The sequence below is a fragment of the Corapipo altera genome, unplaced genomic scaffold (assembly GCF_003945725.1).
Source record: "Corapipo altera isolate COAL_440 unplaced genomic scaffold, ASM394572v1 49, whole genome shotgun sequence".
Taxonomy (NCBI): Eukaryota; Metazoa; Chordata; class Aves; order Passeriformes; family Pipridae; genus Corapipo; species Corapipo altera.
The window spans coordinates 10461347-10533435 of record NW_020884879.1 but is presented as its reverse complement, the minus strand read 5'-3'; the positions used below and the strand labels follow the sequence as shown (position 1 = coordinate 10533435).

The window sequence follows — 72089 nt, the reverse complement described above, 5'->3', positions numbered from 1 at the left end:
TGATCACGAATTCTTGCACTTCACTTTAACAAAGACAAAATGCATCATTCTGCACTTTTTTCCCCATCAAAACAACGTTGGTATTCAAGTTAAAGACACTTCTAGCTCAGAAAACCAACATTTCACAACCACATCTTATCTTCAGCTCCCACTGATTTCAAGGGCTCAGTCATCTAGAAATTCTGACTACAAGATTGATGAGGTAGGGAGGCAATCAAGTTACTTTCTACAAAGGTACCAGAAAAATAATTATTATTTTTCCTAGATAAAGATTGTCACAAAAGAGAAGTTTTTTCATCATGAATCTCTACAAACCTCAGGGTTTTTTTGGCTACCCTCCTTCAAAGAACATGTTGTGATCCTGCACATTGAGAGCCTTTCTCAAAACCATTCACCAAGACTGATTCCTTTCTGTCAAAGGGGTGTCTAGGGAGCACAGAGGACTCTGCATGTCCAAGGCTATAAGAGAGATACAGTACTCAGATCAATGGAATTCATATCCTGCAAGGGTTTTGTTCAATATTAAGAGGCATTTATAAGTTTTCTGCATTTTTCATCTCTCAATAAATTCTATAAAGACTATTTTGTGTAGCCTTTAAATAACAAAAACTGTGCTTAAGATCTTTCAATTTGACAGTTGTATAAAATGATTGTGTGGAGTACTAACTACTTGAAAAAAAATCATAAATCCTCTTGTCTACAAAATAGCCATCAGCTACCTGGACATGGTATCAGTGAGTTAGCACAACATAGAGATGTCATGGGCTGGGGAGAAAGAAACAAGAGAAATAGTCAGGCTCAGTTATAATTACTTCAGTATTAAAATAACTGCAAAAGGAAACAAGCATGAGTCATTTTCTTTGGGGCCAAATTTTTCTTACTTGTAGTCACGTTGAACGGTATCGTGCTGCATGTGTGGTTCTGCAGCATCTATGCAATTCTCACCAAATATTATTCAGTGTTAATCAGAATACCTGCAACTGGCTTGTAGAGTTTGAGAGTGATTTTGAAACTAGTTTGGGATGAAGAAATACATCATGATATGGATAGAAGCCTTTTTTCCTTCCAGTGCTAGGATCGGAGGGGGTTGATATCCTGTTCCTGTCTCTGCCCTTGCTTTCTAAACTTGCAGATTATCTCCCAAGTTTTCACATGATTTAGATCATCTGTCACACAGAGCAATCCCTCCTTCTGCTCCCAGAAGGAGATTTTAACAACATTTAAGAAATTAGGGGAGAAGTGAAGTATTGAAGGGGAAAGCCTCAAACCACTTTTTAATGGAAACTTGAAATTTTTAGATTGTTAAGCATTTGGCAATCCCAAGAATATTGGAGGGGAAAAAAAATACTGGTTATGTAATTTATCATAAATATTTGTTGGAGTCCCTGTTTATGCTAGAGACAGGGGGACTATTTCTTCAGGTATGAGCTAAAGTAATTGCAGATTCAATAGAAAATCACATTGCATTTACCAGTAGAAGAAAGTAGTTAACACTTGTCAAAGTGACAAAAGAGTTATGTCAAAAAGGTCTAATTTCCTTCTTTAAGATAACACCACTGATAGAGATAAGTGCTGGAATGATGTGTTTACTTCCATGTTCTCTAAAGGCATTAGGAAAATAGAGACACTACAAGAAGTGATTGAGAGTTGGAGAAAATCATTTACTGTGTATGTTGGGTCTGGCTGAGATGGAGTTCCCCTGGGAGGGGACACAACCAGAGCAGCTGACCCAAACTAACCAAAGGGATATTCCATACCATACGACATCAGCTCAGATGTAAAAGTTAAGGAAAGAAGGAGAAGTCCAGGGGGCATATGTTGTTTATAATGTTTGCCTTCTGAGCGACTGCTCCATGTGCTGGAGCCCTGTTTCCCGGGAAATGGCCAGACATCGCTCACTAATGGGAAGTAGAGAATAAACCTTATTATTTTCCTCTCTGCTTATGTGTGCACAAACTTTCAATTGCTTTAGTAAACTGCCTTACCTCAATCTAAGAGTCATTTTCCATCTTATTCTGTCTCCCCTGTCCAGCTGACCTGGTTGTGTCCCCTCCCAGGATTTTGCCCTTGATGGGAGGGTAGGAGGAAGGAACGTTGAGAGACGGTGCTGATGCTGTGCCAGCACTGCCCAGCAGAAGCCAAAACACTGGTATATTATTAACACCTTTCTAGCTAACAAGGCAAACCACAGCACTGTGAGGGCTGCTGTGGGGGAAATGAACTCTATCTCAGCCAGAACCAATATACTCTGGCAGACTAGGCAAGACAGATCGTACTAGAACTTTTGAAAAAGGACATTTAGAAAATATCTGATTATAATGCATAAATACTACCTTGGAAAGAAAATATCAGATAGGAAAGGCTGGGTAATCTGCAGAAGAAAGATTATGAAGATCAAGAGCTGAATCCTAAGCAAAACTAATCTAAATTAAAAATTAGGCACCACTACTTAATTATGGGGAAAAAGGTTAATTATTGCAAAAAAGCTATGAAAAGAATCTGAGCATTCTTCATCTCTGGATTCCTTTAGAATAACATGCTTCTTCTAAAACCAAGATGTTGGCCTTATAACAGGGTAACTGAATGAAGTTTAATGACCTACGATAACAAGAAGATAAGACTAGCCTTAATAGTAAATTCTGGACTTAAAATCAGCAGAAAATGACATGAATAAATATTTAGAAAGCTGAAAAATGTGCTAAATAATTACTCTGCAGACTTGACGGAACCCCTGCTCACCCAGCGCAAGTGCTGTTATTGGAGTACCACAGTACTTAGGAGCAAAGTCATTGCCTGAAGGGCAATCTGCTCTAGTAATGCAACTTAGGAAAAAAAGCAAACGAAAATGTTTTGGTAATCTTGACGCTTGAAGAAAATGTAAACAAGTTCCCAAGTATTTTGAAGTGCTCACCTTCAGAATCACAAATTTAAAAATTAAATAACTTGCATCTCAGTTCTTTCAATGGATTGATGCATCTGATTGTACAGATGTACACAGAACTGTAAAGTACTTCAAATAGAATCTAAGTCTTTCTGAAACCCAAAGAATTGAAAGAGGAAATTTAAAGAGATAGTCCACATATGACAAGATGCACCATGGAAAGTCATTTCAGAAACCCCAGATTTAATATTTGAGGTTTTTAATGAAGTTGTGTCAAATTTCATTTTAACAACACAGCACATATGCACTATTTTCATGGAATGTACTAAAGTGAAGTGGCTCAAGAAGATACTTATTAGACCTTGGCATTGAATTATATGATGATTATCTGAAAATAATACTTTCTATGTGTTTGGTAGTTTGAAATGTCATAAATGTGACCTTTTTATTATTCTTAAAATTAATTAATCCTTCCTGATGTCTGTGGTAAGAGGACATTGGGTGTTTTTCTTCCTTTATTCTATTATACCTCAATCAAAAAAAAAATCAGTCATCTGACAACAAAAAATAGGATGCCTTTGCTTTTCAGAGTAGAAGAGAGAGGGATGGACTTAAAAGAGAAGTTAACAATTCCATTTGGTATTTTGCAAGAAAAAGGACTAATTGAGCACAGCTTTATCTCCATTTATTTATCAGCTGCAAAGGCTAAGTCTCTTTAAAAGCCAGTTACTATGAACTCATTCTTGGGTACATGGGATTCAAATAAAACCATAAGTACTAATTCCACTGTTTATTTCCTCGGTCATTATAAAAATAAAGTTAAATATCTTTATGTATATTGAATAAAGATATTGATGGTTAAAAGGTTTAGGTGAACATGGGGAGGTATACATTGTTTCTTCAGGATGTAATATAGGACAGACAGCAACACAAGAGCACCACCTCACCCCTGTGAGGGAGGAAGTAATTGTAATGTCTGTAACATTACACAACACAGAACTGGATTGGAATTTCTGGTATTTTTGACATAAACTTCTAAAATCTGTGAAAATTGAATGTAAGTTGGATGAAACCTAAAATCTTCATGAATTAGAGATGTCAGAGATGCTCCTGAGCCATAGAACTCCTCAAAAGAACAGTAATGATCATTCAAAATGCATTAATCTGTGAGTGATCCTGCACTTTCTTTGTGCCTGCAAGCTGCTGTGCATAGATAAACATTGCTTGGACACCATTTTCTTCTGAGATTCCTACTAAGTATCTTCTGCCATTTCAGCACTCCAACTTAGCAAGAAGATTCCTTGTTGCTGTCTCATTATTGGGTTGTTTCACTCAGCAGCCTGAGAGGGCTGGGGTTTTCGTAACTTTGTCCGTGGCCCATTTACTCCAGCACTTTTATGTGCTAGGAGGACTGAAGAGCTTCTATCTTTCCTATGGCTTTAGAAGAGATAGGTAGCGCAATGTTGCAGACTTCCAGGACTGCATTTTGTTTAAAGACCTACACATGATGAATAAACATAGACTCTTATCCCGTGAAAGCCACCTTTAAAATAAGAAAAATCAACATATTGCTGTGACCAAGATTTTTATTACTAGACAAGACTTAGCAAGATAATGTGCTGCCGAACCTGCTATTGTCTCAGTTTGAAGTCGAGGTTACTTTCCAGAGGTTGGTTTCGTATGGAACGATTTACTATAGAGAAAATTGCTTTACAGTTTAAGGAGTGCATATAACAGGCTGTGATGTGCAATGTGAAATGGAGGAAGGTTATCCTTTGTGCAAGGAAACCTTTCTGATCAAATTCTGTCTTGCAATAAACCAAGATGGATGGAGTGATGGATGAGAAATAATTTATTGCCAAATAATCTTAGCCTGAGTGAGCCTTACTAGCTGCAGCTCCAAATTATTTATCAGAGTTTACAGAGTTTGTCTTGGATTTGACAAATATATACATTTTAGGCAAAGCTCTGATTGCTTTAACTGAAATCTGTAATCACATATATTTATTTTTTACTTCATCTGTTTTGCATCCTGCTGCCTCTCTGCTGCTTCTGCTAAAATGAAAAACTTTGAAAATTGTGTTATGAAAAATTGATATTTTCTGTCTCCTGTACTTGAATAGCAAAAGACATCATTGTCTAATCAATGGAAATAAAATTTCATATCCATGATGCCACCAACATTTTTTTAAACATAGCTCTCTGGTATTCATAAACAATTCCTGTGACAGACAGTTAACATTTTCTGATCGTTATCTGCCATTGCCTACATTTTGAAAACTTGTTTACAGAATTGCTTCGGAAATTTCAAGAATTTGAACTAAGATTTTTCCCTATCAATACAACACCTGAGGAGTCATCTGTAAGAGAAGCAGTAAAGCTACAGCGTGACAGTAAAACTTAAGCAAAAGAAGGCTATAGATGGCTTTAAAATAAATTTAAATACTTATATAAATATGAAGAATTGCTTTGCTTGTTTATATATATTATGAAAAATACACAACTGCAACTTAGCTGAATTAAAATTCAGCAGAATCTATAGCACATGTATTTTGTATACAAGACAACAGAAGTCCTTGGAATCTATACACATCAACACTTAGAAATGTGGTCACATAAACTGTGTTCAGCAAAGGAAATCGTTGTCTATTCTATAATGCTGTCTGAGATGCAGCAATGTAAATGTTAAATGGGAAATGTCATTCAAGAGGACACAGAAATAGGAATCACAAAGTTCTGATCTTCTCACTACTCGTGCAGAACAGGTTCTGGTATAAATCTGAGATAACAAAGAAATGTCAAATTTTTGCAAATGTCATCCTTGAAAGGTTTAGCAATCTAAAGTCAGTCTTCAGGTGAGGATCACCTCCCTCATATTTTTAGAGGAGATTAGAGAAAAGTGACAAAGTAAAATCAGAAATGTTCAAAGCATATAGGAACACACAAGGAGCAAATTAATGGCATATGAAGAAAATTATAAATAGGTTGATTAAGAAGGAGGCAATTCAGGTAACATGGTATCAGTAGGAAATTACATAGGTGAGCACATTCATTCCCAAACCACATACAGAATACTGGCCTTGCAGGAATGAGACTGACTATATTGTTCACTGCAAGTGCTTTGAGATGCTTGGATGGGAAGTGCATGGATAGAAAAAAATGATCAAAATTGTACTGAATTTTAAAAGAAATCGAATATTTCTTGATTCTTTTAAGATAAGTTTGGTTTTGACAGTAGTAACAGAACTAAAAAGTTCTTCAAGAATTATCTTCAATATATGGATTTATGGGTTTATAGGTACATTCTTATTGAAACATACTGTGCACCAAAACATAAAAATAAGTGGAGTGACCTTTCCCAAACATCCTTACTGCACTGATATAGTGTTCCCTGCTGCATAATTAAATCAATTGGCTGAAACTAAACCAAGCAATAGGGGTGCCACGACTTACCTCATATGCAGTTTAATTTTGGGGAACCATCTAAGCACTTCACTATGTTAAAATGTTTTCCTGAAAAGTACATCAGATGTTAGCTCAGTTAAATGTCAGTGTTCACTATTTTGCATCTATCTTCTTCCTTTCTGGCTGTTTTTCTTTGTAATAAGGCAGTTATAAATCATTGTCAGAAACGGAATTAAATCAAATGATGCACAGCAAGTAAAAAGATCAGTGCCATAAAAACTGGCAGACTGGAAAAATATTAACATGAATACATGACACAAAGACAAGGAAAAGTAGTTTTGAACACCATCTAGAATACAAAATGCGGCATCACTGTAGCTACATGAATTTGGACCAGACAAGATATTGGCACTAATTTCTAAAGGGTGACACTTTTTACTCCTCAGTCACGAGAGATTCCTCATGGGACTGAGACATGGGATCTTAATTCTTAGGTGGAGTTTAAGTAAGATTAGGCAAGGAGGTTGCTCTGAACAGGCAAGCAAAGGTGGAATACTGAAAATTTCTCATTGTTATTCTCATGAGTTATTTTCTTAAAGAGTGAGTTAATGCTGGTATTTGGGGGCCACTCAAGAAACCCAGCAAATTACCTTTTCCTCACACTCAAAAAAAGTAGAACAAAAAGGAGTAACCTGGAGAGTAAACACTAGCAGGGGTACTAATGCCATGAGTTTCTTTTCTGTAACATATCATAATTGCCATCTATTTTAATACGATGTTCAAGAAGCAACGATCCATAAAAGTAGCAGTTATTTAATACTTAGATCACTGCACTTCAGATACTATTCCCCCGCAATTTCCGTATGTTCTAATTTGTAACTCAGGTAACTGCACAATAGATATTAATCACAACTCAAACAAAGTGAAGAGTTTCTTCTCACAAGATCAAGGAGGAAGTACATGATTAAAACCAAACCTCCATTTTAAATCAGCTTTCAGGAGCTGAATATCATACAGCCACATATAAATTAGTCATAAACCACCGCAAAAATTAAGTGAAGAATTTGCAAAATATACTTGAAAATACCAGATTCAGTTTGATTATAATTTTCTTTCAGAGGAAAAAGTTTACAAGAAAGTTTTCATCCTGTGAAAATATATGCAGTACTCATTTCTGTGTGTGCATTGTGGACATTACTGGATCCTGCACATTCATAGTAGTAACTCTGTGAGGGTGCTCCAAGTTATAGTTGAATTAAACTGTTAATGGAAAACATTATTGAGAGGTAAAGTCATCTTTCTCTAACTTCATATCCCTCCATGCTACTTACATTTCACTTAGCATTTTATTGCCATATTTGATAAAATAAAACTAATTAATCCATATTTGATAAATTAAAAATGTACTTTAAAGTACAATTAAAATCATCCTTTAAAGAATGAAAATTTACATTTCATTATTCTCAACCCATTTTGTAAAGTATTTGGAATGTCTCACATTACAGTTCCCGTTATTGAGTGGATATGCAATAATACAATTACTGTACTGTAGTACAAAATATTCTCATAAATCATACCTAAGCCATAGATGTCAAATAAATTAACACTGAATTGCCCTGCCTCTTATTTTAATTTTTCTGCTATTAGCTTACAGACCATGATAATCTAGAAAGGGTTTCCCAGTCATCAGTTTTCCATGAGCATTCTGTTGCCTAACTTTTTGATGGAAAACTTTGGGAGTGTAAAATAGAAAGTACATGCTCCTGCAAATGCTATCAGAGAAGGCAGGTAGCTTCTGGGAGAAAGGAAAGTGTGATTTGAACTCAAAACACTGAGATCCAGAAGCAAGTGCAGTTCATCACAGTTAAAGAGTCAAACCAGACTCAAAGCACACCCATTTCAAACATTGGTTATTTCCACACAGAGCACATTTTTATTAAAACCAATTGGTAATTATTTTCTTGGACTCAAGTGTACATTCAGACTATGCAAAAAAGAAAGCAATTACTTCTCCTTTCCAAAGCACCTTTCAACAATCCATGAAAAGGATAATACAAACATGGATATCAGACTAAAACTCATGATGGATGGAAAATTTTTCACCATAATATAACTGGCAAGATTGAAAAACATGATGTGACTTACACTTTCTCCTATCTCTGTTTTCTGTTGCTGCAGTTATGTTCTTCATAAGAACTAATCAGAGGAGATTTTCATTTGGCCATGGTACATCACACCACACTCCCTAGAGACAGGGAGCTCCACCTTGGATACAGAGGTCCTGGAGGGCATTAAACATCCGGAAGACCAAACCAGCCTGCAGACAAGATAAAGTAGAAATCACTGGAACTGTATCTGTCCAGAAGATCTCCACAGGCACTACATTTTGAAAAACTTGGAAATTACATAATTGAAGCCTTTTATATGATATTTTTCCTTATGAGCTCTAACTTTGAGCTTTACATTTATTGTTACACTTTACTGATTCATAATTATGGTTTGCTGATTTATGGTTAGTTTACTTCACAAATCCTTTCATTAGGCTTACATGCATGCAAGTCATGTTGGGCATCCCATCTGCAACTCTCTTCTGTCTTTATGGTCTTCTTCTGGTCTTAACAGAAGAACCAGAAGCTCAACTGCTGAGTGCTGTCAGAGGTTCCATCATTCTTCTAACAAAAACAGAAATGTACCATGGAAAAAAACTTGACATCTCAGATACAGTTAGAGGGCAACTGGTCTGCATATTCTCTCAGTGATAAAATCTGTTCCCCCACACACACACACACACACACATGCTTGAGAGCCCTCCACCTGCAGGTAATCCTGTATGTTTCTGTGCTGCCTAAACAGGGATAAAATCAATGGACTAAGACTCAACAACAGTCAGCTCTTACATACGGAATTTACTATATACATCCCATCTCCAAAGGGAAGCAAAGCAGCTGGGTGACAACACACAGCTCCATCCTCAAGTGTTCAAGTCAGGATCCTAAAACATAGATTAGTGACAGTGGTCAGCCTTGCCTAGAAGCTCCTTGACCTCTTGGAAAACTTCCCACCTTCTCCTATTGGTTTGCAGTGGTATTTTTGATCAGTTGGCCAGCAACGCAGATGCCAACTATTTTTGCCATAATTTGCTATAATTTTAAATACACTCATTAATAGTCTCCCAAATAACAAGCTCACTGATTTTCAAAATTAAACTGACATTACGAGAACAGCAGGAAAACACCAACAAAGCAAACTACTCCAAATTCTGGCATCACACTATAGGCACACACATTATATCCACTTTTAGCATGAGGTATACAGCAAACCAATCCTGAATATTTTGGAAATTGCAGCCTAGTTTAATCATTAAAAAAACCAAGATGATTAGAAAAATGAGTCATTTCACTTATTCGCTCAAGAAAATAGCAGAGCACGTTAGAGACCTTCATAGCACAGAAACTTTGCTGCTGCATTTTTGGAGAGTAGTCCTCATTTTAGTACATGATTTATTTTTAGCCATCCTGTCACATGATAAAACTCCACCTCATCTTGAAGATATGAGTGAGGTGAAAAGGCTCTCAGAACCAGGATGCTCTCAGGACCAGGTAGAGTGTCTGCCTCAGCCACTGATCAGCACTGCTACCTGTAGAGAAGTGGGGAATGCACACCAAGCAGCAACAACAGAGAGGAAGAAAACCAGCTTGAGGAACCTTTCATGACATCAACTATCTTAAGCCCATAAAAACTTCACAACTGTGACCTTTCCCATTCTACCTCATCCTGGACTCCAATATTTTTCTCTGAATTTCTGCTAATGGTACTCTCTGTCTTTACTCAAAGTGCTGATGCACTTGAACACGCTGAAATACAACTTCTTACTGCTTAAAATATATTAGTATTCTAGTATTGTGAAAGTTGTGTTATTTTATATTCTATGTGAGTTTTTTTCTGAAATCTTAGCACACATCAGTCTCTTTACTTTAGATGTGTCTTAACACATCAGTTGATTAAATCCTAGTGTACCACTGTAGACAAGGGAGAGTTCTGAGAAAGTTCGAATCACTAAGCTGAAAGTCTGAAATACCTAATTTTTTTAGTCCTGTCTTAGAGGTAAAATACTATACCTCATACTTTGAATTAACTCAGTCAGGCTATGAAATGGTCTCAATTGCTTTCTCTAGCAAAATGCGGTCAAAGTCACTCATCATCAGATTGTAACTCATAGCAGCTACATTGCAGTAGAGGAAAATGGTGAATTCAGTACTTCGAGGTGGCACAGAAAGCTTTTGCCAGGACAGACAGTGCTGGTCAGCTGTGTGACAATATTATTCCGACCACTTTTATATTAAAATAAATCCTTGTATTATACCTCCACTTTAGGAGTTGTTGCTATCCTGATTTTACAAGCTTTCAAACTGACAAAGGAAAATCTAGGTATTGTGATAACAAGGCCATATAACAACCAAAACGCAAGATGCACCTTTGCAAGTTGGGAAAGGAGTCAACCACAAGACAACATCCTCTAGTACATTTATGTCATATGAAAATAATCAAAACATCATATCACATCTGTTGCTTTCCTATCCTGTGCACTGTCACTTCATCTACATTTTCACTCAAGGTGGTAACTCTTCTGCTGCCAAAATCATTCAGGAACTTCTCAGCTTCTCCATAAATTCAACCTTCAGACTAAACCTGGACCACAGCCAAATTCAGAGCTTCAATCTTCATGAAATATTTTCACCAGTTCTCTACAGCAAAAGCAATAAAGGCTCAGCTGGCTGAGGTCGCTTTTTAGTTTTTGAAGTGTTCAATTATGCAGCAGGAGAAATGAAATTACTTTCAACTACAAGGCAAGCAGCTTTGAAGAAAAGGAATGTAAACTGAGAAGGGAAAGGTCAGAGTTCAGTTTTCAGGTTTTCTAATAGAAATATAAAGTCCAAAGAGGTAGAAACAATGGCCAGTGGAACACATCAAATACGTGTAAAAGGAAGGAATGATATTATAATGCTTCTTATTTCATTATCAAATGCTCTTAGGATTTTTTTAATGTCAGCATCTTCTTCCCTGTCCTAGTTAGATGACTTGATAAAACCTTTCCTTCCATATGGAAAACACCTTCTGGAACATAACTGAGGTCTCAATTCACATAAAGCAAATAAAAATCATTGACATTGAAAGAAAAATTATGGACCTTTGAAATGGTGCTTTTGAGAACCCTGTGTTTTATGCACCTTTCCCACTCTATTTTTTGTGAGAACATCATCTGTTTAGTATTTTCAATCCCACAGGGATTAAAACTGTGGCTGTAGCTAATCTAGAGGGAACTCTACAATAAATGAGCATAAAGTTGTTCTGGAGCTGAGGAATTTATCCCACTGTTAGTCCGAGTGGGGTAAGAGCACAAAAGGCTCCATTCTGCTTGTACAGCCACAACAGGCTAAAAGGCAGACAGATTCCCAGCGTGGATGAGGGAATTTCCAGCAGAGGTATAACAAAATGAAGTACAACCCTCACTCTATCCAAATCACCCCTGAGGGATCCTTCCAGCAGGAGAGGTAGAGCACACACAGCCCTTTGCTGCTCCCTTCATGGCCCGGAGAAGGCATGAGAGGGGTCATGCTCAGGCCATGGTGTGAGTGGAAAGGACAAAGCTCAGTGCTCAGCTGAAAAACACTCCCTGTTGCACTGCTGGAAATCACAAGAACAACCATTTAAAGATACGTTTCTGAAGCATCCAACACACGGGAGTTTCAAGTCACCTCTACCTGCCCTGCTGCACCGAGCTGCGCCCCACAAGGATGAATCCAGCCAGTTGTTACCCTTCCTGCATGTAATGCGTCAGGCTCTGCTTACAGCTCCAGTCTGTAAAAACAACTTGGTTTGGATATTGTGCTAAAATGTGAACACAGCACTCCCCAGCTGGGCAATAAAATACTAGCAATGAAAATGTGAGGCTGGGACTGGGGAAGAAGCTCCAAAATTCTGCTGCTTTATTGTGAATAATGTGAAAATAATTGAAACGTGTGCTCCAGATACATTATTTAGACTCTGTTTGTTTGTTTTTCTTAATATGACTGAAGTGATCAAAATCTCTCATTTACGATTTTTAGCTAATCTTTCCACATATGCATCAGACACTGCAATACTTCTCATAGATGGAGTCTAATACTTCCTTTGCAATCCATGGATTAGTTTTCTTAATTAAAAAAATGAGGATAAATCACTCTACTCATGTGGAGTAGTTATTGTCTTAAATAATAATCACTGCATCTGGATTCCATCACAATTTTTTCTGCAATTGAGCACTCTGTCTTCTTATTATTTTATTGGAAATACCCCTCTCATGGCCTCTGTGAAAATGAGCAATATAATGCTTTTATAACAAATACAGATTTTTTTTTTACAGTTTGTTATATTTATTCTGCAGTACATTCTACTTACTGCAGTTCATCCTGATCTCAGAAATCTGCGTGCACATATTCGTGTGTCTCTGAGAAACAAAGCAGCATGTAATAAAGTGAATCTCCATGCATCCCCACAGAATGATATAAAACTCTTTGTTTCATTCCTACCTTGTCTGATACAATCACAGGTAAGCAAATGTTGCATGCTCATACTGAATGCATATCACACTCTTTATTTCACTCAGAGAAAGTAGCATGAAACCTTCCCTCCCATTGGAAAGCTGCATGGCATCAACCATTAGAAAGGGACAGTAGCTGTCAGTGCTCTTTCAGTAAAAATATCATTTTATCACCACTAGATCAGATCATGGTTTTGCCTTCTAAAAAAAGGTGATTTGTTCAAAGGCAAAAATATTATTAATAAGAACAAGCTTTATCTGTGATGGAAAGTTTAGCATTCCAGTTTAATAACTCATGTCTCTTAATGCCTTTGATTATGTTTGGTACAGGACAGTTGACCTACAACACCTTTCCCAGCTCTGATACCAGTTATATATGTTCCCACTAAAATTTAAGCCCATTTAGGCTGAGCTAAATGGAACCTGACTGTCTGATCTTAAGAAATGCTGTGACCTTTTATACTGAGCTGAAGAAAATAATCAACATGCAGCTCTACATTCCCTATTCCGCAATTCTATCAAAAAGGCTCTGTGTTGTGAGGAGGATTGCTTGGGGTGCTAACAGCATGTTTATTTCATATTTGTGTAAATCCATCTTCACTTAATGATTCTGTAGCAGCTTGCTTAGCATGATGAGTATAGTTTGGAAAGGAAAGCTGGTCCTGCAGAAAACATACTGATGTGAATTACAACAGAGATTTAGTTTCTAACTTGGCTGCTCATTTTTGGCAACACTTTGCAAAGTCATTCAAGTTGTTTTCTCGATCAGTAAAATTAAGATGATTTCATCTTGGTTCACCTCTTTCTACCTTAGCCTGGGAGTTAGACAATCCATAGGATAATGGGACCGTTGGGGCTGCAAGCACTACTGTCATACAAATAGGTTTCTTTTGGTTGGTATATTTTGATGACAGATAAAAAGCTGATGGTGTCTGCAGGAATTCTATATTACACTAATGCAAAAGTTTTTATCAACGCTGGGACATTTTTATTATAAAGTTAGTAGCAAGCAATAAGCCATTGTCTTTACTGCAGTGAAAATGTTCCCTTTCTTTTTTGCCTCCCTGTTTCTTTGTTTCTCAGTTCACCATTGCTGAGGAAATATTACCTTCCACGCCTACAGTGAGTAATTTCCCTTATGTACATTCTGTTTTGTAGTATTTTGGCAAAATTTTCTAAATTCTCTACTGTTTTCATCCTCTCTCTGCAAAGAATACTTTCCCTGTACAAAAGTGAGCTCAGTCTAGGAATTACAGAGCTTTCAACTGCTGACACTAGGAAAAGCGAGCTCTTCAAGAAAGACTTCCTTCATTACTCCTTTCTTGTATCACATCGTCTGTGAATATTAGCATCTTTCAGGAGGAAGGAAAGGACTCCGTGCAGCAGGCACTCTGTGAAAGGAGTAAAAAGAGAGTTCAGCTGGGACCTTCTTCTCATTCTCTATCCTGCCAGGCCCTGGGGACCCTTACACAACCTCCATAAGGATGCAGGATGAGGACCAGTGACAGAGAGGAATCAGCTAAAGATGCAAATGACATAGACACGGAGAAGCAGACGAACCAAAGAGTCAGAGATAACTGTAGTACTTGCAACAGCCACAGCTAGATTTCTTCTGCCCAGTGCTGGCTGTCCACAAATATCTCTCCTCTCTCTCTTACTTGCTGCAAGAGTCCTTGTAGCCGTGCGTTTCACACTTGATCTCTTCCCATCATTTCCTCTTCCCTGTTTGCCACTAGCAGCTGTAAGACTTATCCACTGAAAAACAACCCTCTCCATTACTCTACTTCTACAGAGAATTTACATGCCTTTTATTTGATCCTTTTATATGCTTTACTCTTACTTCATCCTTCATCTTTTCCTGTTATACTCTGTATTTTACCTACAGGGATTATCTACACCTCTGTACACAGTGAGATTCTAACACTGGCTGGTTTTCATCACGAGCAGATTAAGCACAATAAGTGACATTAAATAGAGTACTGAAGGACTTGGCAGGCTGAGGAGCTGAGTGAGCAGGCTGAGCACGGACACTCATGTGCAGAATGATGAAAGCAACAGCCATTCAGCCCAGAGACATGGGATGTACACTGCTGGAGGAAAATCAGGACACTGCTGGGCTATCTGTCTCATCAGGCCATGCTGACTATTAGAGTGCAAGCCAATAAAATGATGGCAGAACTGAAAATCAGTAAGTGACCCACAGGACTAATTTGATGGTGTCCATCACAAAAAGCTCTGTTTGTAGTGAGCAACTTTACAGCAAAAAGACACCAAATGTGTCACCTCTAGAGTTAGTCAGTGCTTCCCTAACCAATTTAAGAACAAACCTGAGAGCAACCCTGCTGAGTCAGTGGCATAGGAATTTGCTAATTGTTCCAAATGCAGATCCCTCCCATGCTAACAGAAATATATCCACTGGGATGATTTTTCAAATGTCTACCTCTTTTCTTGAGGGTGCACTCACAAAATTGGCTGATATTACTGCATAAACAGAGACCCCAATTCTCTTCTCACATACAGTGATTATAGGCAAGAGTGATGTCTTTGGCTTGAATGGATGTATTTCTGAAAATTCAGGCATGCATTTGAGCATCCTTAACCTGAGTCTGACAGCTGGTGTAAAGACTGGTGGCAAAAAGCACAATTTCCATACAATAATAGTACTGAATTTTCTGTTAGTTCTGAAGGATAAAGAACTGGCTGTATCTCAGTGAGTGTGTGACATCGATGTACTGCAGCATTAGGAAAGGCGAATAAGATCCGAGGAGGTATAAATTGAGGTGTCTTCTTCCTCCAGGGAACATAATTACACATTACTGTCCTAATGAAATTTCAACTGACATATTGTATTCTGTTCCCATCACTCATACCCAGAAATTATGAACTCCAAGTATAGCAAACGAAGAGCAGAACATTCACATGAAAATGGCCTGTCTTGGGACAGATTGCTGAAGTGCACAGCTTGTTCACTTCAGCAAAATGAGAACTAGGGAGAATATAAACACATCAGAAAGGGGGAAAATGCTCTTTAAAGTGAAGGTCAATCCTGAAACAAGATCAAGTAAACATAGACCAGCTAGAAAAAAATTGGGGCTGGAAATAAAAGGTGGAGTCTGACAGTCAAAGAAAAACAGCTTATCACGGCTGGGGCAGAGCCCTCTACAAAACAGAGGCATCAGGAATCAGTGTTATCTCTCTACGCCTGTTCCCCAAGATGTCAAACGGAGCAGAGCAGTGAGCAGCCCTAGCTGCTGGGCTTGAGAACTTTGCAGAAGTAGCTTGGGGGATTGCCTCTATCTGTTTCTTTCTTATTTGTGTTTTCCTGGCCACTAAAATTGTGAAAACAATGCAAATCCACCCATACTTGTGAAATCCAAAGTTTCAAATCAAACCCCTCGTCTTCTTGCTCGCTCTAGTAAAATCTGCTTCCTCCAAACACTGTTTTACACCTGAGGCCCAGGGAGGGAGCCAGAAAGGGATGTAGCACGGACCTTCAGCACCAGCGGCTTTGGGGTTTGGCAGGGTGGTAGAGAGGAAAGAAAAAAAGAAATGAGAAAGGAGAGAAAAACAACAACAAAACCAAAACAAACAAACAAACAAAAAATCAATCCCGCTCCACGGCGCTGTGCAAGGCTCTGCCGGGAACCTGCGTCCGCCGCCTCGGAGAGAGGGGCTACCATGAGCCCCGGGGTGCCTTTCCCCGTCCCTCACTCCCACCCCCCGCATGACTCACGCGATGTCTCATTCCCCGCCCGCCCCCGGTGAAAACTTCCCCCGATAACTTTCCCGGTGCCGGTCCCCCGCTTCCCCCCCCCCGACGGGAGGGCCACACACAGCCACACACGCACACACACACAGACCCCTCGAGCCCCGTTGGAGTCACTGCTGGCGGGGCGGCAGTGCCGGGGGGGATGTCGTAGCCGCTGCGTCAGCGGGAGCCCGACGGCGATTGGGGGAGGCCGCTCTCTGCCCGCGGTCACGAATTATAAAGTGCCGCCGCCTCCGCCCGTACCTGCTCTGCTCCGCTCGACAGCGGCGCGCCTGGCCCCGGCAGCGGGCGCTCGGCTCGGCGCCCCCCGGCTGTGCCTGCCTCCCCCGGGGTTCCTCCAGAGGCTGCTCGGCCTCGCTACAAATAATAGCGGCTCCGACGCGGACGCTTCAGCAAGGCTCAGCTTCTTCCTCCAGCAACTCCCGGGAGCCCCGAGGGAAGCCTGTGTGTGAGCGAACTGCTCGGCTCGCGGTGGGGGCCGAGGGAGGGCCGGGCGGCTCTGCCAGGGCTGATGCCAGTCGTCGGGGCGTCCCTGGTGGGAAACCTTTCCCAGGAGGGGCTGGGGTCCCGTTCGTGCCGCTCCGCGGTGCGTCTCTTCTCCCCCTTTGACGCCGGCTTTGCGGGTAGGAAGGGACAAAATGTTTGGGGACGAACACTTTTACCTGACGGGAGCTTCTGGGCGCTTCATCTTTCCGGTCCTCTCCTGCTCCGAACGCAGGTCCGTTGCCTTGCAGTTGTCAAGCGTCTGCTTTCCTTAAGCTCCCGCTTACCTCGCAAGCGCAACCACCCCGGCTCCACAAAGCGTGTGAGTTACCGGAGTTGGTTTGAACTCTTTCGTGCCGCCTTTTTCTGCTCGGAGGCTGCGGGAGGCAGTGCCGGGGGTGGGGGCGGGGGGGAGGCGGCTACCGGCTGATCTCTCCTTCTTGCAGCCCCATGGCGTTGCTCCTGAGACTCGGCTGCTCGCTGCTGGCCCTCAGCACCTGCCTGCTTCCGAGGGCGAGGGCCGACTGCGGCCGCGACTGCGCCGCCTGCGCCTACCGCCTGGGACCGCGCTCTGGCATCCACCCCCTGGTAAGCGGGAGCGGGGCCGCCCGGCCGCTGCAGTGCCGCGGCCACCCCTCGGCAGGGACTGGTCCCCGCTTCGCCCTTAACTTTGCGAGGGAGGAAGAGGGGAGGGGGGACAAAGCAGCGAGATAACAAAAATAAATAGTGAGGGAAGTGGCCTGGGTCGCTCGGAAGACCTTTTTCTGAAGGGGGGAGGGAGACAGGAGCGAGCTTCGGGGCGCTGGGGAGAGGCCGAGGCGGGGGCGGGAGGGCGCCGACACAAACACAGCGCGCCCCGAGGAGACCCTCCCCGGCCCGCCCGACCCTTCCGCTGCCCGACAGCGAGCAGCGGCTTTCGGGGATGGGAACGAAAACCGCCAGGCGCCGAGCAGCCCCACGGGGAGCAAGGAAAAAACCGAGCGAAAACATTAGGAGGAAAGAAAATCCGAATGGAGGGCATTTCTGCAGGAGAGGGAGAGGGGAAGCCATGAGGGACGGGAGTGGGGGTCCTGACCCTCGGATGAGGGCTCCACGATAAGATGAGAGCTCTCCCGGCAGGATGGCCGTCCAGCTGAAAAGCAGCGGACCTGCCTAAAACCTCAGAAGAAGAAAAAAAAAAAAGGTGCGGTTAAAGCCTAATTTGAGTAGCAGTAGCTCCCGCTGATCCTCTTCTCTGCACTGTGCTGCACAGCCTTAGGACCATGCCTGTGAAAGATCCCTTTGACAGTGGCAAATCTGAGACAAATCTTGCTGACTCCAGAATGCAAGGGGAGTTTATTTTTATGATGTTAAAATTATTTCAAAGTCACAGAGGCAACTCAACTTGTAATTTAAGGATTGGGGTAGGTGAAATTCTGGGGTCCTTCACCCTCCCTGAAGAAGGTGGGCACTCTGGCTACGGAGTACTTTGCCAGTGGCATCTGCGGTTCTGATCTCAAATACATGCACATTGAGGCATCGCACTCTTGGCACATCTAAATGATCTGAAAAGTTTTGTTCCTGTCACGTCACTGGTTATTTGGGAGCATGCAAAAGGAAGGATTCTAGTCTAAACAGAATTGGGAACCACTGAATACTTCAGCTTACTCAAAATCCTCAAGAACACTTAACCACAGCAGGTTCATAAAGGTATTATTCTTTGAGTGGCTGGCAAAATAGTTCCTATGCTTTTTTTTTGCTTACATTAGACTTCAGTCAAATTTTACCTTTAATGTCGACTGTGGGGGGGGAAGTGGTAGTTAGCCCTTTGGGAGGGAAGGATATGTGCTTTTTGGAGTATATGTTCTGGATGTCTGTAATGAAAGTCTCTCTTGCACCCCTTCAGTAATAATTCAAGAAAGAATCAAAGTGCCATTCAGTAACAACAATTATTAGCTAAATACGTAAAGAATCAATGTAGCATATCTTGTATTTGTTTAACATGTATGAACAATTTTTAGAAACTAATGTTTCTAGATGCTAGCATGTAGTAACATGATAAGAGGTTTTATCACATTGTATCTGTTTAAGATACAAGGTTTTTTCACTCTGTGCCTGGTCATTCACACCTCTAAGATAGAGTATGTTTATCTGGTAACAGGAGGTTATTAAAACTAATTGAGAAGGTGAAAGACCTATTCTTGCTTTGATTTAAAGCAATTCCAAAATCAGACTGAAGCTGAGATTTTATTTTCTTTACAGCATGACTATAATATATAGCAATAAGCATGTAGTGCCAGTTAAATTATTGTGTTGCAAAATGCATCTCTTTGATTTTCTTGGGATCATACAAAAAAATCATATTTAAGTGAGACTCAAGAGACAGGTAAGGCCAGAGATGGACAATGGGCTATTAGAAAGAACTGTGCTGGGGTTTAATTCCACATTTTAAAGCATGTTGAGATCCTTAGAAAACATCATCTATAGTCGGAATAAGTGTTTCTCTTATGGAAAATATTAATGATTTTTTTCTTTACTTGTTGTGGTATGAAAACCATGGACAAGAGCAAAAAAACCACTAGTTTCACCTTTTCTTGCAACTGAAGAATATTACTCCACAAGAAGTAAATTCCCCTGACACAATATACAATATGTATGTTATTATCTTCACATGACAGGTTATGAGATATGCATGCAGGTACTGAAAATTTTTTTTATATTGTAGTCTGAACATTTTTCAGTACAGTCAGAAACAACACAGCTTAGGATTTTTTTCCTTCTTTTCGATGGTCACTACTTTCCGACTAGCAAAACAAGAGCTTTGATCCTGCCCAAAAGAGCCTGTATTTCTACATTTCTATTAGTACATGTTTGAAAGGTCTGTTCCGTGAAGAGAAACTAATCACAACACACAGAAATACAACCTTTAAAGCTGTGCAGTGTATTGAAGATACTGAACAGTACAGTGTAGCTGGCTTCTTTGCAATGACCATGCTGTGCCACTTCTTTTCTAAAATTTCTGAATGTTATTTTTAATTATGAAGGCTGAATACACTTCTAACTTGCATTATAAAGCAAATCACAATTGGTTTATAGCTTCTCAATAGTAAATTTAAAAGAAAAATTCATAACTCACGTGAGTGTGAGGGAATACAGGAACTATACATGTGGTTTCCTTTGAAACAGAAACTTAGGGGCAGCCTTGACATACAGGACCCACAATCCACCTTGTCTAGTATTCTGTCTCTTAGAGTAGAGATTACCACATCCTTCAGGGAGGGATATGAGGAACTTCAGAACAGACAGGTACAAAATCAACTGTTCACAAAGAACAGTTCTTCCAAGCCACTCACAAAGAGAGGCTCGCTCATGGCTTTTATAATCAAGTAAACCTAAGATAAGGTGGCAGTGAGGTGATTGTTACTATCAGATCATTCTCAGTAAACTGCATCAATTTTTCAGGCATGTACACTAGAATGTGAAGGAAAACTGCCTTCTGCCAAAGCCTGGGAGACCTGCAAGGAGCTCCTGCAACTGGCAAAACTGGATCTTTCTGAGGATGGCAACATTGCTCCAGGAGACAAGAAAGAGCTGGATGAAAACCATTTGCTTGCGAAGAAGTACGGAGGCTTCATGAAAAGATATGGGGGGTTCATGAAGAAAATGGATGAGCTCTATCGGGCAGAACCAGAGGATGAAGCTAATGGAGGAGAAATCCTGGCTAAGAGGTATGGAGGGTTTATGAAGAAAGACTCAGATGATGATGCCCTTGCTAACTCCTCTGATCTGCTGAAGGAGCTTCTAGGAACAGAGGATAACCCTGAAGCAGCACATTTTCGAGACATAAATGAAAACGACGGGGATGTCAGCAAAAGGTATGGAGGCTTCATGAGAAGCATTAAGCGCAGCCCTGAATTGGAAGACGAAGCCAAAGAGCTGCAAAAGAGATATGGTGGTTTCATGAGAAGAGTGGGCAGACCAGAATGGTGGCTGGATTACCAGAAACGATATGGTGGGTTTCTTAAGCGCTTCGCCGACTCCATTCTCCCTTCAGAAGAAGATAGGGAAACTTATTCCAAAGAAGTCCCAGAGATGGAAAAGAGATATGGTGGATTTATGAGATTTTAATACCTTTCCCTTCATCCCTTTTGTCCTAAATGAGAAAGACTGCCTTATTGGTCATAACTTATTGTAACGTGTTGCTTGTACTGTACAGTTTTTTACTGTCCTAGGTTAATGATGCAACCTGCATTTTGTTGTTTCAGGTTCTGTGTTCTTTCAAGACAAATAACTAATTTCTGGATTAGTCAAGTTTCAGTCTGTATTGTAGTTTCCATGCTAGAACTATTTTGAATACTGTATTCATTTTCTTTAAAGAGGAAGTACATCTACAGTAGAGCTGCTTAACTGTATATACAATAAATTCTTCATCCTAACTGCAAAAGTTCTGAAATGTTATTTATTCTTCTCTCAGTCATTTAATCAAATATCATCTCAATTTTTCTTTAAGCAATCAGAGCAATTCCAACCTTTTTTCTGTAACTACAGAATTTGTACTGCACACACAACAGCTGAAACACATTTTTGTCTTTAGTTTTCTTAATTTCTTAAGACGCTAGAAAAATAAACAACTCTAAAGCAAATATAACTGTATTTGCTCTAGCTGCTTATATTTTAATCAGTTAATAGAATAAATATTTAAAGCCTAAATTTATAGTTCATAGCGTTCAGCCAGTTCACATGAAAAAAAAAGCAAATCACAAGTGTGTTTGACTTTAAGCACTAAAAACATTTCTCCAGTGCCCAACACAATGACATGTTTGATTAGTTACACCTTTTTTATACATCCAATATAGGATTGTACTAAGTAATAAACACTAATTTAAAAGTGGTAAGATGGTTTGTGCAAAATAAACATGACCCAAAACTGCATAAAAAACCCTTCAAAATCCTAATTTTGCAGGGCAACTGATGAATGGTTTGCCATGGCACAGCTTTGTGTTTGATTCGTCAGCTGCTATAAGTCACTTCAGCACTACCGAAATATAAGAAACTGCTGGTCAGTCTTTTCTGTTTCAAACAAAGGCATTATAAGTAAATCTGAGAACAAAAAGAAAACCCCAACACTAATACTGTAGATCCTTTGGCATTTACACAGATGGCACTTATATCAAAGGCCAGATCCCATCTGGTGTACACTTCGTTCCAGAATTCTGATTGTCCCCTCTAGAACCTAGTTTGTGAGCACTTTTCCCTCACCTACTACTACTAGTTACTGGTTGCTTCTCACCTAAATTAACATCATGGAAATTGCCTTGACCACCATCTCTGCCCAAAACCATCTATGACACTGCACTCAGTATCTGTATTTCAGTTTACACAGTGCTACCTATTTACATAAAGGGCAAATTAATGATCTGACTTTTCTTTAATTTCAGGTCAGCATGATCATCTAGGTACTCAGGACTTTTAAAAATTAAAATGTCTTTCAATATGCACTTAAAAGGTTCATCACATACAATTAGTTGTGATGATTTTAGGCCCAGCCCTTAGAGAGTCATATAGATGGTCTGAAGTGGCCAAAATCCCAGTGAAGACTTAGTAAGCTGTAAGGCATTCTTTTTTCTGCAATAAAAAAGAGGGCACCTTCTACAGGTGCCTGTAGAAGATCCATGGTGTTTTCAGGAATCAGTTGTGTTCCCTATCACCTTCCTATAGAGTTCTTCAAGATGCCACCAGCCACAGGAAAAGTCTTCTTCCCATTCTTTTCTCTGTTGCACCTGCCTATAGTGGCTGTTTCAGTCAGGCTTCTGAAACACATCACCTGAGTGGTTTCATCCACAAGAACCTTAGGCTATGCACACTGAGCCTGCCCTGGAGCACAAACCCATGCATGGGATGTAGGCATCACCAACACATTTGCTTCAAACATACACTATAGAACTAAAATTACCTCCTTAATCTTTCACTTCCAAATTTATTCACTTCTTTTCCCTAAAAACTTGCTTACCTCTAATTTAGCCAAAGAGATGCCCTTGCCAGCCTTCAAAGTAAACCAAGCATTTATGTACATGATGATGCAAAGGGTTAGCCAGTTATTGTTACCCATTCTTCACAGTTAACAAAATCTTGATAATATAACAAGGAATAAAACTTTCAAAGTTCTAGAGACCTAGTATGTGTATTGAAGAATGAAGTGTTTTGATCTATTAAACCTTTGAATTTATTTCAACTTGACACCTTTGACACCATCTTCCATGGCATACTCTTAGAGAAGCTGGAAGCCCATGGCTTGGACAAGTGCACTCCTTGCTGGATTAAAAACTGACTGGATAGCTGGGCCCAGAGAGTGGTGGTGAATAGTGCTGCATCCAGTTGGTGTCCACTCACAAGTACTGTCTGCCAGTCCTGATTAATATCTTTATTGATGAGGGCATTGAGTCTACTGTTAGCTAATTCATGGACACCATGTTGAGTGGGAGTGTCGATCTGCTGGAGGGTAGGAAAGCTCTGGAGGGATCTGGACAGGCTGGATAGAAGGGACAAGACCAACAGTATGAGGGTCAACAAGGCCAAGTGCTGAGTCCTGCACTTTGGCCACAATAACCCCATGCAGCACTACAGGCTGGGGGGAAGAGTGGCTGGAAGGCTACCCAGCAGAAAATGACCTGGAGGTACTGGTTGACAGCGGCTGAACATGAGCCAGCAGTGTGCCCAGGTGGCCAAGAAAGCCAATGGCACCATGGCTTGACTCAGAAATAGCATGTCTAGCAGGACTGGGGAAGCGATTATCCCCCTGTACTCAGCACTGGTGAGGCCACACCTCAAGTGCTGTGTCCAGTTCTGGGCCCCTCAATTCAGGAAGGACGTTGAGATACTTGAGCAAATCTGGAGAAGGGCAACAAAGCTGGTGAAGGGTCTGGAGCACAAGTCTTGTGATAAGCAGCTGAGGAAGCTGGGGTTATTTGGCCTGGAGAGGAGGAGGCTCAGGGGGACCTTTTTGCTCTCTAGAACTACCTGAAAGGAGTTTGTAACCAGGTGGGGGTTGGCCTCTTCCCCTAGGCAACTAGTGACAGGACGAGAGGACAAAGTGTTAAGCTGCACCAGGGGAAGTTCAGGTTGGACTTCTTCAGTTAGGAAGAATTTCTTCACAGACAGGGTGATTAGACGTTGGAATGGTCTAATCCTGCCCAGGATGGTGGTGGTGTCACCATCTCTGGAGGTGTTTGAGGAAAGACTGTACGTGGCACTTAGTGTCATGGTCTAGTTGATGTGGTGGTGTCCAGTCATAGGCTGAACTGAATCTTAGAGGTCTTCTCCAACCTAATTGATTCTGTGATTCTGTGATTTTTTATAGCAAAAAGGAAAGTACTTGTTATAAACATCTAACTGGGATATATGCATGCAACCCAAAACAGGAGTAAGGGCAACCAAAGTGGAGGAGTTAAGTCTGTTCCAAGGTTGAACAGGCAGGTGGCAAAGGGGGATGTGACTTTGGTTCTCTGAATGAAATAGCAAAGCCGAATACTCCTCATTCCTTCCATTATAATTGAAAATATCTCCAGTCAGACACTTTCTTGCTTTAATAATTATAATTTAAAAGATGTGAAATTAGAATAAGATCTAATTTCTTCTGTTGATGTGGAACTTCTTATTTTATGACTTTCAGTTATGCCATCATTCAGACGCTCTTTAACACTAAAGTGTTCTCACATTTTCAGTAATTAACAATTCAAATTAAATCAACTAAATATGTGCCAGTGAATCAACCAAGATTTTTTGAATCGCTAATCAAAACTAAGGTTGAAGATAAGGTCTGCTGGGCTGGGAGATGAAAAAGGGCATCTCCCCTCTTGGTCTTAGTTCTGAAAGACTCCCCTAATTTTCCTCTTACTACACATTCCTAGAACTATCACTTTATCAGACGATTATTGAAATAGCTGTATTGCTTTGTATAAATAAGAGCAGAAAGGAGGAAAGCCTGATGTCTAGAAAGAAAACTAATTGCAAGAGTATTCTGAAGGAAGAAATATCATCCTGGACCAAAAAAAGATTCTACATTTCCTTTCCCTGGCTTTTCTCATTGTTCCAGAATATGATCAAATATAGCATCATTGGTCTGAATACTGAGTACGTATTAAAAAAATTAATATGAACAATAAAGGCTGGAAGGGTTTTGACTGGTCAAAGAGATTAGGGCCTCTGCATTAGGAACGAAACAAAGAAAAAGATAGTCTAATGGAGGTTAGACAAGGATGAGTTGGACTTTTTAATAGAAACTAATTACAGGAGGGAACAAAAAAAATTAAAAAAGGAGTTCTTGCACTAAATGGAGTTCACATACAAGAGCAGATCATGAGGGAGAGAGAAGCTGATGAAAGCAATGATTTTTGAATACCAAACTGCTTGCAGCTGAAGCTCTGCCTGGAAACCTGACCTTAAATCTTGAGATAATGAGGAAAGGTCATAAATCCATTCCCACATTTCAGATTAACTTGGCATATTCTATGAGCTAAAATATGCAGAGTATAACTTTGAATTTCCTGTTTGGTTTTTTTTTCTGGTAAATTAATACATAGTATGATATCTAATAAATATAAATGACTACAGAATTATTATTACAATCATTATTTTGTAATTATTTTAAATAATTACAATAATTTACTTTATAATTGTTTATAACTATATCATAAATATAAGTAATTATAACATCTAATGTTGTTAGCTATTTCAGATAATGTTTCCCAAGATAGAACCTTTAGAAGAACAGAAACATGTTCTAATTTAATATACTGAAATAAGTATTATTATAGTGTGCTCAACATAGATTCTAAATATGCACTGGTTCATTTTAATTCTGGAGGGAACTTAATTAACAAGAACCTAAATTTTCGGTTTGTGGTATATAAGGGCCTCTCTGTCATTAAAGGTAGTTTTGGAGGCCTATAAGGCAAAAAATGACAAATTCATAGCACAGCTCTGTAATTTATGTTTATATCTCAGTACCTCAGAAAGTTTTCCTTACAGCTTTCTTCTTCAAGCACTACAGAGCTCGGCTGGCCAGTAACAGCAAAATTCCTTTTTATACCGACAGGAGCATCCTAGAATTTGCAACTTAAAAGGCAAATGAACATTTAAGTCATCTGACCCTAGGTTGCTCTGAGAACGAAGAAATTCCTGGTACAGGTTAGCTGGCCCTGAAACTCATGACACCCCAAGGAGCATTGGTCTTTTAAAGCATTGAAGTGGGATCTAAAATGTTACACAGAGAACAGAATAACCACGTCCCTACCAGAGGCTTAAAGCTTTCATGCTTCTCTTCAGTTCCCAACAAGATAAGTGATGCAAGCATCACCAATGAGATCCCTCTACCTGACTAAACTTTGCAGTCTGGTCTCTTTCTCCAATAGCAGACACTTTGACAGTGCACAGACTTCATCTCTTCCACGCCCTTTGCAGTCCTGCCTGCCACCTCTCATAGAAGTCCCTTTGTCAGCCTCACTCACAGCTTTGGGTATAATTTCACCACCCACCACACTGAGGTTTGCTTTCCAACTCAAACCATAAAAGACATTTATGCATTTACTTGCATAATGACAGAGACTTCCAGTTCCAAGTCCTAACTGTGAAGATTAGGTGGCTATTTTTAGACTTTTTGCTTTTAACACTTTGATCATAATCTCTTGCTCCCCATAGTATTAAAAATAGTTCTACGCGTCAGAATGCATTGGTTACATCAAACCGGTATCATAACTGTGTTTCATACCATCATAACTATATGGCAGTCATAGACCACTCTGTCATCCACCTGATAAGGATGGGGAGCTATCATGAACATACCTGTGAGCAAGGAACAGGGCAGAAAAGTCGGCTGTAAATCATTAATCTAAGCATTCAATTACTAATCCCATCAACCTCATTTAAAGCATTTAAACTGACAGTTGCATATCCAATTAACTGTTGCTACAGAAAATGAAAATGCTTAGAGGTATTTGACAGACAAATCTTTACTGGCCCAGCAGGGATTTAGACTGGATTTGCTTAATTAGATTGTGACTACCTAAATTGAGCATTTACTGTAATCCTTGCTGAAATCATGGAATGAAATCTTTCAAAGTTGAATAGTCATCACAAAAACACATCTAAAAGATGTGCTTTTACACTCTGCTAAAAGCTTTGTTAAAAGCATTGCGCTGCACTACACTCCTTCCTCAAGGAAAAGGCTGGCATATCCTTATACACAGATTACGAATGCTAAACCTCTTCATAGCTATCCAAGTCTGTAGGGGCATACAAGGCTTTTGTCTTTTGCAATTCTGGCATTACTGTTTCTCAACACAGTCTTCTCCAGCCCGTGTGACCACTTGCAAAAGATCCTACCAATCCTGTACTTTCCTACTAAGTTTAAATGTATGTACTGACTTGCACTCCAAGTGCATACATCTGATACATGATCATCTCAATTCCAATCCATATAAAATTACAGGACTCTGAGTTATGAAAACTGCTCCTACGGGAATCTGCATCTTAATTCTTGGACTTAATGCCCTGGAAAATATTCTAAAACACTTATTCAGGTAACGCTTTATTTCCCTCTCATGAGAGGAGACAATGGCAGCAGCAGCACAAATAATAGGTGATTTTCTCTCATAAAAGCAGTTGAGGCAGACAAGCCACATAAGCCTCTCTTGGAACATATACACTGACATTTTTCAATCATGACCTGCAGTATGAAAGGGTTTTACAGTAGGACTTTCACATTTTTCTACAGTTCCATCTTCATCTCCTCAACAACTATCTGACGAGGGCAGGAAATGGGGCTGAAATTTCAACTGCATCACATTTCTCCATCTAGAAAAGTATTATGCAGAAAAATACCTTTTTTATTTTATTTTTTTGTTAATACAGCATAGCTCTCATGCTAGGACAGCGAATGAAACAGTTAATGTGACAAAGTCATTCTTTGCCCATCAGCCAGAAAAAAAAAATGTCAGGTTCCATCTGAGCAGAACCAGTGGAAACTAGTTAAAGCAAAGACCTTCTATGGAAGCCTGTGCATGCTTAAACTTTGCTTACCAAGCTGTGGATCAGCAGACCCAAGATAGGAGAGGTGCTTTACTCCCGAGTATCCATCATACTGAGTTTCTCTGCAGTAACTGAGACAAAAATTCTGAAACGAGGTTCTCAGACCAGACTAAGAGGATCAGAAGTAATAGCTTCTCCCTTTGAATTCTTGAGATCCCTTGGACTCAAGGAGTTTCACCATAACTGCATAAATGAATCTGCTCACAACATCATGACCATTCAGAACATGTGGTGCCTGCAAAAGCCTTTTAAATTTCCTAACTTCACTGTCCCAGCACCAGTTCTTGCAGACCCTTGAAAGGCTAAGGTCACTAGTGAAGTCTGACCAAAAACATGGCAGCATCTGCTCTACCTTCTTTGTGTAAATATGAATACCATCGTCATTCAGCTTCTCAGTATCTTAATGAAAAGAGTAATTAAATCACTAACTGACCTTAACATGAGACAAAATAAATAGGCATAGCATTAGGTAAAGGTAAATTCTTAGAGGAGATCCTTTTCCTAATAATATCGCTCACTACTGAAGACAACTTCCCCTCCAATTCTTGCACAGCTTTGAGGTCTTCTGTGGTTTGCTGGCACTGCTGGTATACTCCAGCTGTTTTGGAGTCCTGATGGCAGTTTTTCCTGGCATAATTATTCTCTGTTTGGTGATTTTCAGACTATTTGATTGTTCAGTAGAAGCACTGAGTCACACCTTGAGAAAGCTCCAGCTACTATAAACCAGCAGGTTGTCAGCCTATGTGCCCAGACTTCCATCACCATATCCCCTTTCCCTTCTACTCTGTACTGTTGCATTTCAGAGTCCCTAATCCAACCTAGTCTGTGATCTCAGAAAGTGTTCTCAGAAAAGAGATCCTTCCTGAGCAGGAATACCATCTTTTCTTCCACTTACTATTAGGCTCCCCACCACTGCTATTACAGCCCCATCACTATTAGGCTCTTCAGCAGCACAGTGACACTGCTTAGTCAGGTTAAAAAAGATTGGGTAATCCATTTCTGTAGTCCTCAGCAGTACCACCACTTAAATAAGTGCTCATTTTTTCAATATACAAGAAAAAATGTAAATTATTTATGGGTGCATTCAAATGCCATTATGCCTACCTGCAAATAAAGAACCCTTCCTAGTAAATTAGCCCAATTGCTTGTCATTCAGGCTGAAAAGGGTTAAAGAGATAAAAGAAAATATACTTCCTGAGTCATAAATAATTTCAGCCTTTCAATTAATTGGGAGGCAGGGAATACCATTTGACAGGAAGAACTGGTCAGACTACATATGAAAAGACTTTGTATGTCTGACTAACTTACAGAAGACATGATTCTCCTTCCTGGCTTCTTTTGGGGAATATGATATTTCAACCTGGGAAGCAAAGCCAGTTTTCTACATGCAAGAGAAAACTTTATAGTTTTGTCCTCTACTCATTTGCCTAAAATTGTCTCCAAGGTATCATTTTTTTCCTTGAAGAACACAGTCAGCAGCAGCTTTTCCCAAATGACACCCATTTCCAGGGATGTGAGGTTCTGCAGCTTAAATTCTTAAGTGTCTTTGGGCACAAAAATGACAGGCTCCATGTTTTGTGCCCTCTTCCTAAGGAATGGTACCATCGGCTGTGTGTTTTAATTGGAATGAAGCAGCAGACAAGCATTGGTGCCCCTACACCAGGTATGACTGTACTCTCACAGATACCACACCTGGATACCACCAGCTAGCAAGGGATACAAAGGTGGTGCTGGCGAGGCACATACTCCAAGTGCCTTCTCAGTCACGGGGTAGAGTTGCCCTTTGACTGACATTGTAATTACAAAGTGGCAGAACACTAAGCACCTGCAAGGTTAGATGTGGATGCAGATAAGCAACACCTTTGAAGATAGATGTGGCATGCACAGGCCTGCAGAGGGATCCCTACACATCTGCACGGCTATAGGGATCGAGCTGAAATGTCTCTGTGGGATGTCTCTATAGAATGGCTTAAGTTCAATAGCTAAGGATTTTCTTTACAGTACTAGAATTCTTTCTCAAATGCCTGTGAGAAGTACAAACCCTCCTATAGCCAAAATGACCTATAGTTATTTCCAGGATTATGCCCCAGCAGTATTACAACAGCTAACTGATACAGCAACTCCTAATTTTCAGTTCAATGGAGATTAAATTAGTTTGGCTGACTGTGTGATGAAGTATATTGAACCAATTAGAAGGAAAAAAAAAAAAAAAACCAGGAAAAGAGGTCCTCTCTGCTCCCTGCTATTCCTTGGAAATCAAGAAACTCATGCTTTAATTCAGGACACAAGATCCAAGTTTTGTGAGCTGAAACTCCTTTTTTTCTTCATTTATAATGCATACAAGCATTTCCCTTGTATCACTGATGAACTTCACCTTGAGGTAGGATGACAGGTTCACTGCAGAGTGCATTGCCTTTGGGTGCTCTGTTGTAGTTCTGAGTTTTGGCCAAAGCTTTTAGAAAGAATATGCACAGATCCAAGGGATACATTAAGTTTGCACTGAGGATTTTATTTCCTTCTGGTGAATTAATAAAAATACTACTTTGATTTCATTTAACATAAGTCATAGCTGTCTGGTGAGATTTCAGGCGATGCCTTTGACTTCTACAGGTCAGAAGCGTGTTTTGACATATTTGGGAAACAATAGGAGCTTTTCCTGACCTTCTGACAGTTAAAATTATTAAGTCTAGAGAGTTAAGGCTGTCACATATGCTGTGTAATAAGGGATTCCCACTTTTAATCTTGTGTACTATATTGGATTACTCTTAAAATTAAATCACATGACTAAATTCACTATCACAGACAGGCTATATGCTTCTTGTTTGGGTCTTTATAAACCTGGACATTTTATTTGAATAATATCAATTCACTAACTTCAACAGATCTAGTGACCTGCAGAGAGCTGCTTTTCCCCATCAGTGCTAAACAGTTCACTTTTTGAGGAATTAGGTATACTTGTGGGGTTTTTATGTTTTGTTTCTCCAAATATATAAATGCAAATTGCCTCATGATCTACACAACTACATTAATTGTCAGAACTGATACGATATCAAACCATTTTGAATGACAAATAAAATTCTTCCACAAATTCAACAGAGATCTAAATAACTGTTAGAGTCTGCAGAAATTAGTTTTGTCAGAAAATGTTAAAATATCACTTAATTTGTCTGTATTTATCAAAGCATTTTTTGCCACATCTGTTTGCAGCCTGTGAATGGCTTATATTAAGTTTTAAAATACAAACAAAAGTCATTCAGTCGCCCAGTAAAATAATTATTCATCAAGCATTTCATAAAGTAATCTCATTCTACTAAGTCCATATTTTTCTTTTTGATGGTAGTTTTACATGCTGATAGTACACAACCTCTGTGCTCCAAAGCTCCCCTCTCTTATCCCACGAGGGCGCAGTACCCGCCGGCGAGGCTCCCCCTCTCCTTTCTCCCACCGTCCGCGGACGTGCCTGGGGGCCAGCCGCAGATGCACGGCGGCTCCCGGGTCATCATCACTTTGTATAAGAAGAAAGGAATTAAATCAGATTGCTCAAATTACCGTGGTATTACTCTGCTCTCCATTGCTGGCAAAATCCTGGCAAGAATACTCTTGAACACACTAATATCCACTATTGCAGAAGGAATTCTATCTGAAAGCCAGTGTGGTTTCAGAGCCAACAGGAGCACCACAGACATGGTGTTTGTTCTCAGACAACTGCAAGAGAAGTGTAGGGAACAGAACAAAGGTCTCTATGTAACCTTTGTTGACCTCACCAAGGCTTTTGATACTGTGAGCAGAAAGGTCTATGGCAGATTTTGGAACGCTTAGGTTGCCCCCCCCAGGTTCGTTAAAATGATCATCTCACTCCATGAGGATCAGCATGGCCAAGTCAGATATGGCAATGCACTTTCTGAGCCCTTTCTAATAACTAATGGTGTGAAACAAGGCTGTGTTCTTGCTCCTACCCTATTCACAGTCTTTTTCCGCATGATGCTCCAAATGGCCACGGCAGACCTCGAGGATCAGGACGGTGTCTACATTCGATACCATGCTGATGGAAGCCTTTTCAACCTAAGGTGACTGAAGGCCCACACTAAGACCTTAAACCATCTTGTCTGGGAACTGCTTTATGCTGATGACGCCGCCCTTGTCGCCCACACAGAAGCAGCTCTGCAGTGTTTAACATCCTGCCTTGCAGAGACTGCTGAGCTCTTTGGACTGGAAGTCAGCTTAAAGAAGACAGAAGTTCTCTATCAACCAGCACCTCAGGAAGTCTTCCATCATCCCCATATCACCATTGGTGAATCAGAGCTCAAATCAGTCCAGTAGTTTAATTACCTACCTAGGTAATTACCATCTCCTCGGATGGTAAGATTGACGGAGAGATAGACAACAGGTTAGCAAAGGCATATAGTGCTTTCGGAAAGCTTCATAAAAGAGTTTGGCGAAATAAACACTTGAAGAAAAGTACAAAGATCGGTTTTTACAGAGCCAAAGTGCTGTCCACTCTTTTATATGGATCCGAATCATGGGTCATCTACCACCACCACCTGCGACTCCTAGAACGCTTCCATCAACGCTGTCTCCGTACAATCCTAAACATCCACTGGTCAGATTATGTGACCAATACATCTGTTCTAGAACAAGCAGCAATCACAAGCATTGAGGCCATGTTGCTGAGAACACAGCTGCGCTGGGCAGGGCATGTCTCAAGGATGAAGGACCACCTCCTCCCTAAGATCTTGCTTTATGATGAACTTACCACCGGCTGTCGCAAGAGAGGAGCCCCGAAAAGAAGATACAAGGACTCCCTGAAACAACATCTCAGCCTTGGCCATATTGATCACCATAACTGGTCTACTCTGGCCTCCAATCAGGAGGCCTGGAGACACATCATCTCTAACACTGCTGATGCTTTTGAGAAAGCACGCAGGATCACTCTCGAGGAGAAAAGACAATGCAGAAAGAATCATGCCTTGCAGAATATACCACCTAAGGAGTCTTTCTGCTGTGCCTTTTGCAACCGGTCTTGTCTATCTCATATTGGCCTTTTTAGCCACCAACGTGCTTGTAACAAACGTGGGTAGAGCCCTCCCCAAATCTTCATTCATGAAGCCCAGCCATGATGGTGATGATGATGATGAGTACACAAATGTCTTATTAATATATTGATAAATACTTAATAACTATTTATAAAAAGCTGTGGGATATAGCAATTACTAGTAATTAATAACATATATTTAAATCACCTATTGCGGCTCAGCAGTGAAGGTGCTTTTCAATATCATTCACCTCAGCACCTTGCAAGTAAGCATCTTCACATTCTCAGCAACCAAAAGACATTGGTCAATGTGCAATCCACCAGAAATATTCAAAAGGTCCAGATGGCTTGAGAATAGGAGGTAATTATCTAACTCTAATCTTTACTACCAATCAAAAGGCCAATAAAATTAGTTATACTTACATTTACTATGCAAGGCCTGTAGCAGTTTTGATAATTCCATGTATCACAACAAGCATATACTTATGGAAATACTCTGTCACCTTGAAAATTGTAAGTGTGTCAGAGGATTTACACCATGAGAAAACCTCAGCCAAATCCCTCTATACATGGATAGATTTTAGCATATGTGTTCAACCGATTCTTATGCGCAGAAATAAAGGATAGTGATTTATTGTAATAGACTTGATAGGCTTAATTTGATATGCCTCTGTGCTGGTTCTGCCTGAGGTAATTTTCATCACAGTGGCTAGTACGGAGTTCTGTTCTAGATTTGTGCTGAACACAGTGATTACATACAGAGATGTTTTTATTGTTTTTATTATTGCTGAGGAGGGCTTACACAGAGCCAAGGCCTTTTCTGCTTTTCATACTGCCACACTGGTGAGGAGGCTGGGGTGCATGGTAAACTGGGAGAAGACACAGCCAGGACAGCTGCCCCCACCTGACCAAAGGGGTATTCCATGCCATATGACATCATGCTCAGTATATAAAGTGGGGGGGGAAGGAAGAAGAGGGTATGTTTGGAATGATGGTGTTTGTCTTCCTGAGTAACTGTTATGTGTGATAGGGCCCTGCTCTCCTGGAGATGGCTGAACACCTGCCTGCCCATGGGAAGCAATTAATTAATTCCTTGTTTTGCTTTGCTTGTGTGCACAGCTTTTGCTTTACCTATTGAACTGTCTTTATGAGTTTTCTAGTTTTTACACTCTCAATTCTCTCCCTGATCCCACTGGTGGGGGAGTGAGAGGGTGGCTGTGTGGGGCTTGATTGCTCTCTGGGGTTAAACCATGACAGCCTCCTATGACTTCTCTTAAGTTCTCGTAACATGGAGTATATACAAAATGTTCAGTGGTACATAAAGATGCTGGTTTACTGTCATCTTTAGGTATTCGCGGTTGTGTGGTTGTGTTCTTGACCTTGTTAGTGGTGTACCTAAATTTATTTATTTGTGCATTTGCTCTGTGTCGTATGTTTAATAGCTTTGTTATGATTAAAACAAATGCCAGACATGAAGGTTTGTTACTGGAAGGTCAATAATAAAAATACCACTCATGGGTTTGGTTTTTTTTTTTCAGTGCAGTCAAACATTGTGGAAAATTTCATTTCTGTGCTTTTAATATCATTTGGAAATGGAGCTTCTGGTACAAATTTGAAGTTAATTGTGGAGAAAGATAAGTTTGAGGCTAGAGACAAGTTGTGGTGCATACATCAGCCAGGAAAATAAGTTTCTGTTTGACAACAAAATTCAGTGTTATGAAACATTGAGACAAAACTAAGACAAAAATCCACACAGATATTTAATCTCCAAATGCTAAACAAGTCTCTAAAGGCGTCATCAAATCTAGCTATTAGTGAGCAGAATGTAACTTATCCGAAATCACTGTGTGTCCCCCAAGTCCCTTGTCACTTACCACATCCACTCTTTACCTAAAGCTAGCAATAAACTGTAATATTCCACTACCACACCGAAGCCTCTAATCTAGGTATACAAATTTTTAATCATCTTTGTCATTTTCACTACATATAGAATGATAGCTAGCTGCTTCTTAGGTCAGTTCAGCGTAAGAGCAGGGAAGTGATGTGTTCTCATACTTGCATAACCACGTGCTTTGGAAACAGGCTCCTCCTGTTAACTTACAGCTTGCAAAGTTCTGGTTGCACCACTGTTCCTCACCAATGCTGTTCACCTTGAAGTGTCATCATAATAAACAAACATCTCCTCTGGTTTGTTTCATAACCAGGAATTCATTGCTGAATCATTTCAGCTTCCTCTCACCACAGTCTGCTGATTTTGCCATGTAATTACCAATTACAGTGAGACACTTGGAGTTACCTTACCCACCTGTTTTGCATTTCTTGGTGCCTTGTTTGGAACCACAGCTCACTGAGGCTTTTAGATCTGCCTTCAGCCTCAGTGAGTGTATTTCAGCTTCCCCTTTTTCTGGCGCCTAAATAGAATATTCAACAGTTAATTGTGTATGAAAGCACATCCCTTCCATACAACTATTCACACTGACAACCTGGAGTTTTTCACCATATTTCTTGGTGTAAATTACATCAAATTATGTGAACAATAATTTCATTTCAGTTTAACTGAAAAATACCTCATGAATCCCCATGAAGTCTAATCTGAATTGTGTGGATCAGAGCACGCTGTGACTTTTTCCAAATAATTTCCCTCTATGACTTGCTGATAAAAAAGACTTTCAGTATCACTTATGCAAAATTCAAAGTACTGCAAATAAAGTAGTGCTCTCTTTTTACGTAAGCAGGGTGGAAGATGTCAAGGTGATCGAGACAAGCAGATAACACCACAGGAAAAGCACATTCTTAAGGACCTAGGTAGGAGTGTGGTTTTCTATTCAAACTTGGGGAAAAAACAGTGATGCTTCAGTGGTGCAGAACTGTGGTTTTAAAGTTGGATAAGGCATGTATGGAAAACTGAGGACCCACAAGAAACAATGATGATCGTGGGGTTTCACTGTTTTAGGGAGACACGTTTATGATCAGCTTCTCCCTTTTTGCTCCCGTCCCGGCAAGTCGGTGAACAGTAATTTATGATATAAAGTAAGAAGTTTTTAACTTTGTAACTGCTACGAAGTAGCAGCAGGGGGAGGAGAGATCCTTTGCTATCCAAGCCCTTGACCAGGTGGTTCTCCAAGCGGGATGGAGCCTGCGGTGCCTTTCCGATGGCTGGGCCGGCCAGGCGTGGGAGGGCCGCCGATGTGGCGGCAGCAGCGGGATGTGTCGACCTGGTAGCGGCAGCTGCCGCCCTATAGATGCCCTCGACAAGGCTTGGTACCCTCTGCCGCAGAGCCGGGCGGCCCCGCCGGCATCCGGCATCCCGCACCCGCCCAGCCGGGAAGCACCGCCTGCCCCAGCCCCAGCCCCCGCCTCGCACCCCGCACCCCTCACCTCCTCGGGCCGCCTCCGCCCCTGCACGGAGCCCAGCCTTTGGGGCGGGCCGGGCCGGGCCGGGCAGGGTACTACCAGCCGTGGTCCGCGGCGGGCGGGCAGTGCGGGACAGGCGGGAGCCGGCGGTGAGCGCGGGGGCCCGGCGGGAGTGTGGAGTGGGCGGAGTGAGGGGCGCTCAGCCCCGTTGGGGCAGGGCCGGGGCTAGTGAGGAAGGGGTGAGGGGGCCGCAGCCGCGGGGAGATTGGAGCCTCTCCCCCGGGACACAGCCCGGCGGTGGGACGGGCCCGGCGGGTCGGTGACGGGCGCTCCTTCTCCTGAGCCTCGCTCTTCCCGCCCCAAACACCGTAAAGGAAGTGGTGAGGTCTAATGTAGGGTGAAAATCAAGGCTCCTAACTACTAGGCTTTTGCCTGTGACTGGCAATTTGCTCACAAATGGGAATCCGTGGTGTGATTTTGGCTGTACGGCACTGGAAAATACACACAGTGTGGGAACGTTCTGATTGCCTGCCTCCCGAAACAGGTAACGTTTCCTGCTAAGGAGGACACCTTCCTTCTTAAGGTTGATACCACATTAGTGTGTTCAGTACTTTTTTGTTCAGCTAACATCACCTTGTTGTGAAAACAAAGTGCTCTGTAGCTATTGACTCAACATACCTGTTTAAAATGTATGTGAGTAAATCTTTTCAAAAAAGGAGATGGAAGCTGAGGACCCCAGGATGAAACAGAAGGTCCATAGGATCTAGCAGAAGATATTTGCTTTAATTCTTCTAGTAAGGATCCGGTATATTTCACAAAGCAAATCTTTAATAATGTATTTTGTACTTGCACAAAAGAACAATGCAAAAGAAATGGCTGTTTGAAGGTCAACCTCTTTTTTTAGTTGATATCTCAGTGTCGTAATGTATTTTATTTCTGGATTTGAATTACAGAAGAGTGGTGCTTGTACCTGAGAAATCATGTTCAACTTCAGATGCATCCAGAAGTTACTACAGTACCTGAAATTTTTCATTTATTTATTTATTGAGAATCTCATCTGTATATGTCCTTTACGCAAAAAATCTTTTGCTGGTGAAATAGTTCTTATTACTGGTTCTGCAAATGGAATTGGAAGGCAGGTTGCCTTAAAATTTGCTCCTTTAGGAGTGACTTTGGTTCTTTGGGACATCGATGACAAAGGTAACAAAGAAACATGCAGATTAGCCCAAGAAAAGGGAGCTAACCGGGTGTTTGTCTATCATTGTGACTGCAGCAGTAGAGAGGATGTCTATGAAAAGGCAGACAAGGTAAGATTTGGTTTCTTACTTCTGATTTTTCTTGCTTCTTTTTAATAGTATATGCTACGGATTTTCTTTTTTTTTTTTTTTTTTTTTTTTTTTTTTTTAAACTGTTACTATTCACTAAAGATAAGAAATCATGTAGGGCAATGACTTTGTCTTTTCAACAAGTCACTTCCGGATGGACCTTAAACTATGTTCTCAATAAAGTAACTGGATTTAAGAGGTTCTGTTTAGATTAATCCATTTTTAGTCTTCATTGTGAGACAGTAACTTCTTTTATATTAAGAGTATGGTAAAACATGCAGCAGAGGTTATCTCCATATATTTGTTTAGGCTTTGAAATTTCTTCAAGATATCAAGAAATAATTTAAAAAAAAAAAAAGAAAAAAATCAGTATATGTTGTAAGAGGGGAGTTCTTTCCTTTACCCATTTGTATAGAAAACTGTAGTTCTTTGAGGGTATAATGTTTTCAGAAACATCATCAGGGTCTCCAGTCAAAATGATGATTTAGCTTCACTTTATTTTTTGGTCAATATAGCTGGGAAGTAAGGTAGAAAAGAGCTACATTTTAACTTAAACTCTTTTGCTGGGCTGACCTACATTCTTTAAACTATTATCTTTTTTATTTTTATTATTGTCAGAGTCTAGAAATTGGACATTCACATTGTTACTTTTTACTTGTCCTTAAACTGCCTGAAAATATTTCCCAGTATAGCCTTGCTTATGATCCAGTTAGCCACTCTGCCATTTTATCCAAGGATAAATTCTTCTTCTGTTATATGAGAACATACACTGTTCAGTGTCTGAAGGCATATATCAGAGAAATTAGCTAAAATATTTCATGACATGTGAATGTTGATAGATTGTTTCAGAATAGCCTTGAAATGTAACATTAATTTTCTATGAAAATTGGGGGGGGCTCTTTGTTTTGTGGTTGTTGCTTTTAATTTTAACCAAAACAAATTAATTTCTTCTGAGCGTGGCTATGAAAGTTTTGAAATATTTTTTTTCCCTCAAGAAATGTTCCCAATGCAAAGTGCTTCTAAAAGGTAAATTGGATTCAGGATCTGTAAGTATCTGAAACTGCAATTCTCACATTTGCAGTCAACAAGGTATTATTTTACCCACCCTTGTTAGCACCATTAGGGACACAGACACTGTGCTGACTGTGCACAGAAAAAATTCCACTTAGGGCCATTCGTCCTAAATGTGAAGAACCACAGGTGGTACCATAGTATTACTTGGGCAGTGCTGTATTTATTGTACCGTAATAGCATGTAAACACAGATGAGCAAGTTGTTGAATGGTCTGTCCTGTGCTGACACAATATGCAGTGTTCAAGGAGGATTATCTTTGCCAATGACTTAGTACAGATGATGTGATCCTGACACCTGTGTGAGACATTGATAATGACTGCAACAATTTTGGAGTAGCAATCACAGTAATTTCAGCAATCTTCATATCTGTTATCACTTCCAAGCAAGATGAAAACTTTGTCTGAGCAATCTGTGGTCAGTACTTCATATATGACATTTGGTCTTTATTTGAAATGATACTATAAAAAAACCCAGTTCTTCTCAAATCTTATTTTTTGCAAGTAAAAATAAAAACTTACCTTAGAATTTGCCAAGATCAAATCTCTTTAAAAGATAACATTTTAAATTGGCATTAAACCCCAGTTTCCCTAAAGGCTATCTTCTTCTTGCAAAGACATTCACCAAAAGGTGTAATTTAGGCTTATGCATTTAATTTCTTTGTTGGACTTCAGTGTCCATGTTGAACATTTTTAAATTATTTGTTTGCTCTTAGTTTAACACAGTCTCAAAAGGTTTGTTCTGTGCCCTCTAGTAATTTTCAATCTCCAAACACGTTAACCAAATGAGCCGCAGGGCTCCAGCCCGCAGAATTTGCTGTGCCCATATCAGCAAACACTATGCTGCAGGGTGCAGAATGACCTACCAATAAAAGTTTGAAAAGCTGTTTAAAATTCAGAAATTGCTGTTAAGGTGTTAAATTATTGTTAACAATATCAACATCTTCATAGATATTTGCATGTATTGAACTGTCATGATGAAGCCAGAAATTTTCTTAGTTCAAGAGTCTTTCATCTAGAGGCCTCCTCTACTCTTGGAAATACCTGCAACTTTTTGACTGGTAATATGAGAAGTCTTGAGCTTGGACCCAGAAGATAAAGCAATAGCAAAAAAGTTAAATTAATTGTTTTTATTTGATATACTCACTGCAGAAAAACCTAGGTATTTTCCAGTAATGAAAGCTTTCTTTCTGGGAAGCAAATCAAACGACCAAAGTCCCTAAAGAAGAGGTTTTTAAAATAAACTGGTGAAGTGAACAGAAACTAATTTTCAGGATCAGGCAGTGTCCACCCGGGAATTTTGAAGGACATCAGATATGGATCTGATGGGCTGGAAATGTGTGGGGGGTGTTTTGCTATAACAGGTTATCAGAAACAAAGAGTAGCAAATATTCCAGTTTTAAAGCGCACTTGAGAGGCCACAAACTATGATCTTGTCTTAGAGAAAATTGGTAGAAATCATAATAAAGAGAGAAATTAATAGACACCTGACAAAATATGTAATGTAGAATAATCAGCTTGACTTTTTGCAAATGGGAGCCAAGCTTCACATGTATTCTGTAGCAGTGAGTAAACAGGTCAAACGAAGCCAGGTTAAATAAAATACTGACACTGGTGAAGCTATGTTGTCAAGTGAAGAAAAAGAGGATCATCATATGGACTGACACAGCAGTTAAAAGATATGAGTGGGAAGAAAGCACAGATACATCCCACGAAGGAAGAATTGAGTATTCCTGCCATACTCAGTAGTGTCTAGATTTGCATTCGTTTGTGCAGGTGGAATGGTGCTAACATCTGAACACTGTTTTTCTATGACAAGCATCAAACCTGACACAGCTGAAGGACTATCAAGCAAGTCTTCACTGAATGTTAAGGTTTCCTGAGAGAACCAAAGGAAGGTCAGATGTTGGGGTATCAGATTGAAATACCTGTTTCCAAATTGCCAGACAGCAGCATGTATGGGATTTTTATGCTTTTGTATTCATACTATAATTTTTGAGACACTGGATAACCACTCACCTCTAGCTCAGGAATCTCTGCAGTGAGACTGATTCTTAATACTATGAATAAATCTTGGCCATCTACTTTGATATAAATCCAAATCTTGGGACAAAATCTTTTTATAATAAATTGAGCTAGTGGTGATTTTGGCCTTCTTTCTAAGTGAGGTTATCTATCTATTTCATGGTATGTCCTTTTTACTCAGAGGATTGATATCCCCAGGAATCTGTGCTGAATTCCTTCCAGTTCAGGAGAAATTATATAGAAAAGGGCTTAAACAGGCTTGTCTGAAGAATGCAGTCTCTCACAATACCAAAAACATGGGACAAGAAATGTTCCGATTGCAGCTAAAGCACACTCATGGTGCACACTAAAGCTTTGTAACTTATTGCCTTATATTCCTGTGGAAGCCAAAAGTATTCTGGAGTTCAGGGAGCTATTAGAAAAATTCAGGGAGTGAGATGGGGTGGAGAATCACTGGGATATATTAAACACAAAGATACTGATACCTCATGTCTCTCAGGAAGTTCTGAAGTTGAAGCATGTAAAAAGTTAAGTACCCTGGAGACCTTAGAGCCCTCATCCTTTTTTTATTGCTTTTCACCATGAGACAAGGGCTAGGAGGCTCAGATGGACCTTTGATCTGAAGCAATATAACAGTTCTTAAGTACTTATGTTTTCAGTAGATATATCAATTAAACATTTTCATAAATAAAGCACAAGAGGCAAGGATACCTTCTAAAACTTTACGTTTTTTTATTCAGGTTAAAAAAGAAGTTGGGGATGTTACTATTCTAATCAATAATGCTGGCATACTGATTGGGAAGAAGTTCTGTGACCTTTCAGATGCAGATTTTGAAAAGACCTTCAAAACCAACTTCTTCTCTCAAGTTTGGGTAAAGTTTTGTGGTTTGTTTTTTTGTTTTTTTTCTGGGTGACCAAAAGGTAGAGTCAAGTGTTTTGGTGTGAAAATCACCATGGTGCTGTCTACCTCAAAATCCCAATTTGGAACAGGGATGTGAAGAGCCTCCACTGGGGGAGAATATGTTTTCATAATCATCCTGTAATTGGAAACACACCAAATTGACAGTCTCCCCATTATGTTTCAGTAGTATTAACACAAACCTGCCTGAGTACTCTGGTAAATCAAAAGTCTGTGCAACTGTACCATGAAATGTGCTCTACCTGTAACAGATGTGGTTGAAGTTAGTGCTGACATGATGGCATGTGTCTTCCCTGTTTGCTGGCATTAGAAGTCTTTGTCTAAGGGACTTGAGCATTCAGGGAGACACAACCATGACTTAGTGGTAGACTTGCAGTGTTAGGTTTACAGTTGGACTCAGTTCTTTTCCAACCTAAATCATTCTCTTCCAATCATTTTTTGCTGCACATGTTGGTGCCAGTCTTCAGGCTGTGCTTTCATTCTTAATCACCACCTGATTAAAGTACATAGAAAAGTAGTGTGGATAGTAAGTATTATCTTTATTTTCTTACCTCTGAAAGAATTTGTTGTTATTTGGGCTCTCATTTGACCTTTAGGAGCTTATGTTGTGAGGGAGTGTTACTCTTGCCCCCTCTTGCATTTTTTATTTATATGCCTGAGTGAACAGCTTGCATCAGGGAGCAATATAGCATTGCAACTCCCTTGTTAAAAGGCGGTTCTCCATGGAAAATCCTTGCAAGTAAGAGTCCTCTAAGCATTCCTCAGCCATCATTCTTCCAAATACTTGAGGCAAATGAACTGAGAGAGATGTTCTCCCTGACAGGTCTGAAGAAACACTGGGTAGGAGGGTGATATACTAGGTAGTCACATTTGGAGTCAAATAGGACATCTCAGATATTGAAAAAAAAAATTGTTATTGTTTGTCTCTTTTTTTTATCTAACCCTTCATAAAACACTAGCATTCTCCTTAGTTAGTGTCACCCACAGTGGTGTCTGGGATGCTGGAGCTGTCTGGAAGTTCAGTTTGTAAAAAAAAAAGGGCCCACAGGCAGCTGAACTTCCCTTGATGTGTTGACTTCTAGCTCCCTCTTGTGTACCAAACCTTTGGCAATAGTCTCAAATAGACTCAAATCGTGAGTAACCAGGAGGCAGAGAAAATAGAAAGTTTGCTGCTTTTAATAAGACAATTTTAATGCTGTTAGATCATCAAATAGAGGGCAGTCATTCAAGGAAATGTTGTCTATCATTTAAAAATTGTTACAGAGATAAAAGGTCAGTTGGGCTTCTTGTATAATGAAGCCCCAGAAAGCCTAATTTTGAAATGCAATTTTTTGGCATGTCTATTTATAAAGGTTTTTTTTTTAATATATGTGTATTCTCTTAGACTTGCAAGGCTTTTCTTCCAGCCATGATGACCTATAACCGTGGGCACCTGGTTAGCACGGCCAGTGCAAGTGGATTACTGGGACTCTACAGACTGACAGGTTAGTATTTTCAACTGCCATTACAAATTAGATCTACATAAAAATGACTTTTCTCTGAGATCTAATAAATGCTTGGCTTAAGCGCCCTATGCTGACGAGAACCTGTGGATGCCAAAGGTGATGCTGTGTGACAGTGTCACGTTGCCCAAGTGGCACCGGGAGCTCACTGCAGATTTTACCGTCTGATTACAGGCTGTCCTATCTCAGCAGAATAAGGACAATACAGCTTGTATATGTGCAGTGGGAGGAAGCTCTGCATACAGGTTGTCTAACTCTTTCTCACATCAGGTTTTCTTTGGAGTCCTGAGACGTGGATTATATCTGGAACTATATATTTAGCTGGAAAATTATTTTCAGGTCCAGAAGGCATTTTGGCAGAATTTTCAATAAAATTAATTGGAATAAAGCTTTAAGCTATTTAAAAGCTCAATATCCTCCAGCGGTTTCCCTCAGGAGAGCAGTCTGCTATAGTCCTGCCTATTCCATCAGTCTGGGTCTGCTGCCCAGTCTTTCCTCAAGCCTGTCTTACATGATGATTGTATTGCTGAGGACACTCTTTAAGAATCTGAACTTCGGTATAATAAGTGTCTCTTGTTTCTTCTTCTGATTGATGGTGTTACTGTAGTGTTCATTTGCCACCTGTTATCATTGGGTCATATTTGGTATTGACAATATAGGTTACGCTCAGGTTTCATCATATAACTGTAAGACTTATAGGAGTGGATCTGAGCATCCGTGTTTTAACCTTTTACACCTTAGCTATTTATTTTTAGGCTGTGTGGTTCCATCATTCACTGGGGGTGAATTCCTGAAGAATGGCAAACTATCTCTGATGCCAGTCTTTGAAGTCACTCTTTTAGCAAAATTGGATTTCACTGTATCTAACAACTATTTACACAAAGATTTGAAAAAACTTTAGGAAACCACATGTAAATCACTATATTAGTTTCTTACAGTTTTAAAATTGTAGAATAATTTGGTTGGAAGCAATCTCTGAAGATCATTTGGTCCACATATCCAAATAAAAGCAGGCCCAACTTAGATCAGGTTTCACAGGGTTGTGTGAGGGCGAGTTTTGATTATCGCCAAGGATGGAGTTCCGTACATTCATCAAAAATAAAATTCTGCCAGATTCCATCTTCCTGGGAAAAAAAAAACAAACAAACAAACAAAAAAAAAAAAACAAAAAAAACAAAAACAAAAAAACCCCACCAACAAAAAGTTGCAGGGTAAATCACAAGTAATAGGCTAAAGCAGCATTTATAAGTAGGGTATATTTTACCACTAGAAACAGTTCCTTCTGAAATGTAACCTGTGATATTGAAAGGTGAAGACTTTCTAACTGAGAGAATGTCTGGTTTGTATATGAGTATCTGGAAATGCACATAAAAGGTTGAATAAGTTCATCTTCCTATATCACTCTATAGTGCACTGAAAAAAACTGCTCTGGAAAGGATTAATCTTATCCTTAGACAACTGTGCATCAACCACAGGAAGAGTCATTAACCTTCAGAGTTACCATCACCAATATGCTTAAAATACTAATTAGAAGGCTGCTAATTATAGAACTAAATAATATAATGGATTAAATATTATTGCAAAGAGTTAATTTTTTTATATAGCATTTACTGTGGTGCTTTTGAGATCTTGAATATTTCTTCTTTATTCATTTTTCAGATTATGCTGCAAGCAAGTATGCAATCATTGGAATGATGGAAGGCATTAATTCAGAACTATATCATGCAGGAAAACATGGCATTAAAACCACAATCATTTGCCCTTATTTTATTAGCACTAAATTAAGTAAAGGTTTCCAAAGCGCGTAAGTAAAACAGATTGCGTACTATTTCGTATGTAAAAAATAATCACTACTCACAAGATATACCATGTTCAGTCTCTAGCTGGTTGATTTGATTTTCAATTCAGTGTTTTTGCCCTATTGGCACATAAAACTGTCTTTTGATCTAAAGAAATGCAAGTCTTGCATACAGTTAATAACTGACATGCAACAGGGACTGTAATAACCTCACAGTCAAGGAATGGTTTGGGATGCACAGCAGTACTTAAGGGTTAAAGGCAGCCTTATTCATCAGTAGAATGGACACTGCTGATGTTCTCTGCCCCAAGTAATTTTGGCAGTGTGATTACAGTTATGGCTGTCAGGATACCCATGACCTGTCATTATTAACTGTGCCCCATGATCTGTATTAGCAGGTACTGCACTTCTCTGCGAGGGAATAGCTGTGGTGACAGTATCTGGTGGGAGACTATGGGTGCAGTAATAGGAGAGGCTGCAAGCACTGAATTAACCGTTGTAGTAGCACAGTAGCAGTGATGTTGGTTTTTCAGTGCTCTGCTCCTGCTTCCACCATTCATCATCCTGCAGGAGCATATGTTATGCAGAGCACAGCCTTTCTCCTGGCTGGAGACAGACTTGGTTCTGATCCACTTAGCTGTCACCTCAGCATCCACAGTAGAGAAAGAGGAGGTGTCAGAAGGCAGAACTTTATGCATAGAAGAGAATACAGTATGGCTAAACTTTGAAGTTTTCAAATGCTGCAATCATTGTGGGCATTAACTTCATTATGCTCTGTTTGCTCTAAAGCCATTAAGATTCAAAACATCATCAAAATGTTTTCAATTTATTCTGATGATAGCAGAAACAAAGAGATTTGGAGATTCCTTTTCAAGGCTATTTGAGGGGAAAGTTAGTTAGTTAATTACATATGTGTTAAAATACATCTCAAAAGCAAAGTTTTATAATTCCCTAACAATTTTTTTCTTGTTTCACAGAAAACCTCTTTTGCTTCCTGTTTACGATCCAGAGTATGTAGCCAGCAAGATCTTGAATGCAATTAAAAAGGAAAAGTTTTATCTAATCATGCCTCCAACTTTACGCTTATTGGGTTTCAAAACGTAAGCATGTGACTTGTCTTCTAGCATTGCCTTCTTTCCTTTGCCATATGCCTGTAAATTCAGCAGAAATGTTTAGTAAAAGCAGCCCTTTAGTTAATATTCCTGCAGTCAATCCAGTTATAGGTACCCAACTTTGAAGAAACAGTGGGTTTAATTTTTTAATAGTGTAGGTGAATAGCATTCCTCTGGCCCCTTCTGTCTCTAATATATGTCTTAAGCTACAGTTGAGTATAGAAATTTCAAGAATTTTCATGATATGGTACACTGGGAATAATGCCTGGGCTAGAACTGTCTGCTTCCAGTCACTGCCTCCACTGCTGGCTGGGCTTTCGCAAAATGGCTTGGCCTGTCATTCATTTCCCCCACTTGTAACATGGGGGAAACACCAAATGTGTTATTGCCAGACATTAGAATTACTGAGCAAATACAATGAATTTACGATTTCTTTATTTATAGAGTACATTTTTCTAAAAAAAACAAACCTAACTCCGTGTTTGTCTCATCAGTTTCGTTCCTAGAAAAACAATACTATGCTTCGAATCATGCATCAAGTTCCCTGAGAGCATGGATAATGCCTTTGGTCAGAAGGAAAAGGATTGAAACAAAAATATTCTGAAGACTGCAAGTACCATCGAATTGAATATTTTCAGTAAAAAATAAGTTTAATTCATGTTTATTCTTTGACAGACAATTTATTTCTTGTATGATATTTGACATTGGTCAACATGCAATTTAATTCTTCATAACTGTCTTTTATGTCTTTATGTTTGGTAATTTTCCGAGTAACCTTTGAAAAAATCACTGAAATTTAAAATTACATAGGTATTATGTTAAGTGACTAAGCAACAACTTGGCATGGACTGTATTGCTTTCAGACTGAAACTTTAATGAGGTAACCTGTTTGTCAGTGTGGAACATAATTCTGGTATAAATCATGGGAAAAGGAATACAGACAAGAGGAATACCTCATGTATTCTTGTATAATTATGGGCTGACTCTTGAGCAAAATCTCTTCTTATGTTTGGGGAGAAGTCCTTCAACTGTCTTCAAATGAAACTACAACCTAGAGATAAAAAAGAACACAAAACCTCCTCAAGAGCAGAAATTCAGGGATTAGTTGCACAAAAGTACATGCTGGTACTTAATTGATAAAAATCAATCCTCATGTAAATTTTCAGGAAATGCTAGCATAAAATGTTCCTAATTTGCTTAACTTAAAAAATAAACAAATAAAATGCGGTAGTAGTGAATCTACAAAGCCTAGTTTCTAAAAATCCACTGTAAGAAATTAGAGTGGATTTTTAGAAACTAGGCTTTGTAGTCATCTATTGTCCATATTTACCCCAATATTTCAATTGTACTTAAGTAAACCCATACTTACAAGCTCCCTTCCAGCTATAAATGCTTATAAGAATGCACACTCCAATGAAAAAACTATTTTTTTAACACCAGTGTTTCCAAAGTATGCATGCATTCAGTAAATTCTTTCATGTACCTGTAGATATTACAGGGAAAATTTTAGCTGAGAGAATGAGAAAGCTATCTTGAGTTTGCCTCTTTGAAAAGCAAGGTTTATTGATTTATATTTTTAAAAACTCTCTAGGTGATGAGTAATTGAAAAATTATTTTCTTCCTACTAATGAGACAGGAACAAAGTCTAAATTGCTCTAAATTGTGAAAAATGGTTTTTTTCTCAATTGCAAGCAAATATGTTGGGTATTGGGATTCCCTTATTCCACATGAATGTTGCAATTTGGCTCTAGATCTATGATCATTTTTAAGTATGATTACAGGAGACAATGCAAACTGGCATGACATTATATTTGTGAATGTATTGTGGGCCTGAATATCTTCATACGTAATGTCATTACTGGTGTTGCAGAGCTTAAGAGCAGGGCTCATGAGTTGAAAAATATATATTTTTAAATTATTTCTAAAATGAAACTCACACCTGTTAGTGACATTAATATCTGAGGTTTCAGGATGAAATATCTGCAGCCAAAGAGCACATTGTAAGGACTCTCTTTTCAGGATTTTTTTCTTATTTTCAGTTTCTTGAACTAAAGTATATGAATCTTACTATCTACATCTGCAGTTGTAAGTTTACCAACTATATAGACAGGACATGAATAGATTAAGAATAATGTAAAGGAAATAATGTTCTATTTTGCAAGCTATACTTCACCTATGCTACACAGCCATACTGCAAAAGCTTACTCTGTATTGCTGCAACCTCAGCCAAGGGCACTCTTTGGTTCCATTTTTTTCAGGCTAATCTGCTTTTCTCAAGAAGGAATTTGTAAAGCTTATACTTTCTAAGTCTCACAGTGATCTGTTAGATCTTCTTATGAGACCTAGAAATCAGTAACTCGTTCTTCTCTATGAAAATACATGGAAAATAATTTTGAGTTTTGGGGTTGGTTGGGGGTTTTTTGTTGTTGTTGTTGTTTGGGGGGGGATGTTTCTCTTTTTTGTACAGAACAGAAGTGTGATAGGTCCTGTAATATAATTCTAAAACTCTAAGCCAAGACCTTCCTATTGAAGCTCAGAAGATGAAATCAGATGCTGTTCCTGTTTTTCTAATATAAAATTATCTTTCATATTTTGAAAGAAGTATCTCAGTTATCAACAACTCCTGAGAAACATGCCCTTTCCTTCTTTGAGGCTTTCATTTTATTTGTAATTCCTCCACACAAAATCATTTTAACAGGAGAAATTCTGTTACTACTGAAGCTGCAAATGAGACTAGAAGGCAGTTTATCTTCATTTTTTTCTCCTTTGGGAGTACTCCTCATTCTCTGTGAAACTGATGAAGAGACCTGTGTTGCTGCATCAACAGTGAGATAATCTGTGATGTCAGAGAAAATACAGTGTCTTGCTCTTGTTTTATGCCCATTGGTACAGCACATCTCTTCAGAGAATTTTTTTCTTATAGAGGAAGTTGTAGTTCTGGATGTCTTATGAAGAACATTATTCACAATCAAATTATAAGTATTTTGAGAAAGAAACGTTTGAATTACGCTGGGTCACCTTGTAATCTAACAAAAATCTTAAATAAACCTTAGAGCAACTTTGATTTCTCATCAATTTCTATAATCACTTGGATATTTCAGTGCCACTCTGCGACTGTCCCTGAGCAACCGAGTACTCAGGTGGTTTTGCTGGGACATGGCACCATGTGACTCTTTAATGCCCAGAGCATGGAAAAGAGAGGGAGAGGCTCACAGTAGCACCTCGTCCCATTAAACCCACTGGCTGGATGGCTCAGTGCAACTTAGTGCCTATCCTGCATCAAAGCTCCTTCTGGAGGAAGAGCATTTTTAAAGCATCTGCAAAAAGCAGAGAATGTCATATATATGATACAAATGTACAATACACCACGAGCATCATGACTCCTGGGGCTGTCCTGTAAAAGGCCAGGAGCTGGACTTTGATGATTCTTGTGGGTCTCTTCCAACCCTATGATTCTGTGATCATTATGCAGCAGCTTTCCAGGATCAGACCCAAAATATCTGCAGTTATTTCTGGGTGTATGTGCTATCATAGCCAAATCGGGATAACCATCTGAAATATATGGCTTTATGGAAAATAGCCATTGTATGGAGATGGAGATATATTACAGATGTTCTCCTACATTTTTCAGTTCCTCTTTTACTTGAGAGATAAATGTTTCCAGCCAATCAAATTCGTTATATGGCCCCATAAGTCATCACTGCAGTTTCTCATGTATGCTCAAATTCTTCGCTGCTATACTTAAGCACGTAACAACACTGAGATACAACTTGCAGCACATCACAGAAACAACTGGACATACCCAGAAATTCTGATAGCTTGTTCTGTTTAATCACCTGAATTGGCATTATCCCATTTCATTTTAAAACATTCCTAGAACAACCTCAGTCTTTCTGAAGGCCTGATCACCCTCTGTAAATGTCAGCCTACAGAACACGTTATTTTAAGTTATCTAATGAATTTCTTTGGATCCCAATTTTTAAGAGTGAAACCAATCTGAGAAAGTAAATGTCTAGCACAGTCAAAGAGAAGACCAAAGGAAGGACAGTATAACACAGGGGTCAGTCCAAAGACCTTTGTGTGCAAGGTTTCCTTTCCATGCCATCAAGACACTGGTGCTAGCAGGAAATCCAGTTAAAGGTCTTGGAATACTAGATAAGGACAATTCTTTTCCATCAGCTGCACATTCCATCCCAACCTGCATGAAGGCTACAGAAGCATTTGCACAACAACCACAGAGCAGCACATGTAAGTGTTTGAATATGCTATTTGCTGTGGAAAGGATTCCTATTAATTTTACATAGTGTTGAAACATAAGCTACAGGCATTTTGCTTACTAGATCTTAGGAGTTCCCAGTGTCTCCTTATTCTCATATTTTATCCAACAGTAATTCTGAAATTAGAGAATCTACTGCAAAATTGTCTAGAGTGGGAGAAATAAAGGAAATTATTTTAGAAGGATGGCTTTCATAAATAGACACTCTAATAACACTCAAGCTAATTTGAGACTGGTTTTATATACTAAGAGTAAAAACCATTTCCAAATCCTGCAATATTTGAAGTCTTTTTCATTAGTAACTTTTATCTTCTTAGCCTCTGTCTGGAAAGACATTTATTCCACAGTTCCCACAAATAATGGGAAAACTGTGGGGGGATAGACTTGGTGCTGGAAGCCAGGAAATTCCCTGTTTCTCTGTCAGTACTTTTGTCTTTGACCCTATTTGTACCCTGGAAAACACAAAAAATAATGAAAGTTGCATAAAATGTGTATAATGTACTGTCCCTGTTTTTCATTGTTACAAGTCCTGAGAAAAGCAGGTGTCATGCTTATACACTTTTTCATATTAACTAGAAATAGATTTTCATCTCTTTACTTTTACACCCAGAGAAATGTTATTACTTTCTGTATTGTCTGTTGATTTCCAATACTTCATATAATTTCATGAGGAAGAAAGGCCTGAATCAGTCCAAAGACCCCAATCATTAACAGATCAAAATTCTACACTGATTACTATTATGGATTTTTTTAGTTTCTTTCCTCAGTCAATACAATGTCTCTGTTCAATGCTTCAGATTCTTCATGATGCTACAGACTGCTAATAAAGAATGACAGTTTAATTTAAAAAATAATTAATACAGACCTAATTGCCTTTTACCATTGCACAGAAAGGTTGCTGAAACCAAATAAATGATCAGGTAGCCATCCAATTCATTAACTAATCTCAGATGGCAGCACTGCCTGAGGCAGCAATGATTTAAAGAGTCACAAGGCATTGCTCAACATTTTCATAAACTCTGTGCTTCCCAGGTGTTCATTGATCAAATGCATTGTGTTGGTGGAAGTGGCATTTTAACAGTTGCTCTACTGCTTTCTCCATTGCTTCTTTCTCCAAAATGTGGTTAAAAAATGAAACATTAATATTTCCAATATGCATTTTTGGTGCCATTTAAGTCACCATTCACCTGATTTCTTACTGCTGTCTAGTTAGATGAATCATACCTAGGAGTGCTTTCTCTGTTCCACTGTCATTAAAGGGAGCCTAGGTAGCTCATAGCTATGGTTTTATATGATGTAGATATCTATTTTGGGTCAACTGAATTCCCCAGGTAGCAGGGCAGACCTCCTATCCAGTGGAGACAAAACTCAGAAATCTTGGATGGTATTTTTTACACTGCACCATTGTAGCAGTTCTTCACTTGAAGCATTGCTCGCCACCCCACCAAACCATGGGCTATGATTAACAGGAATTCTTCATAAAATTTTCCTACACAACACATTTGCTGTTTCAATATCTTCATTTGTAATCTAGGAAGCCCAAAAAGAGTGTAAGTGGCATAAGATATATGTACACGTATTGCCTCTGTTTCTCACTCACAAGAGACAAAAAGATGATGTAAGGACAGAAGTTATTGTTTTATTCTTCCATTTCTCAACTGTTTAGTCAAAAGACCCACAAATCTTTAAAGGTCTTTACTGAAGGTTATCTTTTCACTGTTACTGTTTTTTAATTACACGCATTTTTAATTATGCATTTATGGTTCTGCAAATAAATTTTTTGAAGTACAGGCAAATCATCTGTTCCATATAAAGAAATTACTCAATAATTATCTTACGCTTCAATTATTTACTCTTTACTTAAGAAAAAGTATTTACAAAGTAGCAGCAATGATGACACCAGAACAAACAGCAGAGATGTTGACACGCAGACAAAACATCCAGAAGTAAAATTTCAATATTTTTCATTTTCTAATCCATTTTAAATGGTAATTAATAACTATGCAGGTCTTGTGAAACACTTTCATGTTCTAAGACACTAAGAGCTCTGTAGTTCTTCAGATTCTGTCAGTGTTACCTATAGTTCCAGGCATCTCCCTATATTAGTTAGGGTTCTTTTAATATTTTACTCTTCCTTTTGACTATATACTCAGCCAAGTCAGATGTGCCTTGCTAAGGCTCAGCTTTCAGGACACTTTGTCACCAGATGAGTATATCTAAAACTGATGTTCTAGATCTGGTTCTAAACCCCTCTGTTTTTCACTTTAGCAGAAAAGATCTAATATCATTTTCAACTCAATTATAATACACTCCTGAGTTTTTAAACAAGAATCAAGTATCTTATGAAGAATGATACAATGGATTGTAGTTCAATGTTGAAGAACATATATATATATATACACACACATATATATATAAAACAAAGTACATATCTATGAAAGAGGCATAAATATGAATTATATGGTTGCAGCTGCTAGTTTATGTGCATCCAAAAATAGCTTACACAAAAGATTTAAGTTCCTTGAAATTTCTCTAGCTGAGTCAAACAATTTCTCTAGCATAGTCATACTAACCTTTAAGAACTATACTAAAATCATCTTTTTAAAAACATGGGTTAATGCTTCTTTTCTCACCTTTTTTTTCCTGTTTACTATAGTTAAATGAAATACAAATTTCATGCAGATGCAAATTTATATATTCTTCTCTTACATTTGCACAGATAAAGATACTTTTTTTTTCTGCAATAGAATGGGCTGAGTAGAGCTGACTCAAGAGTCCATCGTATTGCCTGTCTGTCTGGGATGATATGCTAGGACGCAACAGGAAACAAGGAATTAGATACTCCTACAGAACAGGAAAAGAAGCCAGAGTGTGATAGTTCTGGAAAGGTCTTTGAAAGCTACTTAGAGTCTGACAGCAAATAAATTAAAAGTAGGAAATCAGGCTAGACCTGATGTCTAGTTTGTTATCTAAAGCCCTTCATTACCTAGAGCTTATATTTCCCTGGAATCTGAAGGAATAGCAGTGCCTTGACTGCTAAACTGACAAATCTGAGAGTCCTCACATAATTTAAAAGAAGACCCATGATTCTAACCATGCCTTCAAAAACAGGAGATGAGAATGCACACTGTGGGCTCATGGGGGAATGGAAATTAGAAGAAAATTGTTTCCCTTCTATATTTAAGCCATGTTACATAGGACTGTGCTTGCTGTATACACACATGTTTACCACCTAGTAAAATGGTGGGATTTATACATAATTCTTTAATATATATAATTTCATATTAGCTGATTTCATGTTTTGCAAAGATTTTACAGTGACTTTCTAATTAAATGAAGTACAAATTTCATGTAGATGCAAGTGTATATATTCTTCTCTTTCCTTCCATTTGCATTTTTACAATTTTCTTTCCAAAGAAGGCACATACTTTTACACAAAAATCAGAAGCCACTGCAATAACTAAAGTAAGATTCAGAAAAATAAATACCACTTCTTTTATATAAGAAACAAGTTTGTTATATATCACCAGAGACAACCATCAGAATTCCTACATAAGGAACAACCTCCACAATTTAGGAGTCATGGCACACTTCTCACAATGGAAAACTTAAAGTACTTCAACCACACATAATGGCAACTGATGCATTGTTGGAATAAATTCTCATCACATGCACTTTGTAAATCAAAGGTGTATTTCCATCTTGGAGATGGCATCATGTCTAGTGATGTTAATGACAGTGATTAGTTTTAGTGGTTTGTATTCCACAAAATGCAAAATATCTTTAAAATAACTCCTTCAATACTATTGCAACATAGGTGCATTCAGATTATCAACATAACCTCATAAAATATCTAAAAGGAAAGTGCAGAAGACTGCTATTAAAAGAATTTGATAATACTACGCTTGCAGCATTATGTTTCTCTTGTACTATTAATAGGAAATGTCCTCTTTCTGAGGAAATATGAGAAAGAAGCATTTAGCTTTAACTAGCATTGCGTGCAAGAGAGAGGTTGTACCTATTTAACTCTTAAGTGCACAAGCCTTCTTTTTGTCCTAGTGTTTTTATGTTCCCAGCTTTTTGCTTCTGATTTGTCTGCTTTCTTCTTAGAGAATAATCCTCAGTATTTTTCATGTGCAACTTTAAAATTATCTCAGAGACAGTTCATTGGTTGGGAATCTTCTTTGAAGCTTTCGTATCACCCTTATTTCCCCTAAAATGAAAAATCAGAGCTTCAAATGGGATTGAAAAACAGTTTGCTTTAAATTGCAACACAGTTGAAGTCATCCTAGTGCTCTAGGTCACTGATAGAGAAAGTAAAAAGAGGAACTTAGGTTACTTGAAGAAAATGAGATGTAAGGAATGCTTGTCTACTGACATGGTAGAAGGAGCAAGCAGGAAGGTCATAGAGGAAAGACAGGATTTCCTGCTTACACATTGTTATTCCTTAGACAAGTAAATCTTCCAAAATAATATTTTATTATTTTTTTACATTTGGAAAAGGGGATTAAACAAACATGTCTATAACCTTTTTCTGATTCAACATGGAAGTTGTTAACAACACTTAAAATATGTCTGCAATAAATAGCCTGACATGCCTTGGAACCTGCTTTACCTTAAGCTTTCTCATAAAACATATTAGCTGCTTTGGCCAAAGACCAAAATTAGCTGTAAAAACTGAAGGTTTTTTCTTTGTCTGGCTGAGACTCAGAGTTTCCAAAGGTACCAAGAAAGAATAAAGAACAGGGAACTTCTGGGTTTGTCCTTTATATTTAGTCAAATGTGTATCAGCAGCAGTGTCTGGTAATACTGTGGTTTCAGGGGTGAAACCATGTTCAGGTGACTAGGAACAAGGACAGTGTTAGGTTCTCACAGATTCTCAGCCTTGCTGCTGCCTTCTGCCTGGGTGACCCTACAAGGGTAAAGCTCTGCTTGTGGTATTAACCACAGCTACACAAAGATCCAGCACACTCTGCCTCCACTTGGCTCTTCTACTGCACTTTCTCACCAGCTTTGCTGGCTGGCACCTAAATTTTACTAAAATCTAACAATCAAATAATACTCCACTAATTACAAAAATGAGAAAACCCCTTTTCAAACTCTCCTGGCTATTAAATGAAGCCCATTTACAGGAGACAAATACTTCAAAGACTCTTTCTTATAAGGAATAATTGTATCCAGATATATTTATGTCAGACTCTCAGAGTCAGAAAGAACTAACCAGTTTTCCTAAAACTGTAAGTCACAACAAGAGCAATGAAAAGCAACAAAATAGAAAACTAAATGGAAAAATATTTTTAGCACCTGTCCCAAATCAATATGCAAACTCTCAGGTACGGGAGAACATTTTTATTTTTTTTCCCTGAAATACGCCTTTAAGCAAAGGACAGCAAAGAATTACTGACACAAGTCAGAGTTTTGGTAGAAAGAGACAACAATTTGGCAGAATGAGGACTTATCCTGAGTAGATGTTGGCAGAATAAATTACTAGTTCTGTTTTACAGACAGGTATCTAAAGGAAGGAGTGACATGGAAAGCCACAAAAAGACACAGAACTGTTTATGCCTCTATCCTCTCCTGAAAAATCTGTCAGCATAGGATCAGAGGATTCAGGCCCCTCCTGAAGTATGCTGAGACCCAGACCACAGTGAAGGCTGATGGTGAGCTCAAGCCTGACCAGGTAACTCCTCCTGCCCCATACCAATGGTATTTTCTGTCACCATTCACAAATGCCAGCACACAGCCACATTTCCCATGTTTACATTAGAGCCTGTGAAATTGCACAGAATTCCCCAGGTGTTAGAAAAGATACCTCTCATGTATGTCACATCAAACAACAGAGGGCTGCCTCCCACCTTTCCCTACTCACTGGAGCTGGGGCTACCAGGTACATGAGAGGTAACACTGCTCCTCACACCTGGATATCTCCTACAGATCAGGAAAAGGTGATGTCCACATCATGGCTTATTCTTCACAGAATGTCTGGGTCTTAGGTGCGTCACAGTGACAATCTCCCCACAGGAGACTCTAGTCCAAAAAACCAAAAGACTCCTAGCATTTCCCTCGGTTTTAAAAATGTATTCTGCCATAAAACAAACAATCAATCAAGCAAACTATTTTAGCATTATTCAAATTATATTCAAATAGTCATTAATTTGTCCCAGTCACTTTTGAATTAGATAAGCCTTGGCCAGTGACAACCACCTGGAAAGTCCTGTTTAATTCAGCAGCTCCCAATGTACTCTGGAATGTGATGGAGACCACATCTATGATACCAGTGAGCTCTTGCTTCCACATAAACGTGGGCAGGAAAAAATCAGGAGTTTGCAGTCATTTTGAGAAACATTTCTGAAGGGTGTTGCATAACACTGTATCTTCAAACAATGTAATGTTTGACAGAAATATTCTGTAAAAAATAACTAATTCATTAGTTATACACATTTCCATTAAAGCAAAAAGTGTTCCTACTAGTCTGATAAATACCTAGTTTACTGCTGGTCCACAGTCTACTTTTCCCATCCTGAGAAAAAGGAACTAAGGAAGGAGTAGGTGACTTAGAAAAAGGAAAAGTCTGTCTGAAGTTGGTTGCCACCATTCTTAGCACAAATAGGACAGGTAAAATAGTGGCTTGTGTTTGGAAACAAGGGTGATTCCTCTGAAAAATACTGCTTCATAATACTGCAAAAGGCAGCAAAGCTGTCTTCCCTGTCAGTAAAATTCTCTGACTGGACCAAAAATGGACAAAATACAGAGGGAGTTGGTTGGGGTTTTTTGGTTTGGTTTTGGTTTTGGTTTGGTTTGGTTTAACCAAACAAGGTGAAACATGAATAAAAGTTTAAATGTTTCTACAGTATTTATTTCTAGATGTCCCACATTTCCTCAAAAAAACCCACAGAATGAACAATGTTAACCAACCTATTGTAGTCTTTCCTAAATTTCACTTCTTAATAACATGATGTTGTTTGCTTTGCTTGCACATGAACACCTTCCTTTTCATTACCAACTACCATAGAAGTGCTCTCCAGAGTTTAAATAGCAGAAGGAATATTCCTGTTGATGTTCATTTAAATTCAAAGTACCTTACACAGAATTGTGGCACACTTTGAACTGCAGATCTAACCATGCATCACTTGCTTATTTAAGCTAAATTGTATTTGCTCACCTGAATGAGCAAAGTAATCCAAAGTAAGTAAGTAATCCATCTCATTTAATTTTGGTTATCTGGAGGTGAGGTGGCAGACAGACACAAGCTACTCATTTCATTGCCTGATTGCCTGATTGGTTTCTGATAGCAGGAATTTATTTCTACCAGCAGATGATGAATTTTGGATGGATTTCCTATTCTGAGACATCCATTCAATTGTTTAAAAGTGGGGTAAAGGAATTCCAACCTATCAGTTCAAATATTTGAACATGTAATATGCATCACAAAACAGACAGGAAGGATATAGTTAGTTTATGTCCAAGTTTAAATTAATTTTAAAAATTACATATATATTATAACTATATATAATGCCAAAATATCACAATGGTGTTGATATGTTGGATTATTCCTTCTTTCTTCACTTCATAGACTATCAAGTACTAACAACTAATAAATTTGTACTAATTGGGCAAGCTGGAAACAATAGATTCTAAGTTGAGTACAGCAGACAATTGAAACACCAGATGTCTTCCCTATGACTGTTGAATTAGCTATAAATGTTCAAATTAGTGTTTTAGGTAAACAGTCTTCTTCTGGTAAAATCTGCCTCACATCACTTACTCCCCATGGAGATCAATACAGAGTGAAAGATTTTTATGCTTTACAGGATATTATCCTCAGAAATGCTATGGAGGTTAGGAGTGAGCAGTTCCCATTTCTGAAACAGCTTTAGTGAATGTGGTCTTGGCTAAAAGGATTACTTCCCCTTTCTTATTCACAGCTTCAGAAAGGAAAATGTTATGAAAAGTACTGATGAAGACATGAAGTTTGGGTTCATATTCTGATTTCTGTAATCTCTTTATTATCAAACAAATTGCTTGGGTACCTTGCTTGGGTACCTTGTAAAATACTAGGTTAGCTAGAAAAGTTGGTTTTCACTTATGGAAACCAAGCTCCAATAGAACTGAAAATTAAGGTCCTTATAGGTATAGATAAAAAAGGTAGGCTTAAAAGTGAGGGACAACTAGGAAGAGCAATGAGTTGATTTCCAGAGTGGACGTGGGCTGCTCAGGGAACTCCAGTTAAATCAGTGCTGGGGGCTGTGCTCATTTCATGTATTTGTTACTGATCTGGAATAGATCGTGAAGTAACAAAGTCATATGATGATAATAAGGACATTGAGGACACTTTAATCATTTTTTCACTCCCTTCTTTATTTGATACATTTGTATCTCCAGTGCAGAGGTACTAGTTAGCTACCAGCTAAACTAAGGCAAACCAACTGTTCTGGTTTTTCTCCAGATGAAAACCGGTCAAAGTTTTCAGGTTAGTTCACAGAAGGCATGACTCTGTGAGGGTAGTGGATAGCACTATGGCCAGAATATAGGAGAAAAGAGGAACTCAATGACCCATTATAACTTTGAAAGCAATTTAAACATGATTAATCTGTCAGGAAGAGCTTGGGAACCCCTCGCTAGGGACTGCCTCCATTTATAGTGCAATGTCACAACACTGAGGAGCAGAGGGCTCAGATTTGATGGTGGGTTGCTTCTGTCCCTGCATTGCTCAGATTCCCTTGCTGGAGTGATGGCTAATATGTACCCAGTCTGGCTTTTGCATCTTAGACACAAAGATCCTAAACTCTATCCTCACCTTGTCTACCTGGCTACACACTGGAGGAGTTCAAATACGCCCTTTATTGCCAGTAAGCCAGGGCATGATGATCAACAGGTCAGCATGCACTTCAGTGACCTCCAGGTTTCTTCTGGCTAAGAAGTACATGGGCAAAAAGGAAGAAACATATTATGGTCCCTGTGAGTCAAGGACTTGGACACAGACCTAACTCAGCTTTACATATGTATAGGAAGGCGCCTATACACTAAACTTCAGAGCACACCCTGGCATGATGGCATTGGCAGTAACTCCCATCACTCACACATAGGATCATTTAGGTTGGAAAAGACCTTTAAGATCATTGAGTCCAACTGTTAATCCAGCATGGCCAAGTCCACCACTAAACCAAGTCCAGAAGAGCCACATCTACGCATCTTTTAAACACCTCCAGGGATGGTGGTGGGAAGCCTGTTGCAACACCTGCCAACCCTTTCTGTGAAGAAGTCTTTCCTAATCTCTAGTCTAAACCTCCCCTGGCACAACTTGAGGCCATTTCCTCTTTTCCCTGGCTTCTCCCATACAATACCATTCTCGCTGTATCTTCTTTCAGCTCACCAGCTGCTCCTGCAGTTAGGGAGGGCAGGAGAGGCCACAGCCCTGGCCAAATCTAAACCTGCCCTAAACCTGCTCCCGTTCCTAGCGGGGACGGCCGCATGCCGCACACAGGCCCAGCCAGGTGCGGCCCGTGCCCCGCTCCCCCCGGGCCGGCAGCGCTCCGCAGGCGGCACCGGACGCGGCGGGGATCCCGGCGGGGATCCCGGCGGAGATCCCGGCACTCCTCGGTACCCGCCTCTCCCCGCCTGCTGGTGGGGGCGACCTACCCTGTGCGACTCCGCGCCCGGGCTGCCGCTCCAGCCCTCCCTGCCTTCAGCATTGGGGGTCTCTTCGTGTTATCGACCGACGCATTCATAGAATATTCACGGCTATTTACTTCTATTATATTGGCATCTTCCACAAAAGGAACTTCACCTATTAATGAAACACCATATAAGCACTTAATCTTTTTTTTTTTTTTTTTTTTTTGCCTAACCTATGATTCTTAAAACTCTTCAATTATTTAGAAAGAAAAAGAAAAACCTTAGAGGCTCGCCGAACCAAAAGTACACAGCTCTCGGCGGCAGCACTCATTCCCTGAAGGAAGAAGAGGGCTCATGCCGTGACAGCAGAGGGCGGCTGGAGCGGGGCCGGAGCGGCCGCGGTCGCCGCCCCAATGAGAACTCGCTGGCGAGGACGGAGCATCGCCACCCACGTCCTCTATCTCCAAGAGGCAATTTTATAGCCTTTTCACTGGCTCCTCGAATGCTGTGGGCAAAACTTGAAAGGGAAAGGGGTGCTTGTTCTTCACCTTTTACCTTTTCCCAGTTGCCGGCGATGTGTATTTCCCGCGCACACAGAGGCATATGCTCTTATGGTGAAAGCATTCACCACTGGAAGTGACTGAGGGGTTATTCTATCCCCTGCCTTCACAAGCCCCAAAAATGAGGAGTTAGCCTTTCAGTGACACAATAGAGTTGCACATCAAGAAAGAAATTCGAAGGAAACAGATCCACATAACACCGTTATAAACCTGTAAGATACTAAATCCAGACGATGCTTTTAAGATCTTGACTGACTGTACTGTACCATATAAACTCTGTGCACACAAGAGTGCCCTCTACTGAATAACAACATCTGTATATTGAAAGTAATATCTTGCTGTGAGTATTTCAAAGTTAAGAGAAATTGTCATGGTTTCAAGCTGCAACTACATGTTTTGCTTTTTTTAGAAAACTGTCTTATCTATCAGAAAATCCATGTACACCTTCTAAAACATCCCAGAGTTATTCATATGTCAGGGGCAGTTCTTGCATTCCTTCTTTAAGGTTTTGACAACAGCCTTAATAATATCTTAATAATTACAAGCCTCACAATAAGAAAGGACAGGGCACAAGAGTGAAACCGGGGGAACAAATTGTTATAAAAGTGCAATAAGATATTTAAAAAGAGATGTGCAGAAGACTCCTGGATCCAGAATATTAGACATGGGACAGAGCCAAAAAACCCTTGATAACATAAAAAAACGGAAACCAAAGATGTTGCTCAGTGTTTATAGGGGAAAGAGAAGGATGAACGCAAAAAAAATGCTGAAGAGTCAGGGATGAAGAGCCTCAGCTCCCTGCACATTGGCTATGCTAAGAGTAATGAAGATACAGTTATGAGCACATAATAGAAATAGTGTCCTCCAGGCTGTGATAAAGAGGCAAATAAATCACTGGTCTAATTTACAATGAAAAGTCATGCATTTCCGGTCTACTGTAGGAGACAGTTGCTATCATTCTCATTCCAGTTAAGGTTTCCTTTGGCATTATATAGCTGAGATGTCCTGAATGGAGGTTTTCACTTGCTGTAAACATGAGGGCACCCAGTATGTACAGCAGTGTCAAAAAATAGTGATGTCCCTGTGTTCCAGGTCTAGCACTCAGGAAAGCTTATTTCTTCCTTCTCATGAAGCAGATGAAACTTCCTGTAGAGAAGAGCTACTCAGCAAATATCCTCAGAAGCAAACAAACAAACAAAAAATATGTCCTTGTGCAGACACACAGTGTTAAAACCACAGGGGCTTCTGTGCACCTGCCTGAGGCGGTCAGATCTAATGAGATGAAGACAGTCATCCTCAGGCTCTGTCACTCTCTGGTTCTGCAGAGCCTGCACAGCATTTGGATATGTTTGACTGGCATATCCAAAACAAAGTGACCATGTAGATAATCTGTAACTCTCTTGTGATAAAATCTTTGTATGCTCCCTATGTGCTTCCATCTTGAAAAATAAATGCTTTCTCCCAATCAAATTAAGATTCAGTTTGAACACCCCATCAAATGCCATTACAATTCGTCAGGCTTTTTCTTCAGTTTCCACTGGAATGCACAAGTATTTCACAGCATGTTGTAGCTCCTGATGTGTAATGTAGCACAGAAAAGAAAAAATTACTTTCCCAGAAACTCTAGCATCCTTTTTAGTTACCTAGACAGATGATATCCCAGGAAATGTTGCTATGATCTGGGTTTCATGAAACTGTCCCAGCAGTACAGCTCATGAGCCATGATCTTCAGCTTTTAACACCTTGTAGTTAATGAATTTGCTGAGAACAATAATAAAAATTGCAGGCAGTGAAAAGACCAGGAAAAGAAGACTGAAGGCAGGTAAGTAGCCTGAAGTACCACTGAAATTTTGAGCCCTCTTTGTGCATGTGAACGTGTGAATTACATCTGCCTTTCCAAAATAGTGTCCATTCCACTGCAGGACACTGCAGTTGCCTTCAGCTGGCCCAGATTAGGCATGCATTTACAGGTGCAGAACACTGAATATTTATACATAGCATGAGTTGGTAAACATTTGAACAACTCAGTTACTATGGGAAAAAGTCCTATAAATTTCTCCAGACTCTGGAGTAAGTGTTATTTATTCATTGTTAATATCTCATCATGTCTGCAGCTGTTCTTACATATTTTATTGAGAGGCAACTCTGTGAGACTGGTGAATAAATACTGAAAAAATTCTCTTTAAAATAAGGAAAGCTGAATGTGAAACTCTGTACTTTTTTGAAATCCCTGTTTCTTATTTTATCAGGTGCACATTTTCATTTTCTACATTAGATTTAGAGTACACCATGAGAAAGATCAAGTTTGAAGTTCAAGTGGAAAAATGCAAGCAGGCTCGCACTTAAGCACTTAAGTATATGTCTTTCCTCTTCATGGTCTCTTTCTTCTCTGCCAAATATTGATTAGCAAATATTCATTATTACAAATCTGGTAAAAATGTGCAATAAGATAGACTGTCAAGCTCATGGTCTAATTCAATCTGAGTCACAAGGAAGAAGTGTTTTCAGATCTTGTGCTTTAGCTGAATTGGATTCCTATAGAGACACATGCTTTATATATATTTTTCCAGTCCCATGCATGCATATATTTAGTCCAAGAATTTCCATGAGTCTCAAGCACAATGCTCTGGCAAAATGCCCTCTGAGGGAGGAATCAACAATTCCCTGTTTTAGAAACCTCTCCTACTGACTGTTCTCTCAACTACAGAGCATGATTTAAGTAAGGGTCCTTCTTCAACTGCAGACTGAGGTCAGCCAGATCATGAAGAATGGTGTCAGAAATGTAAATGCAAGATTATCTGATTTGTTACTAAAGGAAATGATATTATAGTAATGGTTAAATAGCATGTTGCAATAAGTATATATTAACTTAGATGTGATGAATTTAACAGGGAGGGGTTAGATATAGTGACGGACTTTCAGATATCGTGGGATGAACATATATTTTCAGGGCTAACTAGAAATATCTCTTCAGTTTGGCACCTCCAAAAGTGATGCTCATATCTTTCATTTACCTCACAATCATTCATTGAGTGAAATCTTCAATTTGTTGAAAATTCACATGATGAAAGAGAAATGACTGAAAGAAAATCGTTCTGAAGATCTTAAATGCCAACAATTTAGCAACTTAAATTATTACATCTACCCTGTGCTCTGGGACATATGAATTCTTCTACTTTTGTTGCCTCCTGAGCAACTTTGTATATATAAAATTAAAAAAACCCAGAGAAATAAAGAAATATGGTGGACCATGACTTAACCACATTCATTTTAGATTGGTTTACGGGGGATGAGGAAGAAGAATGTGACTTCCTCAGTTTCATGGGCTAACAGGAAGTCTGTATTTGCCACCTCAATTTTGCACTAAGAAAAACAATAACATTTATTTTTAATTACTTTGGGATTTTCTACCACCTAGGTAACACCATTGTTCAGAACAGTAAGGACTGAAACTAGACAGCTTTAAAACACTGGTACTAGTAATTTAAACTTCTTCTCTGGTCATTATCAGAATTAATTATTTACTTAGGTTTAGTCCTTCTTTGGGTAATATTTTCTGTGTGATACTGAAGATTTTTCAGGATCTTATTCTTAATGTCTGTTTAAACAAAATGATGCTGTGAAAATTCTCTTTATTCTTTCACAAATACAGTTCTGTTTACTTTTTTTAAAAAGCACATAACTCACATTGAGTTTCATCCTAAATGTAGCTGGACATTTAGCTCTATTATAAAGTGATAAAAGAAAATAAGTCATTTTACTATATATTTACACATTGCATGTAAAACAGGAAAATAAGTACTTTCACACAAGATTATTTTAATTAATTTATGTGTAAACTCTGTAAACTGTGCTTTATGTTCAGTAAATAGCTGGGTATTTGTTGTTTGTAATTTCTAACCTTTTGTTTGATTATACATGGGGCTGTGGAGGATGTTAGATAACTGCCTTCAAACAATAGGCCATGAAAATATTTGAATCCAAACAAGATTATAATTAAATGAGGACTCAATTTTTTTTTTTAAAAAAGGAGTATTCTATTATGGAGCAGGTCTAATTTCTTTCCTCTCTAGAAACTAGTTTTCTCAATGGGTTTAGGTGTAAAATAAACTTTAAAAAAATCCCACATCCTAAAACATAAACTATTGCCTTGAAGTTTCCTCTCTTTAATCATCATTTTTATTTTTAATGAATATTCTAAAAATGTCTTTGTTTTTCTAATTACTTGTAATTTCTCAAATTACAGTGTAATAAAAATGAAATTCCTTGCATTATGGCATTCAACTGAAAATTCCATATCACTGTGTGCAGATATGTACACATTTATGCACAAGGTCAAATAACATGCACACTGATTTCACATTTAAATACAGAGAATGATAATTCCTGTCACAGACTATCCTAGATGCATAAAAGTAACTGAACACAGTCCCAATGCAACGCACAGTTCAAATAAAGAATAAAGAACCAGTAGCCCGGAAAACTTCTGAAACGAATTTGCAGTTTCTCAGTATTTTGTTTATGTCTGAAAACTGCAGCAGTGGATGCTTGGAGAAAATGCTCCTTGCAAAAAACCAAGATCTTTCCCTCTGTGAAGGACAGCAGACATCTGATCAGCTGTACCTGCTTTCTACTAACATATGCCTCAGCTTCTCCCTCCCAGACTCAGTCCCATAGCCAAAGAAGCTGTAAAGCCAAGGTGTCATGCAAACACAATAGATTGGGTCAGGATGGGATAGTAGCTCCTAGCACATCAGGCAACTGCAGGCTTCATGATGAGACCTGCTGGGAAAGTACAAGAACATACAATGAATAAGAAAGTGCCAGGAAGGATTCAGTTCTGACTCTGGAATTTACTAAGAGTTTAAAAAAAATAAGCTTCAGTTAACAGTGGCTAGACTTGATTATATTTTTTGGGGGCGGGGGAGAATGTGGTGTCAGTTATAGTTCTTGTTTTCAAGGCACTGTCTGCAATGGTTAAAATTACCTATAACCAGTAAAAAAAGTGTCCCTGTAGAGGGATAAAGTTCATATTTATTTATATATTATGGAAATTGAGACAGGGAAATTCATTTACTCTCATGTCTTCAGTGAAATTTTTACAGGAATCTCTGTCACAGGGTTTTCAAGATGCTGGTTCCACAGCAAATATTTCTTTTGAATGCACATAACTCTATTTGTCACTAAAATGCCTTACAACTAAAGTGTAAAGTATTTTTAGGTTTCTGCTGAATTTTCAAGGGATAGATAGAAGAAGATGAATCCTCATAAAGGCAGAAGACAAATACATGGAAACTATCTTCATTTAGTTTTATTGCTTTATAGTATTTGGCTTTTCACTTTCCTATCCATATGGGAATCACTTTTTTAATTTGTGCGTTTATGTGTTTGTTAAGTCTGCCTAAGGGCTCTTTTAATAGATACAAAATCTTTAAGCTTGACAAAAATTTGGCAGCTGGTAGGAGTAGTAAAAGGTGGAATTCAATGGATAAAGAGTTTGGGGATGAGCACAGAGAACTAGGGTTGTTTTTGCAGGGTTTGGGTCCCAATCATAAAAACTTCAATGAGAGAAAAATGTTGCATTTGCATGTTATGTCCTATGACAGTATGACAAATGTTCAAATAGCAGAAACAAACGCATTTGAAGGAAAGGGTGTGTTTACTTTCCCAACACCATTTACTTGTTCAAAGATGCAAGTATCAAGGTTGCATCAGAAACAGCATGGAAACTAAGCTCTGAGTAACTTTCTGCCTCACTTTCTGCCTCACTCACCAGCATGGCATCGGAGTGTCATTCCAAAGTACATTAAGCAGCATGACTTCCTGCTTGCTGCATGCTGTTTGTTCTCTCATCTTCTTCCCAAGGGAAGACGCATGGTCAGTGAAGTCTCGTCTGTTTGGTAGAGTTGGTTTTATTATAAACAATTATGTTGCTTCAGTGTTTTTGCTAGAGAAGGTCAAATAAACGTCCCTCAAACTTAGAATGGAAGGTCAGGTTTGTGACTGTCCTTATATCCCAGGATATTCATTTCACAGACTCGGGAGTGGCCTCCAAGAACATTCTGTCTCCTAGACAGACAACTTTTATGACAGCATTTACCCCTACTGAGGTGAAGAAAGGAAGCAAAGAGAATGGTCTGCATGGACAGATGAGTGCAGTTGTCAACACTAAGCTCTAGACATATTTTGGCCATTGTGGAAAACCCTGCTGTGATGAGAAGAACCATATCTTGCTTTTGACTTCTTTGTGGGAAGAGATTGTAGACAGCTGAGGACAGGTCTGATGATACACTCAAAATAAACAACATGGCTGAGGGCTTTTTATTCTAGGTGAATTGTTTTAAGTGCTGAAAGCCTGGTGACCAAATGCATCAGACTCTTGTAGTCCAGCCAGGAAGCAAGTGAAGCATGAATAACTGAGTAACATGTCATCGTCTGCAAGCATGGGATAGGGTCTTCTGGCCAATCAAAGCTTATAGAAAGCATTACTCATGGGTAATGCTATGTCCAAACTTAGCACAATCAAGGAATGCAAAAGGAATTCTAAATTATAGATTCAGTTGATCAATTACAGATGTGGAGCGACTAACTCAATGTAGACTGTATTTCGCACTCCTCAGAATGGCTTTCCTCACATCATGATTCTTGCATGGGTTCTGTTTCACACAGATGTTTTTCATCCTTGGGCTAACTTTGTCCAAGTACAGAGCCAACAAGACAGAAACAGCAGCATGGTTGTATGGAGTAAGTAAGAGAGCAGCGTCTCATCGACCTTTTTCTAGTACTTCAGTTTATGTCACCTGCTCAGTTTCACTTGATGATAAAAAGACCCAAGAAAGATCATTCTTGAACACCATATGTGAGCAGCCCAATAATATCTAGCAATTATTCATCACTGCAAGCCTTCAGAAAGGACTCAAAGCAACTTAATACATTTCCCAGCATCCTTCTCTTTTAGAAGAAACAACTTATTCTCATGGCTGACCATGTCAAGTGCTGTGAAAGGAGATGAGAGGGTCTGCACATGCTAGTTCTCTCTAAATAGTCCTTTCTTTTCATCTTAGTGGCATTTAGCCACTCAAACTCAATGGCTGTGTAGGTCAGCAGCCAGGCCTGAGGTCAAGTAATCCCATTTCTTCTGTAGAGTAAGTGCTTGCTTGTGGGAACTCAAGGGGACCTGACATGTCATCCACACCTGAGCTCTGTAATGACTGACATTTCACTTTCTTCAGTAATTGATCATAATGAAGATTGAAAATTTAGTAGTTAAATACAATGAGTCTGTCAGTATTTTTTTTCCAATTCTTTTTTCAGCCATGACAGTCCTTTCCTTCCTTATTCACACAGAACAAATTAGTGCTCGGTCAAAACAGATTTTCTGTAGCATTGCTTTATATTTTGCACATCTCCATTGCAATGGAACAGAAAAAAGTAATAATATCTCTTTACTAATGAGTATCTGTCTCTGCACAAGAACTCAGGAATTTTTTGATGGCAAAATACAACTTGCATCAACAATATTTCTTGACTGAGAAAACTGTGGATAATAGATGTGCGATGTTGTGCTTTACAAATGTACATTGCTGCAATTCTGTCAGATCATTAAAGCAGTGCAAACAAATCAAATAAATTATATATTCCAGAATTATTTTTTTTCTTCATGGTTTCAGGTGTCCATTTCCATTCATATCATTCAATGTATCTCTACCTATGCTACTGGTGGCAGTTATCTTTTTCCTGCAAATGACTGATTTGAGAAATACAGAATAAAGAGAGAATATAATATAGTCTAGGAAAGCTACTAGATTGCCTCACAGATCTATTGCTCTTCTTTCAAGGAATCAAGAAGTCTACAGACAAGGGAGAAACAGCTAACATAGTCTATCCAGATTCAAAAAGACACTTGAAAAGATTTTTAAAAAAATTACACTGACAAGGGCTAGCAGGAAAAGCCTTTGTGCCATTACAGTTGTTCCAAAAAAAACAGAAGTAAATGCCAGCTGCCACAAACTATACGGTGCTCAGATCCAAAGTGTTCATCACATCCGAAACAACCACAAAAAGGTGTGACTCAGAAGGAGACATGGTGTGCTGGTGATGTGGTTATACAGCATCCTGAGGCCTGAAAATGAACCACAGAAGAGCCTCAGGAGATTGAGTGACTAAGTACAAAAACAGCAGAGAAAATCACTTTTATGTAAACAAATATAAAATGACACATGAAAACACAGCAAACAAATCTAATTATGACCCCAAATTGGCTATTGCTACTAGAGAGTGAGACTTTAAAGATATAATAGGTAGTTACATAAAAGTATCAACACAAACATCAAATACCAGTGTTAAATAATGATTTTTTAAAAAAAAACTCTGGGAGATGTTATGAATTATTTGGAAATTAACACTGAAAAAAAAAGATAAAAAATGTCATTATACCACTGGGTAAAGTCAATTATATGTATTATGAATACTAAGACCGTGACTGAAAGTGCAGAAATGAAAGAGTAGAGAGAAACCTGGCAAGGATAATTTTGAACTACATAATGGCCTTCCTATAAAGTAGAGGTAAAATAGATTAGGACTGATAAACCTGATGAGGAGACAGCTGAGAATACAGAAGGTCAAGAAATCAAGGGTGGCATGAAGGTGAATGGAAAATCTGTTCTAAAACATCTGGGAAACATCAAATGGTACTAGCAACAAAATACATATAGATACAAATATGTATTTCATTACAGCTTCTTTTCATGAGAAGAACAGCTTCAAGTTCCTAAATAATCTTAGACACTAGATGAGTAGTTTTTATGGTACGTGAATCTACTTGCAACATTTCAATGTTTGCCACTGACTAAATCCTCTTTATTCTAGTGAGACACCTCAGAAACCACATTATCTTATTTTACTCCTCACAGACATATATACATTTTTTTACATTTTTATGTTGCGACAAATAATAAGTAGGATGCCAAGTCACTGAGGTCTACAAACCTAAATTCTCCTTTCCTCAACAAGGGTTGGCCTTGGGGAATGCTCCCTGGCGTGTACTCTCCTCAAAACTGTGGAAAAGCACTGTTCAGGAGAGTGCTGACTGATAAGGACAAAACCCACTAATAATGCCAGAGCATAGACAGGCACAGGAGAGTGCTCAGACTCTGATGCTCTCTTCTTTACTAACACAGATGCAGATGCTGATAGATGAAGACAAAAACTAAGAGTATGATGCATCTTCTCACAGTCCCAGGGGAGACAGGGAAGGCTGTGGTGACTGATCACTTCCTTCTTGTGACTCATGAGCCACGTGCTACAGAACTATTTAGAAAACAGTGCAGAGGTGCTTTCTATTCTTCTTACACAGCACACATCCACAAGTAACCCACGATGAGGACTGTAGGGGCTTCATAGATGTTTTTTTCAAATTTGTGCCAGGTAGACATCTATCCACAGCCAAAAATGATAGCAGAGATTCTTTGTAACCATTGTACAATCCAGAGCTGTGTGAATGATGTCACTGTGTTTGGAATAATTCCTAAATCACATGAAAAATACTCATGGGCTGTACTAAGCACGGTTGAACTTTGCCAGCTTTCATTTCAGGCAGGCAGAATTTTCTTTTTCACAAGACTTATCACAGAATCACAGGCACATCGACTGGAAGGTATATCTGGGTATTTCTCACCCAGCTTTACACTCACCACTACATAGTCAACCAGGGCTTTTGAAAACTGGAAGGAGATTCCTCCGTCTCCCTGGACTCACTCTCTAGTGCTGTACTATCAGTGTAATAAAAGTTTTTTCTAGTGTCCCTCCTGAACATCCCAGACCACAGTCTTGTGGTTATTGCACCTTACTATTAGATAAGGAAAATAACTTGCCACAACCTGCCAGCAGTGCTCCTCACAGTGTAGCCCACTACGCAGTTTGCTTTACTATCCACCAGAACACAGTCTTGGTTCAAATTTGACTCCTATTTGTCCCCTGTAACACTCAACAGAACTGCTACTCAACCTGTAAGTATCCCTTTTCTGACAGAGGAGCACATCTTTTTGTCCAGAAAAAAACGACAGGTTGCTTTTTCCACCACATATTCAAACAATGAATGGGATTCAGCAATGGTCTTCAACAGAGTCATTAAAATCAGAATCTATGAATATTATTTTCTTGGGAAGATATGATCAATCACATACTCTTTTAGGTCATGTACATACTAATATCAGAGTGTATGGAAAGATAGAATAACATCAGACATATTTAATAGTATTATTTCTATTATTTCTATTCTGGTGTTCCAGTAGGTATTTTATGATGGTTAAACCCATTATAAATTAATGAGAATTAATGACAATTTAGTTTTGTATAGGATTCTTCCTTAAATTAAGAAAACAGTACTGCAGCATTCATATTTTAAGTGCACAACCTGTTTTGGAATGAGTTTCTGCAGTTTATGCATGAAAGTTGGCCTAATAAATACTAGTTTTATGAAAAAAATATTTATGCTAATAAATAGCATGAGAAAAAGGACAATTCTAAATAAATAAACGTTTATTTTTGTTAAGTACATTTAGGAAAGGCTACATCAGGGAAAAGCTTTTGATTCCACCAACACACTATTTCTTTGTAAACTGACTGTATATCCAGGCCAACAAATTACAGGCGAGAGCAAAACCTATTAGACAAAAAAAATTATTTCATGAAAAGGCTTTATATTTGACATCATGCAAATGCCATATTTCTGTGCTGCAAATTACCTCTCAACTAAAACACGAATATTTTTGATCCACAATGAATCAAATACAAACACTAAAAGAAGAAAATTGCTATGACTGGAATTCTTAACTATAACAGTAATTTAAGGTATTTTAGATGGTAGACACCTTCCTGCATAAGTGTCTGCATTATTTTGATTCAATAATACTTGCTGTTTCAAAGTGTAGTTCCCAAGTTTCTGATGATTTTCCATGTAATATATTAATCCAGCTCTACTACTGTCATTTTAAAGACTGAATTTAACACATAAGCTGTGTGAAGTGGGGTATTCTCCAGTGCTCAAGCATTGTACAAATTTCTAATCTCATTATGAGAGCTCAGATAGTTGTTCCCTGACATGACAATGTGTTCTTCACCTAATTCTGGAAGATAAAAGCCACTCATTGAGATTGTGAATGTATTTGGTTATTCTGTATGAGGCTGTGACTACATTATCACATCAATAATTGGTTCCAGTAAATACCAAGTAACATATGTGCTGAAAGCTAGATTTGCTCTTTGCAGACCAGTTGAAGGCCAGCATATTATTTTCAACAGGAAAGAAAACAGAAGAAC

The 72089-nt window shown here is 39.1% G+C and overlaps 2 protein-coding genes across 6 annotated transcripts; both read left to right on the top strand.

The window, feature by feature from the left end:
- Nucleotides 1-16907: 16907 nt before the first annotated feature.
- PENK (proenkephalin) lies at nt 16908-21541 on the top strand. Of its 4 annotated transcripts, none has more exons than XM_027638939.1 (3): nt 16908-17079; nt 17565-17706; nt 20560-21541. In XM_027638939.1, the coding sequence occupies exons 2-3, from the start codon at nt 17569-17571 to the stop codon at nt 21223-21225; spliced, it is 804 nt and encodes a 267-aa protein (XP_027494740.1). In that variant the 5' UTR covers nt 16908-17079; nt 17565-17568; the 3' UTR covers nt 21226-21541. The 4 variants fall into 4 exon arrangements, with proteins under 4 accessions (XP_027494740.1, XP_027494739.1, XP_027494741.1 ...); XM_027638938.1 differs by having other exon boundaries at nt 16908-17083; XM_027638940.1 differs by lacking the exon at nt 16908-17079 and adding an exon at nt 17133-17258.
- A 15126-nt stretch (nt 21542-36667) lies between these two features.
- On the top strand, nt 36668-57858 carry LOC113944864 (epidermal retinol dehydrogenase 2-like). 2 transcript variants are annotated; one of them, XR_003526856.1, is made up of 9 exons: nt 36668-36717; nt 37522-37875; nt 41729-41860; nt 43292-43391; nt 45069-45213; nt 46185-46307; nt 46814-47206; nt 54535-54539; nt 57846-57858. XR_003526856.1 is itself a non-coding variant. In XM_027638459.1 (7 exons), exons 2-7 carry the CDS (start codon nt 37549-37551, stop codon nt 46905-46907), a joined length of 921 nt encoding a protein of 306 aa, XP_027494260.1. In that variant the 5' UTR covers nt 36668-36717; nt 37522-37548; the 3' UTR covers nt 46908-48274. The 2 variants fall into 2 exon arrangements, 1 of the variants encoding a protein (XP_027494260.1); XM_027638459.1 differs by lacking the exons at nt 54535-54539; nt 57846-57858 and having other exon boundaries at nt 46814-48274.
- Nucleotides 57859-72089: the final 14231 nt, after the last annotated feature.

What these genes read in the sequence shown, in the direction of transcription:
- PENK (XM_027638939.1), top strand. Translation starts at nt 17,569, where the DNA reads ATGGCGTTGCTCCTGAGACTCGGCTGCTCGCTGCTGGCCCTCAGCACC. An exon ending in GCTCTGGCATCCACCCCCTG is followed by an intron (nt 17,707 to 20,559) that starts GTAAGCGGGAGC and finishes TCAATTTTTCAG; the next exon opens with GCATGTACACTAGAATGTGA.
- LOC113944864 (XM_027638459.1), top strand. Translation starts at nt 37,549, where the DNA reads ATGTTCAACTTCAGATGCATCCAGAAGTTACTACAGTACCTGAAATTT. An exon ending in ACTTCTTCTCTCAAGTTTGG is followed by an intron (nt 41,861 to 43,291) that starts GTAAAGTTTTGT and finishes GTATTCTCTTAG; the next exon opens with ACTTGCAAGGCTTTTCTTCC. An exon ending in CGCTTATTGGGTTTCAAAAC is followed by an intron (nt 46,308 to 46,813) that starts GTAAGCATGTGA and finishes TTGTCTCATCAG; the next exon opens with TTTCGTTCCTAGAAAAACAA.